We start from the raw sequence: 72,089 nt of genomic DNA, 5'->3' as shown, positions 1-72,089 counted from the left end.
ATAAACTTGTATTTATGATGAAATGTACAAATAAAAAAATTAATAAACTCCCAACGGGGTGGAATCCACATCGTGGCTAAGAAAATTTGGACACACTCAAAATATTGTGAATATTTTATTTCTCAGAGAGACTTAATAAAACAACATAAAATGGCTAGGAAAATTATTAACTCACCGACCTTTTTTTTTCACAATTGAAAAAAAATATCTTCACTTTTGAGCGGGTCGGTATACGCTAAAATATTCGCAAAATGATAAAAACGTATTTTTTCCTTTGAAAAAAATCACCTTTTGATATAAAGGAACATATGGTTACACATAAATTTCCCGCTGAAAGGAGGTATCACCGCCACCGCCACCGCCCAAGATATATTACGATATGTGGCCATTTGTCTTCTTCCTTCCCCGTATTTCATATTTACCGCTGTTCTCAAACTCTCCAGCAAATATTTTGTGAGATTCTTCTTCTTCACGTGTCATTTCGGGCCCCCCCGACGTTGGCGATCACTTGGGAGAAAGCTTCCCTATCCTGGGCAGTGCGAAACAAGTCCTCCACACATCGAATTATGAATAGTCCAGAAACCGCATACGCACATCAAACAGAAGGCGACTCAACTACTCTTAAACGAGGTGTTTTACGTTTTGACCCATTAGTTTCTTTGTAGACGTCGCTCAGTACGCAACTCCCGATTTGAATTTAACGATGCCGTGTTGTGTCCTTTTAAAGTGTAGAAATACTGCTTGGATCTTAAAGAAACAGGATGCAATCATGTGTAATTATCAAATGAATGTGTATGTCACAAATGCATGACTTCAAATTTGAATTATTTTTCCATCTGACAGATTGTCGAAGAAACAAAATGGAAATTTCGTTAGTGTTGCCAGGGTAGTAAAATTGTTTACCCTACTTTGTTCTTATAATAATAGAAATAATGAAAATAGAACCTCGGATTAAACAACGCCGTGGTGGACATTTGATTGACATTATCTTTAAAACATCAAATGTTATTTAACATGATATAAAAATATCCGTTTTATGTAAAATAACATTTGTTTTATATTTTGAGTTCAAAGTTTCTTAATTCAATTACTCTTATTAAATGACCCTTTACTTATCTACTCTGTTGTGTCAATCGATGTTTCTGAGTGCTCAATAAAATTTTAGAAAAATTAACAAATTGTTTTTTTTTACCTTACTTGATCTGGCAATATTACGCGGTGACTTCAAGTATGCGCGCGGCGAAAGTGTGTCTAAGTGGGGGAATTATTGGACACAGTCCGCTGTATTCAAATATGATTCTACGCTTCTTCTGGACTATTCTTAATTCTATGCCTCCACAGTTCTAATCCTGGTCCATGGTCGGATGTTTCGAAGCCAGGAAATATGTTTTCATCCGACCCCTCTACGTCCCTCGATCTTCCTCTTCATGACAAGCTGAAGTATGGCATATATCACCTCTCAACACATGGCCAAAATATAAAATCTTACGGAGCTTAACAGTGGTGAATAGTTCTCTATTAGTATTGGCTCTACGTAATACTTCATTGTTGGTTATCATATCAGTCCAAGATATTCTTAAGATTCAATCATCGATGGAATCAAATTATTTATTTTTTGACAAATGTTAAAAAATAATACCCAAAAATAATAAATTAATGAAAACTGGCCAAGTCAGAAATTTTTTTTATGGGCAAATAATGTTTTGAAAAAAAAAATATATTGTCTTTATTCAACAAAAAACACACATTATTACAATATTAATAAATCATAAAACAAAAAACTTCCTGTATTAAAACCTAAATTTTGTCCTGATAAACTATAAAATTATACCGAATGTTATTAAGTATTTGCGTACCACTAACCGAGTTTTCTTCATCTACCGGTTTCAAGACGTACTCGTCTCTTCGTCAGGACACCGATTAAACCAACATGCAAAACCCACTATACACCTTCACCATAGTTGTTGCATAAAAATATAAAACCAACACGACATGCATTTTAATAAGCACATGCACTGATAAGGACAAACATGCACTGATTAAATTATGAAAATATTATATGTTGTTTGAGATATAGTTGAAAAAAGTAAAGGAGATGGAGGGAGGGGGTAAGCTTAATAGGTTTAATAGGGTGACTTAATAGGTTTAATAGGATTACAGTGGAACATCGTATAAAGGACTATATTGAAAGTTTGTTTAAAAACTTAATAACATTTAGTCTAATGTTTGACCACAAAGTTAATGCTTTAAATAAAATGAATATTTAAAATCATAGTTTGTTATCGGGTGATCAGACATTAGTATTTTTTTAATTTTTTTTTTAAAAAAATACTAATGTAAGTATGTAAGTAATGCCTAGTAGGAGAAGACCTGTGCTAAGTGACATCTGTTTATTTATTGTATATGTATCTACACACACGTGTGCACCCTTTTTAACAATCATACACATACACACATACATACATACATACATACATATATACATATTAAGATCAATAGTTAAGAAATAAAATTATTATAAACATTATAAATTACTATTTCCCTGTTTATCAATCCAATAGCAAAATGTCTCAATTGTTTATATCATCTCTATGCAGATGATTTAAAACTATATCTTCATTGAAGACCTGAAAACACCAGCGAAGCAATATAATCGATGTCTAATTCACTAAATTGCGTGTCAACGTGGACAAAATAGTATGGTTTACTAATAAACCCATCTGAAACACAAATTATGTTTGCGGGTAGTCAAAGATTGCTTAGTGAGCTAGACGTATCTTCACTTAATCCTCTTAATGTCAATGGTACCAATATTCAATTCAGGAAATCCGTAAAAAATCTAGTAGTACAAATGGATGAAAATCTCTGCCGGCGAGCTCAAACTAATGAATTAAGCCGCAAAATATTTTTCAGTCTACCCTCACTTAGAAGGTTGCAAAAATTCTTACCCATTAATGCTAAATGCACCCTTGTACAAGCATTACTACTACCCATTCTAGATTACGCTGATGTTTCCATGACTGATTTAAGCTGTGAGCGACTCGATAAACTTGAACGACTTCAAAGTTCAGAATTCATGCATAAGGTACATTTTTGGTCTTAGGAAATATGACCACATTTCTGACTATCGTAGGCAACTGAAATGGCTCAAAATTAGAGAGCGGAGAGACTATCACTCCCTCTTACTTCTGTTCAATGTACTTTATAGTCCTAACGCTCCTATATACCTGCGTGACAAATTTCAACGCTTATCAGTTCATGGTCTACCTCTTCGCTCTAATTCTCAAGGTACTCTCTTAATACCCATCCACAATTCCTTTTTCTTCTCTAACACATAACGTGTCCATGCGGCTCGACGGTGGAATCATCTCCCATTCACCATCAAAGATGTTACTACATTATCTCAAATTTAAATTTTTAAAATTTAAGTTTAAATCACGTCTGGAGAAACATCTCCTTCTCTGCCTTAGTTTCTCCTCCTTTCCTCTTTCCTCTTTTTTTCCTTTTTCCCATTGAGTAATTTTTTTGATTTAAGGTAATTTATAAACAAATACGTTTGTTTCTATTTTTATATATCTTTAGCAATTTAATCTTTATTTTTTATTTGAATATGTTCTGTAACTTGAATTATAAAAATTAAATTATTATTTTATTGGTTCGCTTGAAGAAATTGCCATTTGACAATAAGCCCACCATTGTACAAATAACATTATGTACGGAAAGTTAAATAAAAAAGAATGAAATATTTATTTTATAAGGGTGCTTTGACACTAAAATATTTCATAGTCCCTGGACTGGTACCTGAAGCGTAAGACTGATCATCTTAACTTACCTAAGAAAAAATGGAAAAATTCCCCTTTTTTCTTAGTTTAAGAACCACTGGCCTATCCGATTACATTGTATCTTCATACATTTATGGAGATTTGTGGTCCTTTCACTTCCTTTAGGCTAATATCTTGGAGGATTTTCTTTTATTTTCCCTTTTGTTTATGAGAAATGTCATAATTCGGGAAGACGAACCCTCCCATAACTACCCTTACCACGACCCTCCACAGAGGGTGTAATACTACGTTTACCGAATCCCTTTGAGGGAGAAATCTCTTTAATATATTCTTCGTAAATTTCATGTTTACGTGGGCTTATACCAGCATATATGAAAGCATACATGCACGGACATTCTCAAAGAGTAATTATTTCGACATTTTATTTTTTTTGCGTATTATAAGCGCCCGACCTCATCTAAAACTAACTCCCTTAAAATGCTTGGTTTTGTTCTTAGAAGTGCCAAGATCTTTTCTAATTCTCAGATTATGAGGACATTCCATAATTCCTTGGTAAGAAGTCGTTTGGAGTTTGGTTCCATTATTTGGTCGCCACATGAGGCTCAATACTTTTTGATGGTGGAGAGAGTGCAAAAGAAATTTCTGCGCTATCTGTACCTAAAAGAGAGTGGATATTATCCTTGGCTCTTCCCAACCGACTTTTTGCTGGGGATGCTAGGCTATCAGTCATTATGGAGGAGGAGGGACGTTAATTTGGGTGTTCACTTTTTCCAGGTGATGGGTGGTCGCATATATAACTCAGAAATTCTGATGGATGTAGGTCTGTTCGTACCTGATAACTATCTTCAACAGCATCGACTGTTTTACCTACCACTATGCAGAACTAACCTGAGAATGGTTATGAGGGTTGGATGGAGTCTAAACTTCCATGCCGTCCAACCGTTTATGCGCTCAGTAGCTGCAAGACTTGTTGTAATCTAACTTCTATTTTTTAAATTTGCTTTTTATCTCGTTTTTTAAAACATCTCTCAAACTCTAAACTTCATTGTCAAATAAAATGTTTAAAAATAAAAATTTAAATAGGGGCTAGATTTCTTACTGTCAATGCGCTCTGTAGCTGCAAGACGTGCTGTTATCTAGCTCCAATATATCATAATTGGAGACGAGGAACTAGAATCCCAATCGTCCATGCGCTCTGTAGCTGCAAGACGTGCTGGGATATTTATTTACTGTACAGCGCCCTTGAGGTGATTTTCACAAAAATGGCGCTATATAAATTATCCAAACATTATTATTATAGCGATCTCGCTACTTAATCGCATCACCTCGGCTGTCGACATATTTCACGACAGTGGGCCTTTCCTTAGGAAAGCACTTTCTAGCTTTTAATTTTTCTTTTTATATTTTGTTATTTTTATTTATTTATTTATTTATTCATATTTTTCGCTTACAAACTATAATTATGAATAAAAATAATGCGACCTCACTGGGGTTTCCCGTGCCGAGGACACTTAACAATAGACTTTTTCGAAATTACATTTGAGAATAAACAAAGAATTACAAAAATAAACAGAGATAATTAACAAATATTCAGTCAGTTTTAAAAACAAGGTATTTATGTACATCTATATTATTTATATTGCAAAACACACAATGAAAATAACAAAAACTTAACATAAGCTATACACTTGTGAAGCAATTGATTCAATATTGGTATGGGCGAATGAGACAATACATTTTAATTCTACCTAGCTCTACTATCCATTTTTTTATAGCCTTTTAAACATTTTCTCGTTACTAATCGTTTTAATAGATAGCGGAAGTAGGTTATAGTTTTTAATTGAATAATACTCAAAATCTCTTTGTCCGAAAGTGGTATTAGTTTGTACTTGTTTAAGTTGTCTATGTGTTGAGAATCTAGTGATGTATTGTGGGGATTATGCCTTTCATTTGAGTAAGAGTAATGTTTGAATCTATGAGTATTGTTTTAGGGTATAATTGTTTTGGTGTCATAAGTTGTGATTTATGGAATATTTCTTCAGTAAAAGTTCCTGTACATTTATTATATTTCGAATTGTTTTGAATATAAACGTTAATCTCTTTAGTTTATTAGTAATATTTTCCATCTGCTGTTTCCATTTTAAATTTATATCAATAATAACTCCTAAGTATTTGACATTGTCTGTCCTATCCAGTATTGGGCAATTACAATGAGCACTTTGAAGACAATTTATTTTTATTTTTAACATAACTATCTACTGTAATTTGTGATCTATTATTGTATTAAGAATGAATTGGGTCTTCTTTTTGTAATGTTTTGAATATCTGAATAAAATAAATGAAATGAAAAACGGTTCAGTTTTAGAGTGCTGAATTTATTTATTTATTAAATTTCTTCTATTTTTTTTCATTTCTAGACGTGCTGTGATTGGAGTTCCAATGTATTGCCCTACGCACCAATAGGTAAATGATATTCTTCTTCTTCATCCTTTCTATAGATCTTGTGGATATCTTTGTGCTGCTGCTTCCTCTTAAAACAGTGTAAGTCCAAGCACAAGAGTTAGTCTCTTTTTTTGGAGAGTTCCAGTGATAACATTTACTAGATGTGTAAAAGTAGATATATTTAGAATTTTACAAAAACATGTACTTTTTATTAATTCAATAATATATAATATATTGAAGTCATTTATAGGGCTTATGATCTGTCATTGGCTGGTTTAAGTAGTCAATTTGCACACTGTATAACATTCACCATTCTACCCATGTTAAACCTCCACATTTCTTCAACTCTTCCATCTGTTGACTTTTATGAAGCTAAAACCTTTATCATGCGGGTGATATTTATCCTTAAACCAGCCAATGACAAATCATAAACCCTGTAAATGCCTAAACTTCCATTTTCCCTTATCAAAAATGTTTTCTCTCTGTGTTGGAAAAAATAAAATATTTAGAGTTGTTAAAAATGGGCTTAAAAATGAAAATATTTGAGTAAATCATAGAAACGCAAATTACACATCGAAAAAATGGTTATAAAATATTCTAGTCTTCTTATGGACCTCTTACGGTATAATGGGTGGCCCACAATTTGCGACGCATCATGTGTAATCATAATTAAGCGCACGTGGCCTGTTTTAATGATCCACCCAGTACTAAGCACGTACAATAGTTATCATTACCTTCAAAGTTAAGTTAGACAAAGTATTATAAGGCCGTATCGAGTTCGCGACGCCATTTTGTGTGCACCGAATCTATTTATATGTGTCTGTGAAACAGAGAATTGTTAAAGTATTGGGTGGATAAAAACATTGGTCTTCGAGCTAAGAAATACGTATTTATTTATTAGCAATATTTTGAATTTTAGTAGACGAGAACTGGTTTCAACCTCTTTGATAGTTTTTAACACTTTGAGCACCGGCCGAATACACATAGAATTTACCCTGTGCCCGGCCCATTTTTGTGAAATTTCAAGCTTTGTGAAGGGTTTCTTAAACGTGTCATAATTATGAAAATACTAGGTTAATCAATTTTTACTTTTTATATTTATTTGAAACAATTTTAAAACTCATTTTTTTAAGATGGTTTTGCCAACATTGGTCTTCATGCTGAACCACATTGCAATGTTCGCACATGTACATTGCGACTCACTCTTTTTTTGTGCTTTGTATCCCGGTGCCGCGTAAACACGCGATTATAATAACCACGCGTCGTGTCCCGGTCCCGAATTTTTACGTAGTTCACCAGCAACGAATAAGTACTAATAAAAGTCACTAGATGTCAATAAAATGCACATTTTTGAACAGCTGGTAAATCACGTGAAAACACGGGACCGGGACACAACGCGCGGTTATATAATCACGCGTTTACACGGCTCCGAGATGTATCCCACGTTGTAACGTGTTAATAATAATGCATTACAACAGAGATGAAGAACATTTTATTGAAGAGAATATATGCGGGTAAACACCTTCGCTGTTAGGACTGTACTTCACAGGATCATTTCTGTAGTACTTCCTCCCTCGTCGTCGTCACCTTCGCTGTTCTACTTCGCCAAAGAGCCTGAAGCCTATGGGAGCGCCTGAAAAGCTCCAATAAAACGGTTGATCCATTAACTTTTTTTGACAAATTGTCTTGCGTTGAAACCTTCATTTTGATTAATCGTGTAAAAGTTATTCCATTTCGAAAATTAGTGTGTCGAGCGAGGAAATTCGTGGTATTTTGAAATTTTACTTCCTGAAAGGCACAAATGCGTCGCAGGCCCGTGAAAAAAATTGTACAGTTTATGGTAACGATGTTCTAAATACACGTTTAGCACAACAATGGTTCAAGCGGTTTCGTTTGGAAAATTTCAATGTTAAAGGTGCACCTCGCTCTGGGCGACCCATCACGAAAAAAGCCGACGAAATAATGGAAAGAGTCTATGAAAATCTAGATGCGACCACTCGCGAGATTGCTCAGGAGTTAAGCCTTGGTCATGTTACTGTTTTAAATCATTTGCATTCCACTGGATTGGTCAAGAAGCTCGATTAGTAGTTGCCGCATGAACTGAGTGAAAAAAAATCATGGATTTCATTTTCGAATGCAGTGAGCTGCTGAAAAAGTTCAAAAACAAACCACTTATACGAGTGGTGGAGATAAAAATGGATCACGTACGACAATGTGCAGTGGAAACGGTCGTGGAAGAAGCGATCAGAAGCTTCAGAAACAGTCGCAAAGCCAGGATTGACGAATAAGAAGGTGATACTATGCATGTGGCGAGACCACAAGGGTAATATCTATTATGAGCTGCTCCAGCCGGACAAAAATATTGATTCGGATCATTACTGTCTACAGCTAACTTAGCGAAGACTAAGCGAAGCAATTAAGAAAAAGCAACCAGAATCGACGAAATTCCGTGGCGTTTTCTTCCAGCAGGACAACGCGAAACCCTCACATCTTTGGTCACCCGACAAAAACTGGAGGAGCTGGGAAGTTTTGAAGGTATAGCCCTGACCTTGCACCTTCAGATTATCTTTTGTTCCGGTCTCTTCAAAACTCTTTACAGGGAAAGAAATTGAATTCAAGAATTGACTGAAAATTACTTGTCCCAGTTTTTTGCCATCAAACCACATAAGTTCTATGAGCATGGCTGGGATCATGACTCTACCAGAAAAATGGCATAAGACCATCGATAATAATGACAGTGTTCAAATTGATTCTGTTTATTTGAACAAAAAAAATACGTTGGAAATAACTTGCAAAATACGAAAATAATTTTTGAACAACCTATTATTTTACATATTATGTAAATTATCTTTACATTGTTGGCTCTTGGCATTGATTTGGCTCAGCACTATTTAGGAATTTTACGGGAGTTAAATGTAATATTATTATTATTATATAGAAGTCTGCGCATTAACAGGGCTTATTACCTGTCATTGGCTGGTTTAAGTGGCTACTCTGTAAGCTGTAAGAAGCGCTGAAATCTAGGTCTTAACGCTACGGTTGGCGTACCAAAAGAGTGCCCTATGCACCAGAAAATGCTTAAGGGAATGATAAAATAAATAAAAAAACAATTCACCTAGGCCAGTATACGACCAACAAAAAATCTAAAAGAAAAAAAATGTAAGCAAAATGCATTTTGGTGTACATGTCAATTTTTCGCGCCCCTGTCAGGTACTCTATCTCATTATTGCAACAAAAGCAACATCACAACAACCCACCCTTCACTTTGTTTGCGTTTCGGTTACCTACCCTACCCCCCTCGGAGCGCGGGCACAATGCAACACAGTGGCCGGGAATCGAACCTTTGTCCGCCGCTCTCACGGAGGCGCGCGTTACCACTTCACTACAATGCCCGGTGGCATAATGCAGAATCTGCTCCTCTATGGTAATGCGTTTACGCGTATTTAGCACGGTTCCTAATGGCGGAAAAAATAAGGTCTATGCACTTATGTATGATGTGTGTTTGTTATATACGAGTATCCTTCCCCCCTCTTTATTGTAGCCGCAACTAATGGTGCATAGGGTACGGCAATTGATGCCTTGGTAGCGGCACTTAACAAAAAAATAAGATGGTTTATCCGGTTTACAAAATATATTTAAATATCTAAATTTGTTGCAACAGACGGAAAACATTTTTGAGAAGGGTATATGGAAGTCTCGGCATTTACAGGGCTTATGACATGTTGTTGGCCGGTTTAAGTGGCCACTCTGTCGCAACAAATTTAGATCTGAATAAACTCCCTAGGGAGGAAATCCAGCCAGTCTACAAACATTTAGACATATTAAGAAAAATAAATTATTTCAATAAGACAATGATATCATCTATGGTCTATGCACTTATGTATGATGTGTGTTTGTTAAATACGAGTACCCTTCCCCCCTCTTGACTGTAGCCGCAACTAATGGTGCATAGGGTACGGCAATTAATGCCCTGGTAGCGGCACTTAACAAAAAAATAAGATGGTTTATCCGGTTTACAAAATATATTTAAATATGTAAATTTGTTGTAACAGAAAACATTTTTGAGAAGGGTACATGGAAGTCTAGGCATTTACTGGGCTTATGACATGTCGTTGGCCGGTTTAAGTGGCCGCTCTGTCGCAACAAATTTAGATCTGAATAAACTCCCTAGGGAGGAAATCCAGCCAGTTTACAAGCATTTGGACATATTAAAAAAATAAAATATTTCAATAAGTCAATGATATCTTCTTTTTCTACATCCGCTCTTATATGGAGCGTGTGGACATCATTAGACGGCTCCGGGTGACCCTATCGCCAGCCACCACCGTGCACCAGCAAGAAGAGGCAACATCGGTGTAGGCTTCCCAATATCAATATCATTAAACCCCTAAACTACATTGTCAAAAAAAATCTAAATGGGGGCTAGATTTTATTTTTTAAAAATAATATTTGCGTTCTTATGATTTACCCAAATATTTCATTTTGAGGGCCATTTTCAACGAGTTGTAAATAACTCACTATTAGAAAATGAAAGTAAAGTTTGAGTAGAGTAGGTGTCCGAGACACTAGCCACCGGACCACAACCCGATTCATCCGATGTCTTACTGTCCATGCTCTCTGTAGCTGCAAGAAGTGCTATAATCTAGCTGCCATATGCTATAGCTGTAACATATCATAATTTTAACATATTACAACAGAGATGAAGAACATTTAAGAGAAGGTAATATAGAAGTCTAGGCATCTACAGGGCTTATGACCTTGAATAAAATAATAAAGTAACTCCCATATAAAAAATACAAAATAAATAATAAAAGCCAACGCAGCACCCCTTTCTTGATTCTGTCGATAGTGCATGTCTCAGCCTTACACAGTTCACGGATCTCGACATTCGTGCACCTATCATACATCGTTTTACAAAACATTCGCCTGAGGGATCGCATCTCGACAGCATTTAACCTACTTCCATAATTATTTTTCCAATTCCATCCTTCGCTCCCATACTCTTTTTTTCCGCTTAACGTCAAAACACGCCGAACGTCGAAAAACACGGCTACCCCGGAAACCGGAAATCTGTTGCTTGTCGCCACAACAACATAACAACGTTATATCAATTGAGTATTGTAAATACGTGGTCACACGATCCTGTGACGTTGCAGAGAAGTTTATTTTATTTAAAACAAATTTGGTTAATTTTTGTGTACATTATCGCGAAACTTTGAAGTACAATTAAATGCTCTGATTTTTACCACGCGTAAGAAAAAAAAATTCCTGTAGGCATTGCTTAACTAAATAAATATAAGCGTAAACAAATATTGACGAGTCCTTTATTGTTATACATACTTTCAAAATAATACAAAGGCTCTGGGTAATAAGAGGATAAGTACTTTCGGATGGGTGAATTCAAATTAAGAATGATGTTCTATTTTACAATACACTTAAGCACGCTCCTTTTTCAACTTTTGACACAATAGATTTTAAGTTTTTAAATTGCCGAAAAAATATCTTCAACCGAAAAAAGGTATTGACTGCATAGTTTTTTTGTTAATATTAATTAACTAAGTTACATTAAATGATATTTTTTTTCTATTAAAATCTGCCTTTATACATTTAGTTAATCTTATAACTGTTAAATAACCGTTCTTAACAATCTTAACAATTTTACATCGATCGATAAGGTGGTTAATAGGTTTCCTCATTAAGGTTTTTGAAAAAAACGCGTCAGCGGGATTCATTTTTGAAAATTCGCGTAAGCTGGATTCATTTTGGAAAAAAATGCTATTCAAAAATAAATCAGTTTGTTTTTAGTTCGGCTGGAAAATATTGTCTTGGCAATAAGCTCACCAAATGCAGACATTTTTGTACAGGAGTTTTAAATAAATAAATGCAGACTTAGAAATTCTTTTCAAAATTCATTTTTCAGTATGTTTGTAGCAAAATTTTAGTGGTCATATCGGCCATTCGACAGTATTACAATTTTGCTAAAACATGCGCTAGAAATGTAATATTTACAACTAAAATATTCTTCTGAAAAAAAAAATGTACATTTTAGTTTAGTTAGAATGTAAGTTAAGGTATACAATTGTAAAGCGCCCTTGAGGTGATTTTTACAAAAATGGCGCGATATAAATAAGTAAAATATTATGATTATTATTATTATTAACAGCACCTCAGGGAGTTGAATCCACTCCTTATCCACAAAAATTTGGACAAACTCAAAATATTGTTGTTAAAATGTTTTCCTAATATTGTTTTTTTATTTTTTAAGTCATAATTTAAGAATAATATTGCAAAATCCTGCGTGTTTTAAAAATCTTGTATGTTATTTCAAAAACAAAAATTTGTTATTTTTTATTATTATCTTCTTTTTTTACTTATGAAATTCCTCTTTTTGAGTAACGATGTACCTATGTTACGTCTAAATTTCGAGAGGCGTAATCCGCTGATCAAGAATGTTTTTTTTTCTTTTGAAATCACTTGATATTAATTTAATTTAGTTTTTTAGACGGTGTTTCAAAATGGCAAAATCGTATGATTTTCTTACTTTTATAAGACTTAAAATCTTAATAAAATTAAATGCAATATTTTTCTGAATTGAACATGACGCGGGAGCCATCTATCGCCGCGTAACAAAAGCTCCACCAACACGTGATCGTAAATTTGGGAGCTTTTCGGCGGGAAAATCGCTAAAAGGAATATAATTGGGATAATAAATGGAAAATTCGAGTAGGCACGGAGCGGCATGGCGGCAAAAAAGGCAATAAAAATATACGATTTATGTATTGTACGTACCCAGAACGGATTAATATGAGAGATTCGCTCTCCACTTCGCCTGCATTGGGTTTTTTGCCTTTTTTCGCTCTCCCAGTAGAGGGGGGTTCGAATTTCAAAAGCAAAAGTACAAAATACCTTTGCCTTTGTATATTTAAATATATAATAATTTAAACGAAATGTTTTAAATACTGTAAATATACCGCCTTTGCTGATAATATGAACATTTATGCTCGTATTAAATCTCACACAGACTGTGCAAAACTGCAAAAAGATCTCGACAGACTACTTCAGAATAGGGAAATATCACATCACTACGAATACCGATAAAAATACATGAAATTGAATTAGAACAATTAATTGTACTTTAGTATTTATGTTAACAATACCCGTGTACAGTTCGTTTTTACATATGGTATAATAACAGTTATATGAAATTAAACCGTACCTTTTAAACGAGTGACCACTCGATTACCACATAAAGCTCAATCGCAAATAACGATCGACGTGCTTAAAAACATGCTAAGCATTTGAGAGATCACAAGTTATCGCAGTCATAAGTCAACGCTCGTGTCAGTTTGTTTTTTGTTTTCCTCGTAAATAAACTCAGTTCATTGGCAAAAAATCAGCGTCTACTATAAAAAATAATACAATATATTGCATTTGACGAAAACGACTTGACTGAAAAAATTCTTAAAATTAATTAAGATCATAAAACGACTTCAATGAACACCATCCATCTTTCTGTATTTAAAAAAAACGTAACATTCGGATGGGAATAGGACGAAACCATTATATTCACGCCAGCTGGTGCAGGGTTCTCGCTTCGACGGTCTCGCCAATCTCGGGTGACATGCGAACGAGGAAAAAGACACACAGTTTCTTCAAAATATTATTTATTTTCTAATTCCGCAACGTCACATAAATCACAATAGAAAACAGTCTGAAAAAGTTGAGCGGGCACGTAGTCATTAAACAAACAAATCAGCTCAAATAAAACCACAGGGTCAATCACACCCTCACACTCGCAACTCGTAACACTCGAGGATGCGTACAAGCCTCGCCTGTCACTTAGGACCTTCAGTCATTGTCTCTAGAGGCTCACTATTGAATGTCACAGAAATAATAATCATTGCAACTGTTCTAAAAGATAACCGCAGTTTCTTTAAATGATTACACAGGTACACATTTACCTAATACACGTAACACTCGAGGATGCGTACACTCCTCGCCTGCTACGGTCTGACTTTCCGTCAGCAATTCTACAAGCGCACTTGCAGACTTCAAGAAGAAGACTAAAGCTTGTTCCTCTCTCACAAGCTTTCCAAAACCTATTTCGATTACATTCTACAAAAAATACTGATATTTTATTGCCAAACAAAATATATCTAAGACCTTTTCAAACAATTACGAGATTTCTCTTCCTCAATAAATTAAATTATATGTGACATCCTAGGACAAGAAACAATAAACTAAACTAGGATCTTAACACAGGACAAATGTCCGGTTCTTTGAAATATTACATAAAAAATACAAGGGTACAAAGTATACACAGAAAAATAAATATCTCAACTTCAGTAGATGACATTTAAAAGGGCATAAAACAATAATTCACGATATACGACACTTTTGAAATAAATGAACACGTTGCAAAGCCGAACAATAACATCTGAAATTGCTAGTCGGTATACAAAATTAACCAATAAAGCGTTCTTTGTAAAGTATTATTTTGACCCGCCAAATCTTCGGAACGAAGTTTGTAATTTAAATGCGTTCTGTAAAGAATTATTTAATAAACGAAATATTGCTCAATTTAGTTTTGGCCCCAACACATTACATCGGTTTCTTTTTTACTCAGAGAATTTAGATTCCGACGCTATTCCAGGACAAACATATAGTGACCGAAAGCCAATTGAGTCGATTTTATTCCGATAAATATAGCGAGTTTACTTATTTTTTTTAAATATTAAAACGACCAATTTAGCTCATTGATTTTTTTGTTCCGACTTACTTAATCTTAGTGACTTGTTTAAGTTTATGTCATTTTATTATTTAAATTATCGATTATATATGTGGCTTATTTACGTTTATGTTATTTCGTTAATAAATAAAAAGATGTGTTTGGTGACCTGATCAGACCTTATAAAAATTATGTCATCGTATTTTTCAAAGTGTTTTTTTTTTTTAAATCTAATAATGATTCATTTAATAAATGTCTTGTTTAAGCTTATAATAATTTATTTTTTTACGTTTTTTTTTTCATAGATTTATAGCTGAATGTCTTCAGTATAATTTTTAATTAGAAATTTGTTGCTTACTTCGAAAAATATGAAACAATCGACGAAAAAATACGAAGGTGTCACAATTTACATTCTTCTTTTGCCATTTCCCAAAAAGTTGATTTTTTGAGTTGAGTCGTTTTCCTCCTAAAGGGGCGATGTGTTCATATCAACTATGAAGACATATATCATACATTTTTTAATTTTTTTTGTTTGGTAAACCAACGATTCAACATACATATTTATAGTAAACAAACAGATATATTGTATAAACTCTGAACCAATAACAGATTTCCACAAAGAGTACAAAGTTAGTAAAGAAAATACAAAACATATATTTCATAAATATAAATACCATAACCTCTCATAGATATAAAAAAAATATTTTCATGCAATTTTTTTTTAATAATCAAAGAGAATACTTTTTTAAAAATTAACAGATTTTGTAAATAGAGCGGAATTAGGACAAGGATGCGTGAAGAGAGGATAAGGAGGGGAAGTGAGATGTACATATTTATTATTATAATTTCTACTTAGTTACATAATGCATTTTAAATGTCAATTTTAAATCTGACAGAGTGATGCTTATGCTTATGCTTGTCTTCAAATTTGGTCCTACAAAAAAAAACATTTTTAATAAACCATGTTTTACTTATTAACAGCTGGTACCGTCTACAAATCCTGGCTGGAACATGTATTGTTATTAAACTAAGTAATTCTGCTCAGTCAATTATTCCTGTCATAAAGTAGTTAGTCCGCACACACTTTGCGGTATTGTAGATAAGTGATTCCATGGTAGGTGGAGGCAGCGAGAGTCAATACATAAGAAAGACCAGTTTTGTATTTTAGGTACTTCATTAATTTATTCTGAATGTTTTCTATTCTTGTTATATAAATGGCATTGGGCACTGGGGATTTCATATTTGAGATGCGTATTCCAAATGGCTTCTAACAAACGAATAATATAATGAAATTAGGACCTTTGGATTTCTACGGCATTTTAAAGGTAATTAATACAAGTATACGAGTACATGTATGTATCAACCCTGAACTATTAAGTTCGACTAATTACAATTGAGCTCAAGCAATCCAGGAGAGCACTCAAAGTTACCAACTAAATTAATTGAGACCTATAGAGGCGACTAGTCACGCCATGTTGGATTATAATGTGTTAAACACCTATAATATACCTACTTCTCCAGTCTGCATCCAGGTGGATTAAGAATACAGTTCTGTGTGTGGAACGTGGGCGAGTGTTTCCGACTCGACAGCTAGTCTCAGGTAAAAATCCTGAAGAGGAAATCGAGTGGGGTTAAGTCGGATTGTGCATTTTTTTTTATTTTTTTTTTTATCTTTAAATAGTACAAACATAATAAATGAATGTCCTAATATTAACTTTTATCTAATTATAATTAAAACATATACTAATTATTAACATTTTTCAAACGATATACGTACACTTAAAAAGAAAACTTCTATAAAGCTAACAGGAAAATTTATCTGCTAAACACATGTTTTTTTAATTGACATTTAAATGAAATAATATTTTTTTGCTCTCTTATTTCCAATGGTATTTCCTTATAATATAACTGTACAGCTCGGTGCATCAACGAGTTCTGTGTACTTGTTTTCCTACGAAATGGTAGTCTTACTTCATGTTTATTTCTTGTTTTATATACATGTTCACATTGATTAGAAAAAACCTTTTGAGTCAACTCTTTTGAGGTATAACCATTAATCATTTTATGAACAAAAAACATTACATTACATTTGACTTTTCACTTACCAAGCTTGAGGTCCCCGGTTCAATTCCCTAGTAGTTATATAGGATAAAATAAATATATAAATAAATACATAAATAAATAATAAATCATATTAAAATATGTTTTTTTTTCTAAATTTGTTGCAACATACGGGAATAACATTTATAAGAAGAGTATATTGAAGTCTAGGCATTGACAGGGCTTATAACCTGTCGTTAGCTGGTTTGAGTAGCCACTTTACGCACTTTGTAACACTCACCATTCTGCTCACTTATAAACAGCCACATTTATTTAACTCTACTTCCATCTGTTGACTGTTGTGAAGTAAAAGAGCTGAAACCTTTATCATGCGTGTAAGATTCATCTGGCTGAACCATTTTATTTCACCTACTAGACAACGCCTGAAAACAATTTTTCAATTTTTATACTTCTTCTTGTACCAGTTAATTTAATAAAAAATGTTTTGAGTTTGTCCAAATGTTTAAAGACAGGCTGGATTTCCTCCCTAGGGAGTTATTTAGTAGAAGGTAGGTAGGAAGAAATTGCCTTAAGGCAATACGCCCGCCCTTATATGTATATAAATTGTTTATGTATATAAAGTGTTAAATAAATAAAAATCAATCAATAAAAATATTTTGATTTAAATTTGTTGCAGCAGAAAGGGAAAACATTTTCAAGGAGGGGATATGGAAGTCTAGGCATTTATTTTATTTTATTTTATTTGTGATTTTTACAGCTATTACATAAACAAAATAATTAGAAAAATCTTAACAATACTAAAGCCAATTAAAAAAATCCACTGTAAATATAATGACACATAATATATAAGAAAAGAAGTTTAGTAATTGTATTTGTGTGACGTTTGTATTCATGTGTATGTGAATGTGTGTATGTGTGAATGAATGAGGGAGAGGATACATGTGCGTGTGGGAATGAATGAGGGAGAACCCTCTCGCACCCACGCACCCGCGTGTGTATGGGTGCCAAGTATGAAAAAAAATATTTGCTTAAAATTTTTAAATTTACAGGGATAAGCAGGCTAAAATGACCACTTTACACACTGTGCAACTTTCTCCATTCTGCTCATGTTTAAACATTACACATCTCTAGCAAGTAAATGCCTAGACTTCAATATCCCTCCTCAAAAATGTTTTCCTTCTCTGTTGCAACAAATTTTAACCTAAATAACTCCTTAGGGAAGAAATCAAACCTATCTACAAACATTTGGACATGCTCAAAACATTTTTGATTTTTGTTTTTTCAATAAACTCATTAGGGATATGTAAGAAATATTATAAGGTCCAGTCATGAAATGCCTCGTCTGGTTAATAGAGTCATCATGTATTTTTTCAGGTTGATTTTAAATTTGTCCCCAATTATTAATAGACGATCCAAGATTAACTAAAAATGCTATTACTCATATATGTAGTTATTGTCATGTGATCATTTTATTTCCTGGTGGGATCTTGAGGTTGTGTGCGAATTCCGTGTTTCTCAGCGATATTGTTTGCATTCCAAAAATATGTAATTCACCTTGAAGTCCGATAAAAGTAAAATCATTGTTTTTTCATTCAATTTGCTTTAAAGGCAATGAAGATTACACTTTCAACAAATAAATAAATATCTCTTTTTTCAAAATGAAAGCTTGGAAGATTCATTGTCTTGGCTATTTTCCCTCTTTCACAGTAGTAGCCGCTCGATTGTAGAATAATCTACCCACTAATGTTAGAGACGCCCCTTCATTATTTACATTTAAGTCAAGATTGAAATGTCATTATCTAAATATTTAAATTGTTCCTTTATCCTTCTTCTTTCCTTCCCATCCCCTCTCCTCTCTTCATAGTAAAGTGTTTTTTTTTTAAATACATATATTTATTTTTGTTAATCTTTGCTTTTAATTTTTGCATAAAATTGTAAGATTCAATATGTCCATGTATTTATAATTTTCCCAAACTGCACGGTTAGGGTAGGTAGGAAGAAATTGCCTTAAGGCAATATGCCCGCCCTTATATGTATATTTATTGTATATGTATATAAAGTGTCAAATAAATAAATAAAATAAATTTGTGAATCAATTTTTCACTTTTTTTTTGCACCACAACAGGCCAGGAGGTCCAATTGCAGTGGTGAATTACAGAACACCCAGGCTTGAGAAAAATCACATATTTTTTTGTATTCTAGCGGGGATCGAACCCGAAACCTTCCGTCTGTGAGTCAAGCGTCTTGACCACTACACCACGGAGGCCGCCGCCGTATTCAATTGCAGAAATAAATAGTCTTTTTTACAGTAAAGTAACAAATGTAAGATGTTATAAAATTTAACTAACGATAGGTATTTAAACATATGCATATATGAAACTAGAGATGAAAAAAGACAAGATTACCAATTAGGAGAAAACCCGGTCTCAAAAGCTTATTGTACAGGGGTTTAAAACTTTACAATGAGTTAAAGGAAAAATTCAAAGAAATGTAAGATCTGGAAATATTTTAATCAATTACTTGAAATTTGTTAAAGAAAAGTTTTGGTATAAATTGTAATGTAATTAATAGTATATGTAGATTATTTCTAAAAATTTTGTGAACTTTTTAAAGAGCAAGTAAATTAAATATATTTTTTGAAAACCCGATTCCAATTCAGTCAATTGTTTCGAAACTGACAGAAAATAACCAAATCCAGACCTGTCTTTACAACATGAACATGCTAACATTATTAAAATTTCTCAATTCGACATGTTACAAAGCTTATTTATACAGGATGATTTAGTTTTAATTAAACATACTTGTGGGACTCCAAGGTGAACCATACATTTTCCGTACGCAAACAATAGATAGTCAAAACATTCAAATAAGTCACGAAAAACTGCTGATACGAGCAGATATAAAATTGCTGAAAAATGCGGAAATAACAAACGACCTTAAGATCCCACTAGGAAGGAAAGTGAAAGCTGGACAATAACTACGTATAGACGGTAGCGTCTTTAATAGTCGCCCGGTCAGCCAATCAGTTCATACAGTCAGTTTCATCATTTAGTCAGATATTTCTGCCATAATTTTTGCATGCCAAGTGTCCTGCTTACTGCCATTTTAATTTTGCTGCACGATCCATGATATCCACGACTCTGGTTCGGCGCCGTATTCCTTCATTTTTTATTATACTTTCATTTATTTAATAAATATACGGCCTTAGCCAATTACAACAGTTACACGAAGAAACAATTCTACAAGAAACTGAACAAAAAGAATATAAAACTATTTAGCGAAGAGAAACAAGCGCAATAAAATAATGGTATACAATATATTCATAAACACGATAAACATAGAAAACTTCGAGCTAAATCATGCTAATCCATTTTCATCCTGAACTGTTTAAGTAGCGAAAAGATCGACGAAAAGCCGGAAGATCTGCCCCAAAGAATTCCAAGTTATGTGACGAATTTACTAATCTACACATTCTGGACATTGGGGCATAAAGACGAGAGTTCTTCTTAAAATATTGAATAAATAGCAGATTTTGACTTCTGGTGACATGGTTGGAAACATGAAAAGAAATTGACTGCAACAGAGATGTGACATCACTTATGGTATAAAGTATTTTGATAATGCATATAAGGTCCATCTCAGTTCTACGTTTCTCCTATGAAGACAGATTAGGAGATTGCTCCATTTCAAAAAATAAATAATTCCCCCTTTGCAATCCAAGCAACCATGCCACTTTTCTAAGAAAACGGTGTTGAACAGACTCGATATGGTCAATATGAGTCCTATAGAATTGAGACCAAATTGGAAAAGCATATTCTAGGTGGGGTCGAACTAGTGAGCAGTAAAGAGTTTTGATGCTATTAATATGTTTAAAGTCTGTCGTCATTCTATTGATAAAACCAAGAAGTTTGAGAGATTTGTTTACAATATTATCAATGTGTTCACGAAAGGAGAGTTTATTATCTAGATGTATACCGAGCATCTGAGATTTCACTAGACGATTTGAATGAAATAAACAAAATTAATTAATTCATTTATTATTGTTCCATGTCCGCTCCCAAGTTGGAGTATATGGTGTCCACAAAGATCTTCCAAGCATCTCAGTCGTCTGCCAGCTCATGTGCATCCTCTCAAGTCAGGTTCGCGTCCCGTAGTTCTGACAAAAACTGCCGACAAACAGTCAGCAGTGGACGTCCAGAACGGCGAGAACCTGATGCCTTGTAAAGTAGGCAAGCGTGGTTAAGGCTCTTAGGAGGCATCCGTAGCACATGGCCAAGCCAACCGCATTGCCTCCGCTTGATGACAGATTTCACTGATGTTTGCTCTTATTACTTCATTCCTCACAAAGTCAAACCACCGCACGCCCAAGATTCTTCTGAGACACCTATTCTCAAAATTCAGAATTTTGCTGTTTTGCTATTTTTCTATTCCTAGCCGCACTCCCAGTTCTTTTTGAAAGCTGCCATTTTCTAAACTTTATTTTACAATTCATATTTATTTATTTATTTTGTTCATTAACGCCCAAAAGGCATTTGCAAAAAATAAAAATGAAATACATGCTAACATACTAAATAATAAACACTGAATATACAGAAAAAATATGGGAAATTAGTTAGAAAGGATATAATAAAAAGTTTTACAAAGTAAAAAAATAAAAACAATACTAACAAAGGTATGCAAGAAAAAACAGTAAGCATATAAAGTATAAGCGTATTGAAAATGTTATCAATAAATAAATCCTTAAAACTCCTTAGATTTATTACTTCAAAAATATAAATACCCTTAAAACTTTCTTCTGTTCCCTAGTTCGTTCGAACCTAGAGTATTCCTCTGTTATCTGGTCTCCATATTATGATGTTCACATCAAAAATATATTAAAGTTCAACATCGACTTAAAAAAAAAATTGTCTGGAGGTTTAGCTTATACAGAGACCAATATACGTACAATGAGTTAGAAACTAGCTTAAATATATCTTCTCTTTAAGACCGTCGAAATAAATCCGACTAGAAAGTCCTATTTAAAAATCTTAACTCACTCTTTGATGCGCCTGAACTACTGAGCTCGGTAAAATTAAATATCCCAACTAGAAGTCTCAGACAAAACTTACTCTTTCATACCGATAACCATAGAACTAACTATGGTTTTCATTCCCCTATGCCCGGAATCCTCCGGTCTGCCAACAACATACCAGTCTTAATTTCTGTGATAACAAGTTGTCTTCCTTCAAACGATCACTGAACCAAATTCAATTATAAACACCTTTCAACCTCTTCCACTCCCACCTAGTCTACTATATACCATTGTGTCTTTCTACTTTCTTTTGTAATAATTTTATATTTATGAATATGTCCTTAAAAATGCCCATTGGGCGTATATATAAATAAATTAATTTTCTCCAACATACTCCCAGGTATTTAAAACTCTCAAACCTTTTGATGACTCGGTTTGACAGAGGATTTAGGGTATTAAGACATGAAGTTTTACGCCGTACATGGATACACGAAGTGTTATCCAGTACAAATAAAATTAAATAAAAATAAAAAAACAACCTGTATATTCTTATATTAGTACAGGGCCAGACTTAAATACAAATGTGTTTAGCGATTTTAGAGACTCAATTTAATTTGTGTAAAAGACTTGTGTTTATTTGAGTTTCGCGTGTTCCGGGTCATTTATGAGGATAGAGCTCACGACACAGTACACAGCGCATAGTTCTAGGTGCGGTCGGTAATTTTAATTGGCCGGTAATTAAAAATATTAGGGAATACTCATTCCGATGTATTATTTTATTTCAGCCATTATTTATGGTAATTAGTTTATTTGGATTTGATGGAAAAATAGACATGGAAAATTTTGGTATGATGCCGCATATTATGTTTGCCCCATAGGAATACTTAATATACGCATACACATTTTACACTTCTGTAAAATTCAGATAATTTTGTCAAATCAAAGACGTATCGTTGGAAAAAAGGAACCGAAAAAAATGGTTTTAAAAAGGGAAGAACGCAAAAATATGAACTGAAAAGCAATTGATGTTAATTAATAAAAAATACTTTTTTTTTCCAATTTACAAACCAAAATGAGAAAGTAATCTATTAGTCTATCAAACTAAGCCAAATACTTTCTGAAAATATGTTTATAAGTCATATTATTAGCTCTACGCTATTTTATTTATTTATTTACGGTTCCATGAACCTTTTACACCATTACAATATAACCAGTGAAAAAAAGTACAACAAAAAATAGCATAATATTAAAAAGAACAAAAACATCGAGAAAAGTATACAATGGTAAAAGTTTTTATGCATATATAAAAATATTACATCTGTAACAAATAATAAAATATATATTTTTTTAATTTATTTACACCTTTTATCAAAAATACAATTTTACGTTCACTTTGCCCAGCTAACAAGGGTACATACCCTGTTCCAAGCTAGGCAATTACATTCTTATAAATGATTATAGTTAATAAATTAATAGAGAGCACAGACTAATACAATATAAACTTACTCGTATACACATATTGATACATATGCATACACACATACACATATATATGTGCACACATGTATACACATGAACATACACATACACGTACATACACCCATGCGCATACACATACATACATTCATAAAACATAGACAATTTATTTATAATGCGAAACTTCATAGTTACCGTCTGTATTTATATTTTTTTTAATTATTCTTTATTATCATATCATAAATAAAAATATTATAAAAGAAAGGTAAATTAAAGAAAACAGCAGTTTTAAAAAAGAGGAAGAGAAGAAAATAAAAGACATATTAATTTTTTAAATTTTGTGATTTTGAAATTACTCCGCCTGTGACGTCTCAAGTTCTCTTCGGAGAGTTGTCCTGATTGGTGGGTTAACTTCCCGGTAACTGGAACTTTATCACAACACTCTGTCATTGGTTGATTTCGGAGAACTAGTTACTTAAAGTAATTCATTTTAATAATTTTTTTCATACACGTCAGAGAAACTTCGCCGTACAATTTTTTATATTTTTTTATCAATAACAAATTAAAATACAATATTACAACTAAATACAATTTTTTACAATAATCAAATACATTTATTTACATTAATGTTTCCCATAACGTAAAAGAAATAAACGATTCTTGTGTACATAATGGGGAGTGACGTCTTACAATAGATTATTTTATTTTATTGAATAATATTTTTAAAATAACATATATAAATTACAAAAAATATATTAACATTGTTTTCAAACAGTGTTACATAAAAAAAATTAAAGATGTATTTTTCTACTTCTTTCTTAAATATATTATATTCCTGACTCTACTTTTTATTATCTTTGTTCATTTCATTAAAGAAAAATATTCCTCTGTAAGTATAATGATGTTGTGCAGTGGTTGTTTTTAATTATGGAATTAAGATATTACCACCTGTTCTAGGTCGCGTACTTACGTTTTGAGACCTAGAAATACTACTTTTTAGATTATCTTTATATATTTGAAGCAAACAATTATTTTTATATAGCAATTTTAAATCTAAAACCTTAAATTTTTCAAATAATTGAACATTAATAATTTAATTGATACTCCAATTTTTACCGCGTGTAAGAACACCTTTTTATATTCTAATTTCTGTGTCACTGAACTTCTTTGTTTTCCAAAATCTATTATATTCTATTTTTCACACAGAAAACGTTATTTTACTTTATACACAAAAATAAAGATAACTTACTGTTGATTTTCAATTGGACCAGGGTCCCAATTACAATGGGAGATTAACAGAGTTATCTTCGACTGTCTATAAAGAAACCCCGATATTTGTGTACGCAAATGAGTATATTTGCATGAAAATTTAAAATACTTCCGTCGGTAACCTATAATTAAACATGTTTAGAAGAGAAAATTAGACATTTTCATTAACGACAATAAAATCAAAGTTGTTGATGAATACATTTATCTAGGACTTAAAGTCAAACTTGGTAAAGATAACCAGATAGCGGAGTTCTCTTCTTCTCTGGTCTCAATCCTGGGATTGGCTGGCAGCAATTACATTCATTCTACTCCTCCATTCCTCCCTGTCTTGTGCGGCTCTTTTAAAGTCAACATATGATGAGCAGCGCACGTCCGCTAAGAGGTCCTCCAGGTACTCTCGGCGTGGGCGTCCCCTAGAATTTGTCCCCTCGGTCATCTCCTCCATTATGACATGCAGGAGGCCTTCTTGACGTATTACATGGCGGATCCATCTCGCTCGCCTTTCGGACAAGGTCCCGAGCAGGTGCCTTCCACCTTCGATTCTTTGGAGAACCTCCTCATTTGTAATGTGGTCTCTCCAGAAAATTCCTAGTATTCTATATTCCTTATATTCCTATAGCGGAGTTACCAAGAAGAAAAGGGCTAAGTTGGGCTGCTTTCGGCAAACTTAAATATATTTTTGAAAATAAACAAGTCTCTATATGCTTGAAAAGACAAGTATATGAATCGTGCATATTACCGGTGACAACATATGGACTAGAAACCATGTCTTTAACACAAAAAAGTAGCCAAAAATTTAAATGCACGCAATGATCCATGGAAAGACAGATGCTCGGTGTATGTCTAAGAGACATAATAAGAAATGAAGAAATAAGGCGCCGAACCGGAGTCGTGGATATCATGGATCGTGCAGCGAAATTTAAATGGCAGTGGGCAGGGCACTTGGCGAGACAAAATGATGGTAGGTGGACACCCGGAATAATAAAGTGAAGACCATGGGCAAACAGAAGAAGTGTTGGAAGGCCACAGAAAAGATGGGTCGACGACATTGCCTCTATTGCCGGTAAAACGTGGATGGTGAAAGCGGGTGATGGGAAGGAATGGAGACGTTTGGAAGAGGCCTTTATCCAACAGCGGAGAGAATAAGGCTGCAGAAAAAGGAGAAGAAGAATAAGGAAAAAATGTATGCATATTCTGCTTTTCATACATAAAACTTGATTTTACTTCATAGATAAAACTTAAGATAAATGTTAACTTCCCATAGTGATCGGGGCCCTGGGCCGCTATTACGATGGAAAGCTAAGGACGTCATATCTTCACCATGATGGTATCGTTGAAGATAAATATTTCCGACCGATTACAACACTACACTATTGCTACACTACTGACCTTGTTTCGGTCGGCCACTAACACTATCATTATTATCATCATCATTTCCATATCCGCGCATAAAGTCCTTAAAATGTAACATGATTAGAATGACAGTTGTTAGAAAAAGTGACGATATAACTTTGTAGTAACGTCGAAGAAGTAATTTATATTGACACACGAAAAATCATTTGTATCTGGCGTGTTAGTTAGTTTTTTTTATTACAATGCTTGACACATAAATCAACATTAATATTTAAAATCAGCTTTAAAACTAAAAAAAAAACTAAAATCAACCTAATTATTAACGACGTTCTTACAAGGTTACATCATTTTGCAAAAACGTTAAAGATGGGACAAATTGATCAATGAAAATTGATCGAATAAAAAAAAGGTAATTCATGAAAAAAGTATAAATGTCTCATTTTTTGGTGAACAATTATGTTAAACACACTATAACAGGCTTGTTTTTTCGATTTTTATATAAATTTTCGGAAACAGAGTTTCATGGTTGCATTAAAAAACCGATAAAATCAATTTGATCAGTGATCAGTAATTTCCCATCACTAATGAAATTAGTTTGACAGCTGTCATTCTAATCAAGCTATATATTAAGGACTATAGTTGTGCACATCGCACTGCAGCAACACCACAATTGCAGCGTATCTAGATGCATAAAAGGTGAGGTGATCAGTCTTACGCTTCCGATGCCAGCATAGAAACATGAATATTTCTGGAGTGGCGCCGGAAGAACCACTCTGAACCAAAATTTCACGTCCAACCAGCCAAGAATCGAACCCAAGACTTCAAGAATAGTAAGTGAACGAGGTGGACTTTTTCCCTCTCGATTTTTACCTTAGAGTATCCATCGAGACAAAAACGCTCGTCCAGGGTTATGGTTCTTTTTCACACTCAGAACTGTATTATTTATCCGCCCGGACACAGGTGCTACTTAAATATATGTTTCACCTGTATGTATTTTCTCTTGCAATAAGACTACTCCTTCCTGTCACAAAACGAAGAATATTTTTACGTTTTCTTGGCTTTCATTTTTACTAAATCATAATCCTAATGCTAAGCTTATATTTTACCAAATGGCAAAAATCATCCTTCCAGTATGGATTGCCTTTAAAAAAAATAAATTAAAAAAGGCTACACCTAGCGGCCGGCGCTTTAACTTAACAAAGCGTTATAAAATGGCGGATCGCGTGACAAGCACCAAGTTAATACACTTAATCCCCCTAAAGTTCGGTTAATCTGTGACAATAGCGAATATTAAGTGTCAGCGGTACAAAAAACACTCTATTTACGTCACTTTGTCTATGGGAGCGCCTAATAGCTACTCTATTCATTCACAGATGGGGCTTTCTTGATTACTTATTTTATAGGCAGGTACAAAATGGCGGATGGTTAAGTAGTTAAATGGGAATTAAGAGAGGGAGGACGAAAAATTACTGACGCGATGTTCCATGGCTGCTTACAGAGATTGAGAATATTTCAATTTGGAAGTCTAAGCATTTACAGGGCATTTGAGCTATGACATGTCATCGACTGCCGATGCGTATATTTAGAATGTTGATTTCTGTGAAGATAAAGGGTTAAAACCTTTATTTGTGTGGATGAGATTTATGTAAATTGTTTCAAGTATGAAGCAGATAACGCCTGAAAATACTATTATTTGTTTTAATGTAGGTATTCTTCTACCAGTCCTCCTTCTCCTTCTCCTTCTCCTTCTCCTTCTCCTTCTCCTTCTCCTTCTCCTTCTCCTTCTCCTTCTCCTTCTCCTTCTCCTTCTCCTTCTCCTTCTCCTTCTCCTTCTCCTTCTCCTTCTCCTTCTCCTTCTCCTTCTCCTTCTCCTTCTCCTTCTCCTTCTCCTTCTCCTTCTCCTTCTCCTTCTCCTTCTCCTTCTCCTTCTCCTTCTCCTTCTCCTTCTCCTTCTCCTTCTCCTTCTCCTTCTCCTTCTCCTTCTCCTTCTCCTTCTCCTTCTCCTTCTCCTTCTCCTTCTCCTTCTCCTTCTCCTTCTCCTTCTCCTTCTCCTTCTCCTTCTCCTTCTCCTTCTCCTTCTCCTTCTCCTTCTCCTTCTCCTTCTCCTTCTCCTTCTCCTTCTCCTTCTCCTTCTCCTTCTCCTTCTCCTTCTCCTTCTCCTTCTCCTTCTCCTTCTCCTTCTCCTTCTCCTTCTCCTTCTCCTTCTCCTTCTCCTTCTCCTTCTCCTTCTCCTTCTCCTTCTCCTTCTCCTTCTCCTTCTCCTTCTCCTTCTCCAATTATTGTATTTAGTCCAAATTAAATATGTACGTATACATTAGTATTTTGTGTTTCGGTTTACTCGTACATAAATTGTAAAGACAGAAAATATTGATAAATAGGTATTCGAGCACTGTTTTCCTGTCACTGTCTTGCAGATGCCTCCCCGATACTGTGCGAAAAAGACAACTGCATGTTAAATCGACGTTTCGCTATCCCGTTTTCCGCACCTCCAAAGTCAACCGATTTTGTTATTTTTTTTTAGGCTGAAAATCAGAATAAACTTTTCTGTTTCGGTACGTTTTGAATTTAAAAAAATAGTTTGTATACCGTGCGCCCAAAGACAGCAGATAAAACTGTGTCTAGTTTCTATAATAAACATTTTTGTAAAAACAAAACAATGTGGACACGCCATTAGTAAATATCTATAGTGTGTAAAAAAATCACTTCTCTAGTGTCATAATTCAGAGAGAAAATACGGGAATACGTTTGTATGAAGAAAAGTAGGACCGCGTTTCCTCTTAAGATGAACCATTATTTAGTATATTTACAAAACTTCCATTTATATTGCTTTTATGTAACCATAGAAACAGGTTCGGTGTTCTTAATTGAAACAATCTACCTATTAATACACAAAGACGCACCCGGAACCTCTCTAAAATTATGACACTTAACTCATGCCCAAACGCTCAGTCCTGCCGTACGTGTATTTAGTCGTGAGTTTAGTTTCGACGTGAGCTTGACATAAAATTCAAAACCGAAATGCTTGGTTGTGTCGTGAAAGCGTGTAAAACCCGTTCCAATAATTGTTAAAAAGATGGTGTAACTTCGGTCCAGGAATAATGAAATATTGTAGCGTTTAGCCTCATAAAAATCGAATCCTAGAACTATACCATGAAAAACAAACGCGCTAACCACTACACTACCAGGAGGACTATCTCCACCCGATTTCTACATAGGGAATTTTTACCTTTAAAAGCATTCGTTGAAGATTCTGGTACGAATTATGTCTCAAATAGATTTTTATTTTTCATCCGCTTGGACACAGACAAAAAACGCTGTTATATTTTTTAAAAAGGTTTTTTTGTATGGTGGAATTCTGCATTATTTATGCACTTTACAGATGTTAATTATCATTTTAATTCAAAAATATTCTTTTAAAACGGTATTTATTGCCATCTGTTAAAAAAATATATAATTCATCAAACATTTTCCCTAAGGGGCGTGAACTGAAAATATTAAACTTTATTGAAGTGACTGGCTTAGAGCTTTTGAGTTTTGTCAATAGAGTACAAACGTATTCTACCACTGCCATCTGTGGGAATGTTATCAAACCATATTATAACTGAAATTTTGTGTATGTATTTTTTCAATAGATGGTGCAAGAGTAATGATTTTTTAATATCTTCGGTGAAAAGCATAAATTGGTAATGCTCCTTAAAATTGATTGTGAAGGATATTCAATCAAATATTTTTTCATACTCCAAAATAATGCAGGGATGACATGAGTCATGTAAAACTATTAGATATGTGTAGGTCAAATACAAAAAACAGATTCTAGTATAATCATTATCACCACCACCCTTTATGTACCATAGGTGCAGTGCATAGGGCACTTAATTAGTAAAGCAAATGCAGCGTAGTTCGAGCATCTGTTTCATTAAGGTGAGTCTTACGCTTCGCAATATTACAGGTCAAAAAACCTTTATAATCAATATTCCACGTCCACCTTGCTAGGAAACGAACCAAGGACCCTCTGTACTGTATCCTTTATTCACCTGGGCATAGAAAAAATAGAAAATAGCTTGCATTAACCTATTTTAATTTTCCCAATTTTTATAATTACGAAGACGTAAAAAAAAAAACTCACTTCAAAATCTTATCAGTTTATTAAATAAAAGGCCTGTATTTATTGATTAAATTCATTTAATTTTAGCGCTTTGTGGTCCATTATTGTTTATTTATTTATTTCCTTGGGAAAAAAACAACAGTTTTTACATATATTGCATATAGAAAATAAGAATATAAAGAAACTGCAATTGTGAAAGCAGTCAATATAAATTTTCCACGCTGATGTAAGCTATTGATTAAGTACATTATAGGTATCAAAATAAAAGCAATTAAAATTGAGAAATGTTGGGCACTTAGAAGTTGCAAATAAAATAAATAAAAATATTATAGAAAACCATAAAAAAATACAGTGATATAAAAACAATAAAGACGGTACAAAATACAATAATGAAAATACGTAATTACTGACATCGTAGGTATAACAATGTTTTATACTCTTCCATCTCTTAAAAACATGATTCTCAGATACACAAATTCATCTTATTTTCGATAATATCCATATTTTATAATGTACACAAACGTACATACTAAATGACACATGGGTATATTATTATGTTTACTCTAATAATAAGAAAAGAATTGTAACTATTTTATTTATTATATTCATTGAAAATGAAAATATATTTACTATCCTAGAACGGGAAGCAGGCAGTTTAATAGGAAATTTATTTTTTTTTCATTGATTTATTTATTTTAAAAGAATGTATGTAGTAGATTGATAAATTTATTTATTTATAAATTTATTGCAAAAAAATAATATATGTAGATACACACAGGGAATCTATATAAAACCAATTAATGTAAAATGAAAACGGAGTGTTCTCTGTTTATGATGGTTTCCATCTAACATGGCACAGCCTGTTCTAAGATGGAGATTTTTTATCTTAAGAGCGTAAGTAGTCCTAAACTAATAAAACAATAACATAAAAACTAAAACTACTTAATTTTAAATGCCTAGCTAATCACATGTAAGAAATTAAAAATCATTATTATACAAATATAAAGTATATATATGTGCCAAGAATACATGTTACTTAAACATAAATAATATGGTGTAATATATAATAAAACAAATATAAAGCAATGAAATACATTAAAAATTGATTTCTAGTTTTAATGGTTATGACATAGGATTTAGATATCCGTGGTATATTTATTATTTATTTCTGAACATTTATTAATCAATTTGAAATCTTGAACTAGGGCGCACATTGACATATTCTTGTGTGCTCTTTTAATAATAATGAACGTTCGAGTATCTCATAATAATACTGAATTTCATATCTATTATGTTTTAACTTTAAGTTTAAAAACCTATAAAAATACACAAATATGGTTTATTTAAGTAAATGATATTTATGACAAAAATAACTTTAAAAATACATACATGAACAACTATGGTAAAAGTATAATATTTGAGTTTGTCCAAATGTTTGTAGACAAAGACTGGATTTCACCCCCTCGGGAGTCATTTAGATTAACAAATTACAACAGGGATGGAGAAATGGGATATTATATAAATATGGAAGTCCCTTATTTAAGGTATTCTCCATCCCTGTTGTAATTTGTTAATCTTAATGACTCCCGAGGGGGTGAAATCCAGTCTTTGTCTTCAAACATTTGGACAATCTCAAATATTGTCATGAAACCAACTGGTCCAAGAAGAAGTTTAAAATTTTGAAAATTGTTTTCAGGCGTTGCCTAGTATGTGAAATAACTCAGTCAGATGAATCTCTTCACAACAATAAAGGTTTCAGCTCTTTAACTTCACTAAAATCAACAGATGGAAGATTTGAAGAAATATGGATGTTCAAACATAGGCAAGATGGTGAATGTTACACAGTGTGTAAAGTGGCCAGGTCATAAGGTTAGACTTCCATATTCCCTTATTTAAGGTATTCTCCATCCCTGTTGTAATTTGTTAATCTATGGTGAAGGTGTATAGTGGATTTTGCATGTTGGTCTAATTGGTGTCTTGACGAAGATACGGGTACGTCTCGAAACCGGTAGACATAGAAAAGTCGGTTAGTGGATAATTACAAGTATTTAATAACATTTAGTGATAATGACACATTAAATAAATGTCTTGTTTAAACTTATAATCATTTATTTTCATAGCTGAATGCCTGTGGACTCACACAAAACACTTCGAAAAAGATGGCTTTGAAGCCTTTGAAATGTGGTGCTACAGGAGGATATTGAAAATCTCCTGGGTGGATAGAGTCCGAAACGATGACGTTCTCCGACGGATGGAAAAAGATAAAGAGGTACTGCAGACCATAAAGAAAAGAAAACTTGAGTACTTTGGGCGTGTGATGAGAGGCGAAAAATATAAAATTTTACAAGTCATTCTACAGGGAAGGATTGAAGGAAGACGCAGTGCAGGTTGAAGGCGCATCTCTTGGCTTAAGAACTTGCGCGACTGGTTCCATTGCAGCACTCAGTCCTTGTTCAGGGCAGCTGCCAATAAAATAAGAATCGCAATGATGATTTCCAACCTCTATCGGTGAGAGGAACCATAATAAGAAGATAATTATTGACTCAAAATCTGGTGCTTACTTCGAAAAATACGAAAAAATACGAAGGTGTAACAATTTATATTTTTCTTTTGCAGTTTCCCAAAAAGTTGATTTGTTGAAATGAGTGGTTTTCGTCCTAAAGGTGCGATTTGAAGATTAGAAAAAAATTTATCATTTAAAAAAAATAAAAGATATGTCAAGTCTTGTATCGTATGTAGACTAGCGTGACATCACAGCCACACAAGAGTTAAAACAATAACAAAATATTTTGACTGCTTTTTTAACCATATAGATATCTATCATACAGGATTACAATTATTTAAAAATAGTGTATTGAAAACTTTTGAATAAAACTCCCGTTGGTCCCTTTTTCTCTTACATCACTTCAAATTACATACAATAATATTATTATTATTAATCAAATTGCTCTTCTGAAATTTGTATTACTGCTAAAATCGCTTTAATGAAATTTTATCGACTTCTCTTGGTTTAAAATCTTCTCCGTATATTGCTTTTTCAAATTCTAAAGATTACTTGCTAAACCTGTTTCTCTTACTTATTTCTTCGCTACATTGACATGTTTTTATACTTTAAACTACTTTTAATTACTTGTATTATATATGTACATAAAATCAATATATTGCTGCTCTTACTATAATGTGTCATTAATTTTGAAGATGTTTTTTAAATTTACTTAAATTTATTGTCTTATATTTCACTTAAAGATTCTTCTCATCGTTTCTTTGAATCACTTAAAATGTGTATGTGTATATTTATGTTTTTCCTTTTTTTTAAAAAAACGATATTACTATTTTATTTTATTTTTACATCTGAGCATGTTTTTCATTCTTTATTTTAATTCTTAACTTTTAATTACTCACTACAAACTTTAAAATATCTTTTTTTTACTTAAATTTTAATTTTTAAACAACTTCCATTTATGTTTTTTTTTCCTTCTCTTTTTTATACTTTCATTAATAACCTTACATATAATTGCTTTATAATATGGAAACTTCACTGGTCCATTAGAGTTATGTCTAACTGTGTAAAATATTAAACTTTGTAACTGTACTGTATGTTTCCTAAATAAAAGAAAAAAAATATATAAATATATCATCCATCGAGTGTGATAAGGCTTACGTAATAAAATGCTGTTTTTCTGCGCAGGAATGGAGTCTGGGTAATTTCTTCTTACAACTTATAATCACCAATCAAGCGCCATCCGTGTATTTTTTCCAATTAGTAATTTGCATGAAAAATAAACATCATTAATGGAAAACTTTCACCTGACTGACTAGAAAAATTAATTTTATTTCTTCTGATCATTATTTTGATTTAAAAAAGCGAACATTGTGAATTTCGTGCCTCGAAACATAGGAAAAAAACGTTCTTTTAAAAAATGGTAATGAAAGCAAAAGATTCTTTTTAAATTCGGAAATAAAAATATTTACAAATCATCATTTTTATAAAAGGCCGGAGGCCCAATGACAGTGGTGAATTACGGCACAGAACACCCAGGCTTGTGAAACATTTTATTTTTTTGGATCTCAGCGGGAATCGAACCCGGAACCCTTTAAAGTTTTTCTTTTTTCCTCTCTTTACTGTCATCCGGTTTACTAACATGCTAACGAACTAACATACCCTATCGCCGTCAGAATCGGGAAAATAAGATTGAGGGTGACAGACAAATTGACTGCATATACTTAGGTTTCTCTGACGGCGATCACCATCATTACCTTTCCGCACCTAATGGTACAGAGGACACTGCATTGGTACACCAATCGCAACGTATAATAATCATTTTTTTGTTACATGAAGGTAAGATGATCAGTCCTTCGCATCAGGTGCCAGTCCAGGAGACTATGAAATATTTCAGGGTATAAACACCTTTTGAAATAAATATTTCATGTCAACCATGTCGGAATTGAACCCTAGACCTCTCTCATGGTTGGCAAATGACCATTAAACCACGAAGCCGACATCTGACGGCAATTGAAAGTAATAAATGTAAATTTAAAAGAAAAACGCGATTCTTTTGTAAACAAAGCATTAAAAAAAAAAAAAAAACTCTTCATAACACTGTTAAATTTCTGACATCACTATGAAATTATCTCCAATTAGGACATGCAAATCTAAGGTTTTGTTATCCGTAACACTCAGCATTTTCGAAATATTGAAACGTTATTTTATTTTGTTCTAGAAATAAATTATTAATCCATGATGACTAATTTAAATTTACCATTACTGTCAAGCAGGAGGACAATAAATGACCTCTTGTTGATTTATAAAATAATAAATAATAAAATAGATTGTCCTGAATTGTTAACTTTAATAAACTTAAGCCTCGCAATAAAAAAAATATTTCTTAAATTTTTTTGATAGTGGATAATTATTAATGTAGTTATATTATGTATTGTCAAAAAAATATGATATTATGTACTGTCAAAAAAATGTTTTTTCTTACGGACGGTCCCAAATGAGTTTCTTTAAGGAAGTTTAAGGAGTTATCCTTTTATGTTTTAGTAATAATAAAAAAATTTAAAAAATCTTTATATCTTAGAAATTGCATTTTTATATAGGAAAAAAAACGTATTGGAATGCCGCGCGGAATCAACTCCGAATATGATTGTATGCAGCTAACGGAAGCGGATTTTGTGTCTAGTTTTTCCGTCTCAGTAGAGCTGAGTACTAATTTGTATCATTCCGCGAGGGGAGAGCTGTGTTCTGTGTTACTTCGGGGGGTCAATATTTTATCATCATTTTTTAAACAGAAAAAATATCAAACTTTTCTTATTAAAGCCAAGTTTTCTCATTCAAGTGTTAGATGCTTCCGTTAGAAATAATGAAAAATGGACGGAATATTTGTGAATTTTCGGTGTAACAGATGGACTTTTTTTTAGGAAAAAAGGAAATACGTTTCTACTTAGAACTTGTGCAATAGAACCAGCGTTTTTGACTAGTGGTTGCTCTCATGTAAAAATGCTGAAAAAAAATCAAGTGGACAATATTTTGAGTTTGTAGATAAGGACTGGATTCAACTCCCTGGGAAGCTGTTAATATTAACATACTAAAACAGAGATGAAGAACATTTTAGAGAAGGTGATATAGAAGTCTAGGCATCTACGGGTCTTATGACCTGTCATTGACTGGTTTATTTTATTTTATTTTATTTCATTTTATTTGGGATTTTTACAGCTATTACATAAACAAAATAATTAGAAAAATCTTAAAAATACTAAAGCCAATCAAAAAAATCCACTGTAAATATAATGACACATAATATATAAGAAAAGAAGTTTAGTAATTGTATTTGTGTGACGTTTGTATTCATGTGTATGTGAATGTGTGTATGCGTGAATGAATGAGGGAGAGGATACATGTGCGTGTGGGAATGAAAGAGGGAGAGGGTGCGTTTGTATGGGTGCGTAAGTATGAAAATAATATATTTGCTTAAAACTTGTAAATTGTATTAAAAATGGTACAATAAAGAGCTTAGTAAAAAGTTAGAAACCTTTTTGTAACCACTTTCCATTGATTGGCCACGTGGATTTGAAAAGGCCTTCATTCGGATGATTGTACGGTTTTTGCAATATTATCCTTAATATTGATTTATGAACCTCAACCAAGGGATCCAGAATAGTCTCAGCAGCTCCTTCCCAACAAATACAACCGCAGGCCAAAACAGAGTCCCACAAACCATAGTATACACAATGAACAATGGCAGTGTTACAAATATAAATATTAGTTTCCTTACTCTACCTACGAAATATTTTATATGTTTTCTCCAGTTAAGGTTTGCGTCCATAAAAAATCCTAAATATTTTATGTCTTGTACACATTCCAGAATCGGGTTGTGGTCCTGTGGCTAGTGTCTCGGACTCACGGACCAAAGGTCTGTAGTTTGAATCCCACTCTACTTCAACTTGATTCCATTTTCTAATAGTGAGTTATTTACAACTCGTTGAAAATGGCCCTTAAAATGAAATATTTGGGTAAATCATAAGAACGCAAATATTTCTTTAAAAAAAAAAATATATAAAAAAATATAAAAAAAACACCCAGTGAGCGTGTCACAGTTTGAATCATGAATTTTTATCCTTATTTATATTCTTGGTAGGTCTTTTATATTTAGCATGGAAGAAAAAGATTCACCTTTATTAAAAATATATATATTTATGTATGTAATGAAATACTGCAAATAAATCCTGTATTTTGTTTTATTAACCTATGTTAATCATGTTTGTTTTTTTTCTTTCTTTCTTCATGATTATGTCATACCATATTTATGTGCTATAAACTTTTAAATCATTAAAAAAGGAATGGCCCACGCTCAGACGCTAAAGTCTTTGTGGGCATTTTTTTCCAAATTGGGTTACAGCTTAATTTAAAGACGTATTTTTAAAAGTGTATTTTTGTAATTAAAATTATATGTAAATATATGTAGAGAAATAAACAAATTAACAAAAAAAACAACAAAAAAACGACTGAACCTAATGTATTTGGTTTTCTTTGAGTTTAGCGTCAGCAAATTATCTGTAAGCCAGTTTTTGAGAATATTAATTCTTGTTTCGGCCTTAGCATGTGTTTTTTTTCCAATTGTCACTTTCAAATAAGAACTGTATTGTCTGCAAAGGTATGAGCGTTTATTTTTAATTACACAATTCATTTATATATATAAATATATATATATATATATAATAAACAGCAGAGGTCCTAGTGTACTACCCTGTGGTACCCCAAAATTTATTTCTAAAGCTGTACATTTACCGATTTTATTCGTCTGTATTCTATTGTAAATGAAACTATGTAACCAATTTAGAGGTTTACCTGTGATTCCGATATTTTCAACTCTTTTCAAAAGAATTTTGTGCGATATGATGTCAAACGCTTTTGCCAAGTCGAGAAAAATTGCAAATATTTTCGTTCCATTGTTAATGTTGTTAACTAATGCTGTGAGAGGGAAATGATGTTTCGGATAAATCTTACAACCCACTTGTTCTCTAAATCATTTGAATAAATCCGTAGCACGTGATAGCAAAATATGTTTTACTTAAATAATTTTAAAAAGTCATGAATACAGGCAGAATGTAAAAGGGTGTAAAATTGCCACTTCAAAAGAATTTATAGCATTCAGATATTTTATAATATTACTTTTTTTGTTTCAGGTGAGTTACTTCATTTTCCTCACAAAAAGCCCACAGGAACAAACCCCTTCACACTTTGTAAGTATTATATTTCTCTCTGTGTCCGGACGGATAAAGAATAACATTCTTAGTGTAAAGTATAACCTGGGCCCCGAATTCAATGGGAAGTTAACAGAGTTATCTTCGACTGTCTGTAAAGAAAAACCGATATTTGTACTGGTATATTTTTATAAGCTAGCGCGTGCGCTATACTTAAGCTAGGGTTTCCTAGGACAGCGGTGCCCGTATCTTAACGGCCGTAGTGAACGGTGATGCGGTGGACAGCCGTCGTAGTGGTGACTAGAGAGTGGTTTTATTTTTTAACGGTGTAAGCAACACCATTTTTATAGGAAACCACTCTCTAGTCACCGTTACGACGGCTGTCAACCGCATTAATGTTCACTACGGCCGTTAAAATACGGGCACCGCTGTCCTAGGAAACCCGAGCTTTTTACACATACAAATTGTGTAGTATCTGTAAATAAGCCCATGGTATGACATCGCACGGCATACGCATTGTGAAAATAATATCTGTGTCTCTCGCGCGCAGACGCGCTTATGAGCGTGACATAGACAACTATTGCTTTGTTAGTTGCTAATGATATGGTAATAAAATATACACAAAATGCTTCTGCGTTCGTCTGAATTTCGCTGTGATTCTTAATAGTAAACATATAATAACATGTACGAGTATTAAGTGTTGGATTAAAAACACCGGTTTATAAATATGTACGTATTTCATTAAATCTAATCATGAATAGGTCGATTATGTAGTGATGGCGCTTTCGCAAAACTTACACAAAAACATTATTAATGTACAGAATACTGATTTTAAGAATCTTGATGAATCACTTTTATAAAGCGCCCACGAGGTATTATATTACGAAATTGGCGCAGTATCAGTTATCTTTAATCATAATAAAAATAATGCCTCTTTCAAATCGTTTTAAGGATCTTAGTTTCCCCTCCGAAGTTTCCATTAACAATCGCCCCGTCTCTAAAAAATAATGCCAATTAAAAAATATTTTCCTTCAAATAAAAATTTTAATTTATTGTTTCTCATTTTCATCCAACTACAGGCTGAGTCGAAAGAATTCGGTCTTATATTTTTTAAAACAAAATCATAATACACGCTGGTTACAATTCACTTTAACTGGACAACGTCCGTTGGATTATATTGTGTCAAAAATATTTAATATGTTGCCACTTGACATGAAAACATGTCATAATAAAAATACAATTATGTTTTTATTACGAAAGTGGTTAGTACACAAAACGTTCCTATATTAATTGATTATTTATGTAAAACATTTTTTATCTGTAATTGAATACATTTTGGTTATTTTCTTATGTTAACCTTTTCTTTTCTTTCTTTCTTATTTTATTTACATTTTTTAAATCTTAATTTAAATAGGTACTTTTAATTTTCTTATTATTTTTATTTTTTCTGTAGATATGAATTGAAATTTTAGATTTACTTTGTTTTATTTTTTATCTTGTTTTGATTACATTTATGAGCACACACTATTTATATACGTGTATTTTTTTTTCTATATTTAAAATATATTGAAGTAAATGGCTATTCTTTTATTTTAATTGATTTCAAAATTTTGAATTGGTAAACTATATTATGAAAATCCCTCTCCTCCACTCGTCCACTCTATTTCCTCACCCCTTAACCTTCTTACGAGCTCTTTTTTTTCATGTCTTAAATAGTATATTATTTTTCTCTTTACTGTGTAACATGTTCTTTCATTATATCTGTGAAAAACTTTAACGGGATGTATGTACTATTTTTTATATTTTGTATTCTTATACAACAACTGTTGTTTTTCCTTAAAAAATAAAAATGAAATAAAATATATTATTTTACTATATTTTCGTACTTTCAAAAAAATAATTTTTTAAACCATTTTTATCTGGTTTTTTTCTTTTCTATCTTCTTAAAAATATTTTTCAAACCATCAAAAACAAAATAATATTGTTCATTATTTTATAGGTATACAGTATTATGTCTGTACTATTTTATTTAATTATTAATTTAAACTAATGTCTAAGCACCCGATAACAAACAATTATTGAATAGTTTATCGGGGAAAAATATGTTTTAATATTTTGTTTTCCTTATAACGTGCTAATATTGTAATAATGTGTGTATTTTATTGAATAAAGACTGAAAAAAAAACTTCATTCATTAATAAGTACTTTCGCTCTAAACGAACATCTGTTGAGTGGTAACTGTAGGGTGTAGGTATAAACAGATATCAAGTTTGACTTTAACTAAAACGAGCAACAATTGTCGACCTGGGGTGCTATTTTGAACCTCTTTTGCGGCACGAGAAAACATTTTTTCTCGTGTATTTTGTATATACATACACGAGATAACACCAGCCCTGGGCCACGATTATGAACGGCTATCTTCATCGGTATATACTGAGACGGTATAAACTAATATCGATATTTATGTATGAAAGTGAGTTTATTTGTATGAAAATTCAATATATCTTTGTCGGTAACCGGTAAATAAACTGGTTTAGAAAAAAAAATTACATAAATTAAGTTTTTCATACAGAAAATTTAATTTTACTTTTAGATAAAATTTAAGATAAATTTTAACTTCCTATCATAATCGAAACCCCGGGCCGCGATTATCAACGCTATCTTCAAAATTTAATAAAGTTATTTTTTAAGGATCATTATCAAATCATTTTTTTTTTGGGTTAAATAATGAGTTGATATAATGCTATTTATAATGATCCAAAAGATAAAAATAGCTTTCTTTAATTTACTTCCATATAATTTTGAATTATCTATCCTCACCTCTGTTTTGTATAAATACATTGAACTCCTTAATAAAGATACCAGTCTCGAAGATATCGCGAAAGCGATGAAACCGGTCACTGGATATTCCAAATTTGTGGATTAAAAAACTCGTATTTTATTTAATAAAATTATATATAATATCAAAAAATAATAATTCATAGTCTATTAACAAATATAAAAATTTAAATAAAACCTACGGGTGATACCGTGTGTGTTAGAGATGGCTCCTGCAATGGTAGCCGAAACCTCGGAACAAACCCAGCACACACGGTATCACCCAAAAAAGAATCATATTGATAAGAGTGATCGTGAAAACCTTTGCATATATTTCTCATTGTTTATAAAACAATGCCTTTTATACGAATTTTCAACATTTGCATAAATATTTGAAGCATTTTCGCCGACAACAAGTAATTGAAATTGTTAAATTGTAAACTCATGTGTGGCTATGGTAAAACACGAGTCTACATACGACATAAGACTTAGTATATATTTCTTATTTATTCAAATCATCATTCCCTTTCCGCATCTAATGTTGCATAGGTCACTGGATTGATACACCAATCGCAGCATATCTCGATCAATTTTGTAATCATCAAAATCTCGATCAAAGTCGTACGCTTCAGGTACCATTTTAGGGTGAAAACACCATTTTTAAATAAATATTTCATATCAACAATGTCGGGAATCGAACCCGAGACCTCTTGCATGGTACGCAAACGCACTGACCATTACACTACAAGGCCGACTATGTATTTTTTAAATTTTCAAATGAACATTTTCACATCGGATTTGGAAAAAAAAAGTATAAAAATCTTGGATTGTAAAACAAAAAATATAATAATATTTATTCCCTTATTATGATAAAAATCATTATACGAATGTTGAATGTTAAAACAATGCTCTTTAATTTTGTTTTTTTATTTTATAAATATATATATATTTGTATATTTTTTTAGCATGAACACTTCACAGATTATCAACTGTGCTCAATGTTTATTTTTTGTAAATTTATTGATATAATTTTAAGTTGCTAGAATTTCATTTGTCCAAGCGCTTTGTAGCTGCAAGACGATTGGTAATCTTGCTTCAATATGTAAATGTTATAAACCATAAAATATTTTAATTGTAAAAATGGGGTCGAGAAATTCAACAGTCCATGCGCTCAGTAGCTGCAAGACTTGTTATAATCTAACTGTTATTTTTAAAAAAATTTAAATATTTATTTTCATAATACAATTACATAATATAAATATTTAGGATGCTGGCTGAATGATAAATGGGATCACTCGCAAGAGATCAAAGTCAGAATAGAGGGGGCGCGAGACTGCTTTTTCAGGATGCGTGACCTTCTTTGCAGTAGAGACTTTAATTTAGGCGTCTGAATGCGCATTGCTCGATGTTACGTCTTCTCAGTACTTTTTTACGGCGTCGAAACGTGGACACTCACCCAAAACACTTCAAGAAACATCGAAGCCTTTGAAATGTGGTGCTACAGGAGGATATTGAAAATCTCCTGGGTGGATAAAGTCCGAAACGATGATGTTCTCCGACGGATGGAAAAAGATTAAGAGGTACTGAAGACTATAAAGAAAAGAACACTCGAGTACTTTTGGCATGTGATGAGAGACGAAAAATATAAAATCTTACAAGTCATTCTACAGGGAAGGATTAAAGGAGACGCAGTTCAGGTAGAAGGCGCATCTCTTGGCTCAAGAACTTGCGCGACTGGTTCCATTGCAGCACTCAGTCCTTGTTCAGGGCAGCTGCCAATAAAGTAAGAATCGCAATTATGATTTCCAACCTCCATCGGGGAGAGGAACCATAAGAAGAAGAAGATTTTTATATTATTCAAACACTAAACTTCACTGTCAAATTAAAACATAATGTAAATGGGGCTAGATTACTTAACTTCCATGCGCTCTGTAGCTGCAAGACGTGATGTAATCTAGCTCATCTGTTATAATTTTAATATATCATAATTGGAAAGGAAGAACTAGAATCGCAATAGTCTGTGCACTCTGAAGCTGCAAGACGTGCTGAGATATATATTTATTGTACAGCGCCCTTGAGGTGATTTTCACAAAAATGGCGTTATATAAATTATCCAACTGTAATAACGAATAAACGTGATGCCAATACCGCAATTAATCTTTTTAACTGTATAAGAAAGAGCCCGAGAATAGAACTTATAGCACGGAAGACAGAGACGCTGTTCTGTGGCCTGTGTTTGTGTGAAAGATTCAAAGACAAGAGACGAAATTAAATTCGTTCTCAATCAGACCGGTCTCGGCCGTATCAATGTGACCGGCGTATTTATGGATTATTTTTTTTGCTATAACGGGCCGAAATTCTAATATATTTTTTATAAATTATGAAAAAATAATTATTTAATAGTTTGTCCATACGTTTTTTTTTTTTCAAACATCCGATCTTCAAAATATTCTGTCTTTTGCTTGTGGTTCACGACGTTACATGACGGCGTGTGAAGGAATTTTGTGGCACAGCTTTTTAAGAGTTCCGAAATATATTTATATGAATATTTAATTTTTTTATACAGGTTATACTTTATAGATAACCAAAGATAATTTCTCGTTGTAATCGGGATCCTGAAATCGAACCCGCGACCTCTCGCATGGTAGGCAAACGCTCTGACCATTGGACCACAAGGCGAACGTAAAACTTTCCAATTCAGTGACTAATGAATAAAACATTTGATAAAAGGAGAAATAAATATCTTTATGTCTCCCGTAAAGGTGTCAAGTTGTCCCATAAATCTGAAATTCATTTGATATGTGTCAAATGGCGCGTGATATTGCGCGGGATGAGTGCCACCCGCCATTATTCCTATTTCAAATGTGTTCCAAATTCGAATATCTTCCGAATTCAAAAATCCCGCGACGGGGGGACGGATAATTGGTACTTTGGGGTGAATCAGGCGGAAAACCGAGAGTGTAATGAGGCGGCAAGTATTGCCATGCGTGATGGATTATCGTCGTGTATTATAATATATTATTATGGCCCGGTCGGGTGAAGAATACAGTTCTGGATACAGCGCTGGACGAGTGTTTTCGACTCGACGCTGCTCTTAGGTGAAAATCATGATTAATGTAATCGAGTAGAGATACGTTTTTATTCTCAACATATTACAACAGAGATGAAGAATATTTTAGAGAAGGTAATAAAAAGTCTAGGCATCTACAGGGCTTATAACCTGTCATTGGCTGGTTTAAGTGGCCACTTTACATACTGTGTAACATTCACCATTCTGCCCGTATTTTAACATCTATATTCCTTCAACTCTTTCATCTGCTGATGTTTGTGAAGGTAAAGAGCTGAAACCTTTATTTGTGCGGGTGAGATTCATCTTATTAAATTATTTCACCTAGGCAACGCCTGAAAGGTTTTTTTTTTTTTTTTAATTTCTTTACTTCTTCATGGACCAGGTGAATTTATCAATAAAATTTTGAGTTTGTTTGTTGCCTAGTATGCTGATGAAATAATTAAACTAAGTACCATATGCACCATTCGGTGCGGAAAGGGAATGATGATGATGATGTGTCTTCTTGTTTTCTTCATTTAAAAAGTAAAACGAACTTATCTTCTGTAAACACTAACAAATTAGTCAACAATGTATTTTCCTTAATTATCATATAACAAATTAGTCAATAATGTATTTTCTTTGATTATCACACGAAAAATTAGTTAACAATGTATTCTCTTTAATTATCATATAACAAATTAGTCAACAATGTATTTTCCTTAATCATCATATAACAAATTAGTCGACAATGTATTCTCCTTTATTATCATATAACAAACTAGTCAGTAATGTATTTTCTTTGATTATCATATAACAAATTAGTCAACAATGTATTCTCCTTAATTATGATAAAAAAAAATAATCAATAATGTATTTTCTTTGATTATCATATAACAAATTAGTCAACAATGTATTCGTCTTAATTATCATATAACAAATTAATCAATAATGTATTTTCTTATACTTTTATATAACAAATTAGTTAACAATGTATTCTCCTTAATTATCATATAACAAACTAGTCAATAATGTATTTTCTTTGATTATCATATAACAAATTAGTTAACAATGTATTATCCTTAATTATCATATAACAAACTAGTCAATAATGTATTTTCTTTGATTATCATATAACAAATTAGTCAACAATGTATTCGCCTTAATTATCATATAACAAATAAGTCAATAATGTATTTTCTCGCCGTGCGTGAATACTCCAATATAGTTTATACAAAGGTTGATCAAATCAATGTGAAAATATAATAGTTTTTCAAAAAATTGAAGAAGACTTGTTGATGGTACTTGAAGAATGGGAATAATACACCGCGAGAAATCATCAAAAAACTTATTTTGAGTATGCTAAATCGCAACAATTAAAACAAAGGGTGGTCATAAAATATATTAAATAAATAAATAAATCTGTGATATCATTTAAATGTGTAGGTGATGCCACAATAAAAAAAAATTTAAAAATGTGTTAGCAGGTTTTCATGTTACTACTTTTTTTTTTACATATTTTACTCTATTGGGCACGTCTATGTATTTATTTATTTTTTTTATTTTTAATTCTCATTGATAAACCCTAACGGGTTATATAAATTTAACAAAATATTTTTACTTTTAAAATTCACGGTCTACTGTTAATAATAATATTTTTTAAACATCTTTTGTAAAGGTTGTCTGAGTCTTTTGTTTAGTTTTGTCTGGTAGTTTTTTGTACAATTTCAGGCCACGGTTTATTAGTCTCGATTGTCCTTTTCTCGTTTTAAAAATATTTATATTATTATTATGGATAACTTATACAGCGCCATTTTCGTAACAAAATACCTCAAGGGCGCTTTACATAGTGATTCTTTTAAATTTGTAATTTAATTAAAATAATTTATTTTGTTGTCACATGCTACGGATTTATTCAAATGATTTAGAGAACAAGTGGGTTTTAAGTTTTTTCCGAAACATCACTTAACTTTCACAGCCTCGCACCTCTGCTGGGAGAGCATCCCATGCCATAGGGCCTGCGAACGCAAATGCGCGTTCACTAAATTTAGTGTGCTGTTTGCGTAGAGGTAAAATAACTTTTCCTCTCGCCGTCTCTCGTTAGACGCCTGTCATCTAGTTCATCTGGAATGCATAGTTCCCTTAGATATTCCGGAGCAGAGTTGTGCAGTGACTTATACATAAGCCAACAGAGTTTGTATTCGACCCTCTGTGGAAAACGTAGCCAGTGTAGTTCCCGAAGTAGTGGAGTGATATGACTGAACTTAGAGATTCCGAAAATAAGTCTCGCTGCGGCATTCAATACAGATTGTAGGCGAGTCATTTTGTTCATTGGTAGACCTGCATAAATACCATTACAATAATCGACTCTAGACACTACAAACGCATTTATTAATTGACGGGCGGCATCAACCGGCAAATTTTTGCGTATGCATTTAATTTGTCTCAGCTGGTAGAAGCATGAACTTATCGTTCTACTAATTTGAGCGTCAAGAGAAAGGTCAGAATTGAGTAAAACTCCCAGTAATTTAACGGTGGGTAAAGTGGTACTCCTACATTGGGTAGGGCCGTATCCTGGATCAAATTCTGTCGTCTGGCTGAAGCGACCCATAGTTGTTTAGTTTTTGATGGGTTTAATGTTAGTTTGTTTTCAGCCATCCAGTTTCCTATTTTCTCGATGCATCCATCAATTAAATTGACAAGCACACGTCTTTCGCCTGGTTTGCAATAAAAATAAATCTGAGTATCATCTGCGTAGTTGTGAGACCACAGTGCACATTTGATAATGTTCTCTATATCTTTAGTGTAAAGAAGATAGAGGAGTGGTCCGAGTACTGACCCTTGAGGCACTCCTGTAGACACCCGAAAGTTGGTTGAGCTTTTACCCTAGAACACAACTGCATATTCTCTCTCATTAAGATATGAACTGAACCACATATGTGCCTGATCACGGATACCATAAGTTTTCTCCAGACGTTCAAGCAAAATATTATGGTCTACAGTATCAAATGCAGCACTCATGTCCAGAAGAGCCATCAACACCAGATTACCAGAGTCCACCGCCGTTATAATGTCAGACAGTACTCTTATCACTCCCGTCTCCGTGGAATGAAAACGTCGGTAAGCCGATTGCCTCACCGAAAATAAAGAATTCTGCTTGATATAGTTAACGAGCCTATGAAAAACTATTTTTTCTAGTATTTTTGATACGATGGGAAGATTTGAAATAGAGCGAAAACTGGAAAGATCTTCCACATCTAGTTGAGAATTTTTTAAAAGTGGAGTTACATTTGCTTTCTTTATGGCTTTTGGAACAATGCTCAATGCCTCCATGGATGTACTAAATAAATCTGTTAAAAATGGAGCTAATACGTTAATGCATTTTTTCAAAAGCCATGTTGGCATCGGATATAATATACATTGTTTGTTGGGTAATGCCGCAACAATCCTTTTAACCTCATATATAGATGTTGGTTCAAATTTACTGAATTTTTGAAGAGCATTAGCTAAAATTACAGGTTTTTTCGTATATATAAATATTTAAATTGTTCCTTTATCCTTTTTTCCTTCCCATCCCCTCTCCTCTCTTCATAGTATAGTGTTATTTAATTTTTTATAAAAATATTTATTTTTGTTAATCTTTGCTTTTAATTTTGTACAAAATTGTAAGATTCAATATGTCCATGTATTTATAATTTTCTTAAACTGAACGGTTTGGGTAGGTAGAAAGAAATTGCCTTCAGGCAATATGCCCGCCCTTATATGTATATACTCGTATATTGTATATGTATATAAAGTGTCAAATAAATAAAATAAAAAAATTAATCGTTATTATCTGTTATTATGACGTTAAGTAATCTTTCTAATATCTGACCGATAAATAAATAAATACTTAGATGTGTAGTTCTCGCATTGCGTATTTCATAGTCTGCAACGTTCATATTTTGCAGATTTACAATTTTGCTACCGACCTGACGTCATCCTCTTATAAATTAGTTAGCAGACTTTGTGTCGCGAAGCGTTCAGAGACCTCTCAATAATCCATAAATTTTATTTAACGTTTCCATTAAACATACGTTTTTTTATGCTATTTGACGTCTGAAAGCCGCTGGTTGCACTTTCCTCAACCGCTGAAATTCGGGTTATTTTGGGATAAGCACCATATTAATACAAATAATAAATTAGTCGCGGTGGAATAGGAGTTGGAAGGGAATTGACACCGTTATCATGACTTGACTAATGAGGCTTAGTCCAATTAGCATTCCGGCGGAACAGTAGTGGTTCGGGAATTACAGATGGAGAGGACAGGATCGAACTGTGTTTCAACAAAACATTTTTTGTTTAATCCACAGAGTTCTCGGCCTCATAGAGTTAGTAATACGTCTTTATAATTTTGCAATATTATGTATCTTTAACATATTACAACAGAGATGAAGAACATCACTTCGAGAAGGTAATATAGCGGTAGTCAGATGGCAAAAAATACCATTTGTATTTTTGTCTATGTTTAAGTTTTCAAAAGTTTTAATTAATATTTCAGTAAATACACGCATAAAAAAAAAGAAAAAATCAGCGTCATTTAGGATGGTAATTTACTATTGAAAAACAACACTAAAATATTTTAGTTTGTGGATTAAAGTTTTGAAATTGAGACGTATTTCAGCTCTCCTGAACATTTTTGAAAATTACAGATGGTCCCTTCTGCCATCTGACTACCGATAGAAGTCTAGGCATCTACAGGGCTTATGACCTGTCATTGGCTGGTTTAAGTGGCCACCTTACACACAAAGTAACGTTCACCATTCTGCCTTTGTTTAAACAGCCACATTTCCTCAGTTAATCTGTTGACTTTTGTACATTTTTCTGCCCATATTTTCTCTAAATGTTCTAAAATGTTCTTCATTTTTGTTGTAATATGTTAATGTTGAAAACTCCCCTAAGAGTCGAAGCCAATCCTTGTCTAAAAAAAATTTGGACAAACTCAAAATATTGTTAATAAATCCGCCTGGCCCATGAAGAAGTATAGAAATTGAAAAATAACATTTTCAGGCGTTGCCTAGTATCTAGGTGAAATAATTCAATTAGATGAATCTCACCCGCATAAATAAAGGTTTCATCTCTTTAACTTCACAAACATCAACAGATGAAAGAATTGAAGGAAAATAGATGTTCAAATATGCGCAGAATGGTGAATGTTACACAGTGTGTAAAGTGGCCACTTAAACCAGCCAAGAACAGGTCATAAGCCCTGTAGATGCCTAGACTTATATATCACCTTCTCTAAAATGTTCTTCATCTCTGTTGTAATATGTTAATGTTAACAGTTCCCCAGGGAGTTGAATCCAGTCCTTGTCTACAAAAATTTGGACAAACTCAAAATATTGTTTATGTATCTTCGTATGAATAAATAAATAAAATAATTGATAGGGTATAAACCCTGTAAACGCCCAGAATTCAACATAGTGGAGCTAGGTAGAAGTAAAATGGATTGTCTCATTCGCCCAAACCAATATTAACCTGCTTCACAAGTGTATAGCTTATGCTAGGTTTTTGTTCTTTCATTGTGCGTTTTGTAATATAAATAATATAGATGTACATAAATGTATTACAAACAAAAATACGTAGTGTTTAAAACTGTCTGAACATTTTGTTTATTATCTCTGTTCATTAAGTCTTCTTTGATTATTCTCAATGTAAAAATATTTTTAAAAAAGCAAATTTTTAAGTGTCCTCGGCACGGGTAACCCCAGTGAGGTCACATTATTTTTATTACTATTTGAATAGGTGAGTAAAAAAATATTCTCACATCTCACAACATCTTCGAGATTTGCACTGGTTAAAAAGCCCAGAGAGAATAAAATACAAGCTGTGCTGGACAGTATTCAAATCCCTTCATGAAATGGCTCCAAAATACCTATCGGACGTTTGTATTAGGGAAAATACATGTCAAAGAAAATCTACTCTTAGGTCAGCATTTGATTCAGGAAGAGGAAAACTTGTCGAAATCCGGCGCTCCCCAAACACTAGATTTGGAGATCGTGCTTTTGCCGCCGCCGGCTCCTCTGCCTGGAACCAATTGCCTTCAAACTTACGAATCATCGACAGTCCCAGTCAGTTCAGATCCCAACTAAAATCCCACTTCTTTAAACTATCATACCCTCAATTTCAAATCTGGGAATATAATATATCACTTAAGTTTAGTTAGAATGTAAGTTTAGATATACAATTGTAAAGCGCCCTTGAGGTGATTTCTTACAAAAATGGCGCTATATAAATCAGCCAAATATTATTATCTCGCTTCCTCTACATTTATTTGACATTTTTCACGTTTCTGAGGGAGTTTTTCGTTACAAGATTCTCTTACTTTTTTGACATATTATTCTCTGGATATTATGTATACTTATATGTTATTTATATATATACCTAATTTTACATAATTATTTCTATATGTATGATTTCAGATATTTCTATACATTTTTGTAATTTACAGATATATGAATAAATAAAATTGAAATTCATACATCTTCTCATGCACGCGCGCCAATTATTCCGACTTTTGTCATATCCATCTTCAAGTATTTGTTTGATTTGGTCATGCCATGTCTTTCTCGGCCTTCCTCTATTTATGCATCCATCAACATTCACACTGTAAATATTCTTACTAATCATCGACAGTCCCAGTCAGTTCAGATCCCAACTGAAATCCCACTTCTTCAGACTATCATACCCTCAATTTTAAATCTGGAAATATAATATATCACTTAAGTTTAGTTAGAATGTAAGTGTAGATATACAATTGTAAAGCGCCCTTGAGGTGATTTCTTACAAAAATGGCGCTATATAAATCAGTCAAATATTATTATAATTAAAAGCAAGACAATTTTTTTAAAATAACTGTTTGTTGACGTCACGAACGGTAAACGGCTGGGTGTAGTGACGAAAGTTTAATAGATTCTGAAAAAAAACGGGTGTAAATATATTTTTAATCCGACCCTGTTCAGACAGAAAATTGTTTTTATTAATGGTTCGAGGACTTGCAGTTCGGTCTGCTTTTACATTCAAAATTTAAACACTACCTCAAATCTTATTAGATTATTTCCCGCCAAAACTAACAGCTCTGAATGTGTCACGTGGTAAATTATGACACAAAAATAACAAATTAGATGAGTGCAGTCATACATTCCTTACATAGGCAATTAGTTATGGAATTCGGTAAAATAAACACGAGACATCTCAAATGAGACGAAATTTAAAAAAAGGTGATATGAAAGTCCCGGCGTATTTATTTATTTGACACTTTATATACATATTTTATTTTATTTATTTTATTTTATTTTATTAGGGAAATTAACAGTTCTACATACATATCTTTAGTAAACAAACAGATATAGTGTATAAACTCAGAACTAATAACAGATTTACACATAGTATACAAAGTTAGTAAAGAAAATATATATTACATATCAAATAAATACATACAATTTATACATATAAAAATGTTATTTTCAAGTACTTAATAATCAAAGATTTTTTAAATATTAATTTTAAGAACATTAAGTTACTGTAAATTGGGCGGGATAAGGACAAAAATGCTTGAAGAGAGGATAAGGAGGGGGGAGGGAGATGTACATATTTATTATTATAATGTCTACTAAGTTACATAATACATTTTTAGTGTAAATTTTAAATCTGACAGAGTGATGTTTGTATAATCTATATTTTTAAATTTTGTATTGTACATTGAAAAAGTCCTACGAAAATAAAAACAATAAATATACATATAAGGGCGGGCATATTGCTTTAAGGCAATTTCTTCCTACCTACCCAAACCGTTCAGTTTAAGAAAGTTATAAAAACATGTACATATTGAATCATACAATTTTATACAAAAATAAAAAACGAAGATTAACAAAATAAAAATATATTTAACATATTACAACAGAGATGAAGAACATTTAAGAGAAGGTAATAAAGAAGTCCAGGCATCTACAGGGCCTATGACCTGTCCATGGCTGGTACAAAAATTTGGACAAACTCAAAATAATGTTGAAAAATATATTTTAAAAATTAACACTATGCTATGAAGAGTGGAGAGGGGATGGGAAGAAAAGAAGAAGGATAAAGGAACAATTTAAATATTTACATAGTGTCATTTCAATCTTGACTTAAATGTAAATAAAGAAGGGGTTTCTCTAACATTAGTGGGTAGATTTTTCCACAATCGAGCGGCTACTACTGTGAAAGAGAAGGCAAGAAAATTAGAGCGATGACTGGGTATTAAAAAGGTTCTCTCGTTACTAGAACGAAGAGATAGTTCGTGTTGTGAAAGAGGTTGAATGAGCTCTCTCAGATAAACAGGCGAAGGGGGATTATTTAGAATATATTTATATATATAGGTACAGGGTTACCATATGTCTATAACAATGTTTTGAGTTTGTCCAAATTTTTGTAGACAAGGACTAGATTCAACCCCCTAGGGAGCTGTTAAAATTAACATATTACCACAGACATGAAGAACATTTTACAATAAGAGATTTAAAAAAAAAATACACGTAAATCAAAAAACGTAGTACTTTATATAATTGGTACACATATAATTTATCTTTTGATGTATTTCATTGCTTTATATTTGTTTTATTATATATTAAACTATATTATTTATGCTTAAGTAACATGCATTCTTGGCACATATATATACTTTACTACTACTACTACTACTACCATCACGCCATTTCCCCGTAGGGGTAGGCAGAGAGAATGGACCGCCACACACGTCTATCGTGGCATACAATAATAGCCTCTTCCACATTCATATATATTGTCATACATGCCCTTCGGTTCTGTCTGCTTTTGACATGAGCAGACTTAAAATTTTGGTTTATCTGACCATGCCACGTCTTCATTGCTCGTCCTCGTCTCACGTTACCGTTCATTTTTGCCATATATACTTTTTTTACCATTTTTTCGTCGTCCATTCGTTCTACGTGACCAAACCATCTCAGAGACCCTTTCTTAATCTTATCAATTATACTTGACTCAGATTTACACTCTCGCCTGATTTCATCATTTGTAACCCTGTCATACAATGATTTCCCACACATTCGTCTAAGAGATTGCATTTCAACCACGTTCACTCGCCTTTCATTCTACCTTTGCCAGTTCCATGTTTCACTTCCATACGTAAGTGTTGGGACTAAAACTCCGTTCTGCACTGCCAGTTTAGCTTCGATTATTTGTATAATAACGGTTTTTAATTTCTTACATTTGATTAGCTAGGCATTTATAATTAAGTAGTTTTAGTTTTCTTTTTTATGTTATTGTTTTATTAGTATAGGACTACTTATGCTCAAAAGATAGAAAATCTCCATCTTAGATCAGGCTGTGCCATGTTAGATGGAGACTATCATAAACAGAGAACACTCCGTTTTCATTTTACATTAATTGGTTTTATATAGATTCCCTGTTATTAAGTATGTATATTATTCTTTTGCAATAAATTTAAAAATAAATAAATAATAATCTATATTCCCTTCTGTAAAGTGTTCTTCGTGTCAGTTATAATATGTTAATACTAACTAACAGCTCCCTAGAGGGTTAAATCTAGTCCTTGTCTACAAACATTTCGACAAACTCAAAACACTGTTGATGAATCCACTTCGTCCAAGAAGAAATATAAAAATTGAAAAATGTTTTCAGGCGTTGCCTAGTTTGTAGGTAAAATCAACCTGATTAATCTCGCCTCCAACCAATAAAGGTTTCAGCTCTTGAACTTCAAAAACTTCAATATAGAAGTTCGAATATAGGCAGTGGTGAATGTTACACAGTGTGAATTACAAAACAAATTAGAATTTTCCTAATAATGTAGATGCAGCAAAACACTACGGAATCAGTTTTCTTAAAGATCGAAGAATTGTCTAAGAGCAGTTGTATTAATATAAAAACTTAAATAACGAAATTAATCATATATATGGATGTGTCTGTATATGTATATGTATGTGTGTTGTATGTGTACATTAAAATACATTTCTTTTTTCATTGTTTTATATTTACTTACTATTTCTCTTCCTTCCCTATTTTCCCATCCCACTTCTGTTCATCCCTAGCGACCTGTATGTTTTGTTTTATTATACTTTTGCTCCTATGTGAAATCCATAATTGGTCTTGTTATTTGTTGTTATTATTTTTTATTACTATGACTGTGTTGGTTTCAAAAAATAAAATAATCAAAAATAAAAATAATTAAAAAGTAATCACTTAACCAGCCAATGACAGGTCATAAGCCTTGTGGATTTCTAGACTTCCATATTACCGTCTCTAAAATCCCATTCATCTCTGTTGTAATATTTTAATCTCTTTAATATTAAAAAATATATATAATAATAAAAGTGCTTCATTTTAGTTGTCTGTTTATTATTCCTTATTAAAAAAAATCATTTATAATTAGTGAGTGATCCTGGCCAATATCATAGAACTTAAAAAGTGCCTGGTTTTCAAAATTATTTTTTTAAATCTTCTACTCTGTTGAAATATACATAAATATATCTACATTTAACTAGTGCAGGAATAATTATGGAAATATTTCAGTACCTACCCTTTAGTTGTTGGTAAAACGAGGAAAGGAAGACCTTTGGTTTAATATAATGGCATTCCAATGTTTCCACGTAAGGACAGGTTCGATTCCTCGCGACGTGAAGGTATGCAACATTAGAATAGTATCCATCGTAATGAACATAGTAACTCTGACAGGTGTTATGGCCACTCATTAACCCAAAAGAAACCGTTGATGATTTGATACCCTGAGCAGTGGAGTTAAAAAATAACTCAAAAAAAATAATTATGAAGTGGTTTTTTAAAAAAAAGAAACTATTTTTTTACACCTTTCATCGATTCGGTCTTTAAAACGGTGTTTGCGTATGTGGAGGGAGTGCTTTCACTGCAACATTTGCACTGTAAGAAATGCCTAGACTTTAATGTGTGACTTCCAGCTTTTTGGCTTTGAGCTACAGATATTAGTATTGATAATATAAATACATACTTTTAGCCTTATGGCTCCAAGAATTTAAAAAAAAGTTGAATATATTTTATTCACCTAACACGATGTAACTACTATGCAAAAAATAAAATAACTGAGTGGCTTATTAAATTAGGAAGAAAAGAAACTGAAAGCTTCTTAAACTAAATTGCAAGATAAGTTATTTTAATATTAATAATTTCCAAAAAAAATTAAACACTTTACAATACAATGACAAGAAGGATAACATTTATAAATATATATGTATCTGTATGTATGTGTATGTACGGCTGTGTATGTATATGTGTGTGTATATATGTATGCATATTTATGTGACTATGTGTATATTTATGTGACTATGTGTATATGTATGTGTATATCACTGGCGGCTACTGACTGAAAACATTGGCAGTGCATTTCTTTAAATTTTGTCAACTTGTGTATTATCAAGTTCAATAATATTATAATAATATGATAGGTCTGACGTGCTAAACGAGCAATAGTATGACAGCCCGCGCATCGGAACCAGAAACGCTAAATTCACCCAGCATAATACGCACGTTATAGTTAACTAAATTCGTACTTATATCATGTCATTACGCATGTTTAAAGTGACATTACAAACGAACTTCAAATCTACGCATGCGTTGGCAATGCTCGGAATATGTATATTATCTTCTCCCTCTAACGCACAATTCATCGGTATGAAGCATTGTCTGTCTCGCTCAAATTACGATTTTAGGAGATATGATATACTTCTTACAAATTCAGGGTAAAAGATTGTGCAAAACAGAATATGCACTGGGTCGATTGCGCATGCGTAGACAAGATGAGAAAATCGTCCGCTAGAGTCGATTTCGCTAGTTTTTTTGGCGCTAGTATTGAATATTATGATGTTTACGTGTATAATATTGCAACGAATCCCTATTTCTTTCTACCTACACATAACATATTTTTACTATCAATAAAATTACCAATTTCTTTACACAAATTTTAACTTGGCAGTGCACTGCACTTATGCACATACTGAGGAACCGCCTCTGGTGTATATATACATATATTTGTATATATATGCATGTATATGTGTGTATGGTTGTGTATGTATGTATGTGTTTGAATGTTTTTTAAGGGTGCACCCGTGTGTGTGTATTTATATGGAGATATAAAAACAAACATATATATTAGTCTGCCTTAGCACGGGTCTTTTACAACTAGGCATTACTTTATAATATTTCTTTAAAAAATATTTTTTTTTAAAAAATAACAAAAAAAAATCTAAAAGACATACGAGTATACGGGACGGGCATATTCCCTTAAGGCAATTTTTTTCTACCTGCTTTTTTATTCTCTAAAACTAATCAGTTTGAGAGAATAAATAATAGGTATATGGTCACATTCTAGATAGCAGGGGCGAACCGTGTATAGAAGCGATTATACGCAGCTTATTATTGTTTGACTAACCATAAAAATGTTTTTTTGTAACTTTATTTACAGAAAAACGAATAAATAATTACCATTTATTTTTAATCATTTCCAACGTTTGTATTTTTATCCTAATATAAATATAAATTTTAATAAAGCGCGCCCAGCGCCTGAGGTGAGCTAAGAAACTAGCCGATTATTCCAGCTTATTTTTTCATACAAATAAGTATACGAGTACTCTATTTTAAATGTCTTGGGTGCGGGTTTTTTTTTCCTAGATTAAACTTGCAGATTACACAAATTATTTGAAGATTCTTGATTTGGAAAACAGTATTTCAAACATTGTTTCTTAATAACTATTTTTCTTTAAGATGGTACTTTTGACATAAGACCATAATTACTTTCATGCGTCATATTGCAGAACATATAGCACTCCACGCGGCTGTTTTTAGCACTATTAATTCTGTAGTCTGTGTATTTATTACTAGAACAATTCAGCCAGTTGACATTTCAATTGAATACCTAATATTGACTGAATTCGTAGTGGTATTTTTTAATGAATTATATACTAAAGTTATAGATAATATATCAATATAATATATCACGAAGTTACATAATTTGAGTTGATTTCATGGATGAGAGTTGTTGTATCACACAGAACCACATAAAAATATTAATTTATAGTATATGTTAATTACATTATATTATGTACCTCCTATGAAGGTACAAATATATTATTTTTTATAGCTTACCTGTAAATAAAATCACCATTCGCCACTGCTAGATAGGTATATTAATATGTTTATAAACTTCTTAATAAAAAATGAAAATTGACTAAAAATCTACACTATTCTATGAAGAGAGGAGGGAGAATGGGGAGGAAAGATGGAATATGAAGGAAAGACTCAAATATTCAGATAATTTCATTTCAATCTTGATTTATAAAGGGGTACAAAATAACATTAAAGTGGTCGCGTTTCAGTTTCAAACACTCGACGGTTATATCGATCCTATATCGATTAATCAACTCGACAAAAAAGTCTCAGGTAGGGGTGGAGTTTTGTATCTATTCATGATAAAATGGATGGAATTAATACGAAAACCCCGTTTAATTCCATTTTTACGCTTGTCACTCAAGGGTTAAACAAACAAATGAAGATCTACGGGTTAAATCCGTAATGGCTGTCGCATTGTTGATGTAATTAAAGTCTCTGATTATCGAAATGATTAAATTCTTATGGGTGATTATTTTTATTAGGGTTAAACGAGTTGATAAATATCAAACGCCAGTATGTCCACCAAATTTTTTAAAATATTTGTACTACAAAATGTAGAGGAAAAAAAAGATAATTTCAGTACTGTTTAAAATAAAACATGTCCTCATTATTACAATAAATCATTGTCAAAAACCTCTGTTTTAATTCAGGAGCTAGTAGGTCCACGTGGACACGTGGCGATGGATCGTTGTGGACTTACCTGCGTTTGATATTTATCAACTTATTTAAGAGTGAATTATTATTCTTTGATCTAGATTAAAAATATTTTTCAGTGTACACTTAGAAGGTTGCAAAAATTCTTACCCATTAATACTAAATGCACCCTTGGACAAGAATTACTACTACCCATTCTAGATTACGCTGATGTTTCCATGATTGATTTAAGCTGTGAGCAGCTCGATAAACTTGAACGACTTCAGAATACATGCATAAGGTACATTTTTGGTCCAAGGAAATATGACAACATTTATGATTATCGTAGGCAACTGAAATGGCTCAAAATTAGACAGCGGAGAGACTTATCACGTCCTTTCACTTCTGTTCAATGTACTTCATAGTCCTAACGTTCCTATAAACCTGCGTGAAAAATTTCAACTCTTATCAGTTCATGGTTAACCTATTCGTTCTAATTCTCAAGGTACTCTGTTAATACCCATCCACAATTCTTCTTTCTTCTCTTACTCATATAGTGTCCATGCGGCTCGACTTTGGAATCATCTCCCATCCACTATCAAAAAATTTACTTCATTATCTCTGTTTAAATCAGGTCTGAAGAAACATCTGCTTTCTCTTCCTTAACTCTTAAAAGACTGTGGTAAATAATCCCTTTGCGCGTGGTGATGTAACATCGTGTTACCACTAGTAAAATACGGAATATTCTAAGGTTCAGACATTTGAAAAAAATGGAAAACATGAAGACTACTGTTTAATAACTCATTTTCCATTATTTATGGGAATAAACATATAATTTAACCCTGTTATAGCAAAATAAATTGAAAATCACAAATACGCCGCTCGTGCGTCCCCCATCATTGTCATTAACCGACTGAAGACTAAATCTGTTTTAGATGACACCCACCGCAGACCAGCGTCTCAGTCTTCCTAATTATGACTTCTATCTTCATGCTCTGTCTTGTATAAGGTATCTGTATATATGTGTTGCTGAATTAGCGGACATTCATGCTTCGCGTAGCAAGGTTAAATATTTTTTGTATTTACATATAGCATAGTGATACAAATTTTACTTTCCAAATCGGGTGTGAAAACGTTAATTTGAAGATTACAAAAAATACGAATTCATCATTTAAAAAAATAAGAGAGATTATCAAATCTTGTGTCCTATGTCGACTAGTGTGACATCACAGCCACACAAGAGTCAATCTCTCCTCCTTTCCTCTTTCCTCTTTTTTCCTTTTTTCTATTGAGTAATAGTTTTCATTTAAGGTAATTTACGAAAAACATTCAAAAAAGAATTGTGAGATTTCTAATTATGCTTCACCAGCTCAATACAGAATGCTCAGTTTGCGGTGTCAAGCAGTATAACTTAAATCTGTTTTGGCAAGATTTAGAGACGGGTTTGAATGACGCTATTATTTAGGTAGGTAGGTTTTTATGCACACTCTATTTTGGCATCCATAACTAATTTTTCGTTTTCGGTGGGAATTTCTAAGTTTGCAACTAATATCCTCAGATTTCATTTCGTTAATTCATCCATCTGCCGATTTCTTTGTGAACTAATAGAGCACCTTTATTGATGCAGGTGACTTACTTAAAAAATAGTTTTTATTGGTCTTTGTGGATTCTTGATTGGTTTCCATTAGGATCTAGGTGTGACTTGCAACTCTGATGATTAAGATTAATGATACATGATCAAATATACAATGACATAGTGATAGATTTTTACAATATCATTGAATCTATCTATTGGAAATAAAAAATAATTCACGTATGTATAGCAAACTCAATGCATTTTCTGTGTATATTTCTCAAAGTTTTTGCTCCACAACAGATTTCCGTGTCTAATTGAAATGTAGAACATTTCAATGGTGCATAAAGCACCACAGTTTACGTAATATTTTATTTATTCTCTTTTATTTGGGATATCAACAGTTCTACATACCTACATATTTATAGAAAACAAACAGATATAGTGTATAAACTCAAAACTAAAAACAGATTTCCACAAAGTATGCAAAGTTAATAAAAAAAATCTATTACATATTAAATAAATACGTATAAGTTTATACATATAAAAATGTTATTTTCATGTACTCGTAAATACTCAACAATCAAAGAATTTATTTTTATTTTTTTAAGAACAGTAAGTTATTGAAAATTGGGCGGGACTAGAACAAAGATGCTTGAAGAGAGGATAAGGAGGGGAAGGGAGATGTACATATTTATTATTATAATGTGTACAGAGTTACATAATTCATTTTTATTGTAAATTTTAAATCTGACAGAGTGATGTTAAATAACTCACTGTTCAAAAATGGGAATGAAGTTGTGGTAGTTGTTTCTCTTCCTGTCTCCTTCCAAACTCATTTCCTGATCCCATATTCCTCACATAAAAATGTAAAGAACATGTACTTTTCAGTTTATGTGTGTACACTATATCTTCCCATTAAAAAAACAGCTGTTGTTTTAAATTCATTGGGGTCTTTTGCACAATTCTTTTACCTATTCTTCTTTCGACCCGTTTATTTTTTATGGCTGCAAGATATTGCTTTTAGCAATAAAACATAGAATTGAGAATAGTCCAGACGGAGCGTAGAATCATATTTGAATACATCGGACTGTGACAATGATTCCCCCACTATGCCCTACTTACGCCGCGCGCATTCGTGATGTCGCCGCGTAATTTTGCACGATGGGAAAAATTAATCATAACACAAATGTTAGGCAAATAAAAGCAATATGTTAATTTCTTAAAAAAATTATTGTGCACGTGGAAATATTGATTGACACAACAGAGTAGATAAGAAAAGGGTCATTTAATAAGAGTAATAGAATTACTGACCTTTAAACTCAAAATATAAAACAAATTTTATTTTACATAGAACGGATATTTTTTTTATCACGTTAAATAATATTCGATATTTTGAAGATGTCGGTCAAATTTCCGCAACAGAGTTGTTTAATCCGAGGTCTAATTTTCAGTATTTTTCTCATAAGATGAGAAAAGTAGGGTAAAAAAAATTACTACCCTGGCAACACTAACGAAATTTCCATTTTGTTTCTTCGACAATCTGACAGATGGAAAAATAATTCAATTTTTAAGTAATGCATTTGCTACTTAAACATTCGTTTGCTAATTACACATGAAATGTGATACCATCCTGTTTCTTTAAGATCCTAGCAGTATTTCACACTTTAAATGGACACAATACGGCATAGTTGATTTCAAATCAGGAGTTGCGTACTGAGCGACGTCTACATAGAAAATAATGTGTCAAAATGTAAACCTACTCATTTATGAGTAGTTTAGTCGCCTTCTGTTTGATGTGCGTATGCGGTTTCTGGACTATTCTTAATTCTATGGTAATTACTTATAATAATAATAAAAACTTAATGCGCTTTACATGTGGTTGAGAGGCGAGCCTAGTATTTCTAATCTGGAGGCAGCAAATGAATACTGCGGGACTAAAATATGTACCCGAATCGGACTCTCCAAGCCCGCAATTTAAAAAAAATCCCGTTACTTTATGAACACACCTCATATATACATGTACACAGTAAAACTCCAATTACTCGGATTAATGAGTGACAGTTTTTATTGCTTTTGAAGTAATACAGCGAATTGAAATCAAACTTACTTAAATTTAAAAGACTGTGCTAAAAAAAACATTCTCACACAGTGCTCTAACATCGTGTTACCTCAAGCAAAACACACAATATTCCGTAATGTAGATATTTGAAAAAAAACATGCTGTCAAATAATTCCTTTACCATAATTTAGAAAAAATATTATAAAATTTAGGCGTGTTAAGGCAAAATAAATTGAAAATTATAAATACGCCACTCATTTTACATTTGTGCGTCCCCCATCACTGCCAATATCCGACTGAATCTGTTTCACACAAACACTGGCCACAGTACAGCGTCTTTGTTTTTTTGTTTTTGTTTTTTTTTGTTTTGTTTTTTTGCACCACAACAGGCCAGGAGGCCCAACTACAGTGGTGAATTACATCACAGAACACCCAGGCTTGAGAAAAATCACATTTTAATGTTTGTGTTCTCACCGGGAATCGAGCCCGGAACCTTTCGTGTTTGAGTCTTGACCACTACACCACGAAGGCCGCCAAATCTTGTCATTCTTGTTATTAGTTAGCCGCCAAATCTTGTATTTTTTTAAATTAGTTCTATCTTCGTACTCTCTCTTCTACACATCTATTAATGTATTGGCGGACATTCATTCGTCGCGTAGCAAGGATAAATATTTTATGAATAAAAATCCAGCATAAATATACAAATTTTACTTTCTTAATCTGGTGTAAAAATGTTCATTTGAAGATAACAAAAAATACAGTTTCATCATTTTAAAAAATAAGAGTTATTTATCAAGTCTTGTATCGTATGAAGACTGTAGACTAGTGTGACATCACAGCCATACAAAAATTAAATGTTGGGTTACAAAGAATAAAAAATAAATTGATGCGAATTATGTAATGTAGTGACAAGACTACGCACCCAAAGTACTACTAACTAATGAATTGTATAAACAAATTATCTATGATACGTATTTAAAAATTATAATCAAGATAAAATAATACTTAAGAAATTGACACTGAACAAATCGATCATAATTTTTTAGGCATACACGTTAAAAAAGCCCACAGTACATAACAAACATAGAAAGGATTGAAAATGTTCAACGAAAATGTTTAAAATACCTACATTATAAAAACAATAAAACGCTTTGTACTTACAGCCAATCTGCCAAACAAAATGGATTTTTTACCCTTGAAAATAGATGCACTGTGTCTGAATTATGCTATTTACATAAATTATTAAATGATAAAGTAGAATCTTTTAGCCTACTCTCCAAAATTAATCTGAATGTCCCCTTTCGCGTGACAAGAAATAAGTATTTATTCCATCTGCCAGTCTGTAGCACTAACTATGCACAACACTCTTTCCTCTATCGTTCTTGCTCTAATTAAAACGTTTTTTTTTCATCAATTGATATATTTTACATACCCCTTAATTTATTTAAAAATAAATTAAGACTTATTATTTCTGGCTGCGATACGATCCCACTTAATATTTAATGATGCACCTTCCTGAACACTTACTCCCACACTAATACACATCTACACTTACAAATACACATAAACACATCGTTTTGTTATAACACAATTTAATAAAATTTATGATTTTTATTTAGAAACTTTGCTAGTCTGTCTTTAAACTGTATTTTTTTAATGTTATTATATCATTGTCGACTGTTTGTTTTTTAAAAATAAATAAAATAATAAATTTTAAAAAAGAAACGATTTATGTTGGTACAAAAAATCCTTGTTAACAAATCATTCTATGTTTCGAGAGATTGATGACTTGAGATGCCACCCTAATAGATGACTACAGATGATTATTTCCAATACACGGTGGCTTTAAACTTGTGGCTATCATAAAAAATGTACTTTTGTCTAAAATTGTTTAATTAATTCTCATTATTTGTCAAAAATCTGAGGTTTACAATAAAAAGAAAAGCCGTTTTTGATTTTTAATTTTACTTTTATAATTCTAAGTGTAATTGGTCAGCGCGTTTGTCTACATTGGAAGAGGTCTTGGGTTTGATTCCCAACATGGTTGATATTTATTTATTTATTTATACATCAACGAGTTAAAGAACCTTTTACAACAAAATTATAATTTACTGAAATAAGCACAGCAGTGCCCAATAATCATGTTGTACATATTATGAAATAATAAAATAATTAAAACTAAACAATTTATTGAACGTATAATACAAAAAACAAAAAAAAACATAACGTCTCAAAATAAAAGATAACAATAACCATGGGAAAATCTTATGTTATAAATATAAATATAACATAGTAAAGTTGGGAATAACGAGATAATAAGAATTAAAAAAATAATACAACATAAGTACTTTAAAAATTATACGTTTTTTGAGAAATAAAAAAAAAAAACAACTTAAATGAACTAAATAACACCTTTATTTAGTAAAATCATCATCATCAGTTAGTTGGAAGACGTTTCCATTTGGCAATAAATCCACCAATGTATAATTTAAATTATGTCTAACATGTTGAAATAAAGAAATAAAAAATCACATATTCCAGGAAATAAAATTTAATCTTATAATATATTTTAAAATAAATCCATTACTTTTCTAAAAAATGACGAAGAAGAATACGTTTTCATTCATGGACAGAATTGGTATAAAACATATAGAATATTTGTTCTAATTCATCTATATATTTATGCTATGAAGTATTTATTTAAAAGGTGATTTTACACTAAAATATTTTATAGTCCCTGGACTGGTACCTGGAGCATAAGACTGATCATCTTACCTTCATGTAACAAAAATGATCAAGATATGAATGATAAAGATTATTTTACTTGTTTAATATTTGTATTACCTAGTACAATGTTTGTCCTTAATTCCTTTCTTCCTATGACCATAAATGTTTTTTCTTTGTTTATGATCATGTTATATATCATTCAAAAAAATATAAATACAAAAATAGGTATTTTTAAAAAAAATAAATTATTTTCTTTTATTCAGGAAACATACAGTACAGTTACAAAATTTAATATTTTACACAATTAGACTTAATTTTAATGGACCAGTGAAGTTTCCATATTATAAAGCAATTATATGTAAGGTTAATTATGAAAGTATAAAAAAGAAAAGGAAAAAGAAAAACATATATGTAAGTTGTTTAAAAATTAAAATTTAAGTGAAAAAAAGATATTTTAAAGTTTGTAGTTAGTAGTGAGTATTTTACAAATGGAAATAATATTAAAGTTGAAGAAAATTTGTGAGAGTAATTAAAAATTAAGAATTGAAATAAAGAATGAAAAACATGCTCAGATGTAAAAATAAAATAAAATAGTAATAACATTTTTATTTATATCACTACAGAGATGGTAGAATTTTTGTTTCAAGATTATGGATATTCGAGCGTTTACAGGGCTTATGACCTGTCATAGGTTGGGTTCAAGTGGCCACTTTTATGTAGAATTCTACAACATTCCCCATTCCGCTCCATTCCGATCCATATCGGTGACATTTTTGGTTATAGTATATATGTCATGAAACAAGGAAAGCTTTCGCTAGCGCGTTTGGAGCGCCATCTATGTATTTGATATTGAGGTTAAGTAATAACATTTTTTTTTTAAAAAGGAAAAACATAAATATACACATATTTATTTTAAGGGATTCAACAATATTTATGTATAAACTACTTTCAATCAATGTTAGCACTCAAATATAAAAAGGAATAAAGAGGAAAGAGGAAAAGAGGATAAATAAAGGAAGAGAAAGGAGATGTTTTTTCAGACCTGATTTAAACTGAGATGAGAACTCTACAGTTTCTACAAACATCTTTGATAGTGTATGGGAGATGATTGCATAGTCAAGCTGCATGTCTCCGACAGGTTTTTTTTTGGGTAAACAAACTGTATAAACAAAAAAACCGCCCTTGAACCTGTAGCAATTGCACAGAAATCTTTAATGCGAGTCATCTTAAAAAAAACATTTCGCTATCCAAGTGACTTGCTCTTCAAAGAATTCAGAGTACTGAATATTATTCAACAGTATATATTGAGAACGGTAGTGGTTACACACATAAAGAGAGACATTTACCCAAGCGTCAACCACAACCATAATACAAGATACTCTAATAGGGATCTGATACTAAGTGAAGGGGTCAACACTGTTCTGGCATCGAGACAACACTATAACGTAGGCAAAAAGGTCCATAACCTGTTGCCAGAATCGTGGAAAGACGGGAGTGTTGTCAAGTTACGGAAGGTGTTGACCTCGCTCTTTCATGACATTGGTCGTAGGGAGTCAGAAAAGTTGATGCATGCCACGGATTGGAGAACCTTACTGGATGTCAAAAATAAAATATAAAAAATAAGGAATAATTTTAAAAAAAAATATTTATAGATGACAACCATGAAGTTTCGCATAAATAAATTGTCTATGTTTTTATGAATGTATGTATGTGTATGCGCATGGGTGTATGTACGTGTGTGTGTATGTACATGTGTATATATGTGTATATTTATAAATACATGTGTGTATATGTGTGTATGTCTGTATGTATATGAATCAAAATGTGTATCCGAATAAGTTTATATTTTGTTTGTCTGTGCTCTATATTAATTTGTTAACTATTATAATATATAAAAATGTAATTGCCTAGCTTGGAACGGGGTATGTACCCTTGTTAGCTGGGCAAAGTGAATATGGAATTGTATTTTGATAAAGAGTGTGAATAAATAAATAAATAAAAAAAATAAAAAAATTGCCAATTTCTATGTATATTTGTGTAGGATATCCATACACACATCAAACATATTTGTCTATACTTAAGATAATGATCTCCTGTACAAAACAATCAAAACTCTGCCTGATCGAGGATTACTGTGGCTTTGCATCATTTTAGGACAATTTAATAGTAATACATTCAAGTTTCCTCTCAATCATAACTATAATACACGCTTCACGTATAGTGATGGCTTGATACTCGTAGTACCAAAAGTATGTTATAAGTATGGTTAAAGAACTCTCAAATATTTAGTCCTTAGCATTTTTAATTTATTGCCGAAAAAACTTAAATTTAACTCACATTGTAACAAGAGCAAAATAAGAAAGTAGCTACTCCATCAAAAGTTAATATATGAATAGTAGCTTATGTGTAAATATTTAAATTTTTCATATATTTTTTGTATTTAAAAAATAAATTTATATGTTATTATTTGTACATACATGATCTTTCCGGCTGTCAATTTATATCTGTTATTCATTGTTTTTATAAATGTAAATAATATTACATAAGTTAGTATAAATATAATCTCCACCAACAAGTTACAGAAAGTAGCTTGGTGGGATTTTAGTTTTAGTAAAAATATAACAAATGAAATATTGAAAAAATTGTAAAAATGTATAAATATATTATTTCAATATAAATAAACCTACTGCAAAATACGATGTATGCAAGGGGAGGGATTTGCTAATGAAAGTCAAGATTGAAATGTCACTATCTAAATATTTAAATTGTTCATTTATCCTTCTTCTTTCCTTCCCATCCCCTCTCCTCTCTTCATAGTATATTGTTAATTTTTTCTTTTAAAACATTTATTTTTGTTAATCTTTGCTTTTAATTTTTGTATAAAATTGTAAGATTCAATGTGTCCATGTATTTATAATTTTCTCAAACTGAACGTTTTGGGTAGGTAGGAAGAAATTGCCTTGAGGCAATATGCCCGCCCTTATATGTATATAGTGTCAAATAAAATAAATAAATGCTTAACTGCTGAAGTTTAAATATTTTCCGATCTTATCATACACCTTATGTTTGCTGCCACGGTGCTCCTCGCTGGGTCGTATAGAAAAGACGAGCAAGGATATACCTCCATAAGTAGAATTCTGATACCAGTAGCCAGGACGACCCTACAAATGAAGTAATTAATTTTGGAATGTAGCTTCGGAAGGGTCCTTAGTCCTTGGTCCTTACTGCTCACAGATTTCGCCCGGGACCGGTAGATAAAGTACGTAAATACCCTTAAATAGACAGCGCAGGAGTAGCCAACATTACGGTTGTAAAAATTTTTAATATTTTTTTATATAATTTAAAAAATAAAATTATAGATAACTGTATGAAAGAACTGAAAGATTTAAGAATGGGAGCAAAAATGAGTGGTATAATTTTTAACTGTCCTCTGTATGCTGATGATGCCGTGCTTCTTGCTAACAGCAAAGAAGACCTGCAATTTTTGGTAACAAAAGTCTACGATGTATGCAAGAAAAGCGATTTGCTTATGAATGTTGATAAATCGAAAGTGATGGTTTTTGAAAGGGATGAAAATAAAACTAAATGTGAGATCAGTGTGAACGGAGATATTCTGAATCAGGTAGAAGAATTCGTGTATCTGGGAAAATGTTTACTAGGAATGGAAAGACCGGAAAAGATATTGAAAGGAGGGTGAACGGTGCACTGAAATCAACTTTGCCAAAAAAATGTTTATCGCAGGAGGCTAAACTAGCAGTTCACAATAAGTTCTAGTGCCAACTCCAATGTATGGGAGCGAAGTATGGAATTGGAAAAATTATGATGAAAGTAGGTTAAATGCTGTCGAAATGCGATCCCTCAGACGAATGTGTGGTAAAACTATGTATGATGGGTTCACAAATGTCGAGATTTGTGAACTATGTAAGGCTGAGATATGCATTATCGACCGAATCAAGAAAGGGGTGCTGCGTTGGTTTGAACATGTAGAGCGAATGGACAACGAAAATACGGCTAAAAGGATCTACGATGCAAATGTTGACGGATGCGGAAAACGAGGAAGGCCGAAAAAGACATGGCACGATCAAGTCCATCAAATACTTGAAGATGGATATGTCAAAAGTAGGAATAATCGGGGTGCGTGCATGAGAAGATGTATGAATGTAGAGGAAGTGGGGTCTGTGTGCGGTATATTGTGGGCAAGCTGTCATGTATTACGCTCTTGCAAAGTGTTGCCATTGAATAAATATACGACGGTCAGTCATAACTGATAACTCAAACCTTATTCTACAATCTATTGCAGTGGTAACTTTTGGCATCAACAAGTAGCAGTATTACAGTTGCTTGCAAAATGGCAGACATTGATGTTCGTATTAGACAGCGTTCTGGGATTGAATTCTTGAATGTAAAAGGTGCGCTCATCCGCATTTTTTTTAAAACTTTTTGTTTATTGGCAGGTTTATTGCCAAACGGCAATTTCTTCCAACCAAGTAATTATGAAATTTATGAAAGACTTAATGAAAGACTGAAAAATGTGTACTTCGATGCAACAGTAGATTTCATCAGTGGATTCAGTAGGCTCATCGCTGTAATGAAGCTAAAGGACAAACACCATTGGCTGACGAAAGGCAAAGCGGCAGGCCGTTGACTGCAGTGACTCCATGCAATATTCAGCATATCAATGACATCACTTGTGGTTACCGGCTGAATAGCTACACATACCTTGAGACGCATTCTCTCCCCCACTAAAAGCAATGTGATGACGATTATTCGACAACAGGAGTACTCAAAATTTTGTGCTTTTTACCACAATAGAATACATGCTTTTGTTAATGGACCAAAACTGTGGAAATATACGGAGGTTATATTGAAAATTGACAAATTAATCGTCAATAATGTGGTTTTCAATCTATATAATTTATTTTGATTTCTTAACAATTGTTAATTAAAAAGGTAGATAAATATAGTGGCGCTAGTTTTTGACTGAACTTCGTACATTATTTTTTGCTTCGTAAAGTTTAAAAAACAATACTCAATTTCTTAGTACCGACGTAAATATATTTTACCAAAAATAGAAAATACTAATTTAAACGGTTTCCTACCCCTGATCCCTTCTCCCTCCGAGATCTTTTTGTTTGACACATTTGTTCCTCCTTAACTCACTTCTCTTCATTGCATTGCGGAAATCAGGGATACGAAAACTTCCATAATATTTTGAATATAGGTATAATTAATATCCTACATCCGAAAAACTTATAAGAATACTTTTTTTATATTTATACAAATATAAACATGTGTATGTAAGGGTGTGTATGTATGTAAGGGTGTGTGAGAGAGAGAGAAAAGGTGGGTGAGGGTGTGTGTGTGTGTGTATATGTATAATTTTCTTGCCTCCTCTTTCACAGTAGTAGCTGCTCAATTGTGGAATAATCTACCCACTAATGTTATAGACGCCCCTCTTTATTTACAGATTGAAATGTCACCATCTAAATATTAAAATTGTTCCTTTGTCCTTCTTCTTTCCTTTCCATCCCCTCTCCTCTGTTCATAGAATAGTGTTTTTTTTAATTTTTATATTCATAGTATAGTGTTAACTTTTTTATGTATTTTTATTTTGTTAATCTTTGTTTTTAATTTTTGTATAAAAAAGATTCAATGTGTCCATGTACTTGTAATTTTCTCAAACTGAAAGTTTTAGGTGGGTAGGAAGAAATTGTCTAAAGGCAATATGTCCACCCTTATATGTATATAAATTGTTAAATAAATAAATATGTATTTATAAGTTGGTAGGCGTATATGTTTGTGTATATATATATATATTTATGAATCGGGTTGTGGTCCTGTGGCTAGTGTCTCGGATTCACGGCCCAATGGTCCGTGGTTCTAATCGCACTCTTCATCAACTTTATTTCCATTTTCTAATAGTGAGTTATTTACAACTCGATGAAAATGGCCCTAAAAATAAATTTTTGGGAAATTATAAGAACGCAAATATTTATTTTTTTTAAATTATATTTTAATATGTATATGCATGTAAATGTATGTATGTATGTGTATGTATGTGTATGTATGTGCGTATGTATATGTATTTTTATATGGGTGCACACATGTGTGTATGTACATGGAGATAAATAAACAAATATGATATTTATGTTAGTCTGTCTTAGCACGGGTCTTCTCCTACTAGGCATTACTTTATAATATTAATAAAAAAAATAAAAGCGTATTAATAAATGGCAGATCATAAGCCCTGCAGATGTCTAAACTTCTATTACCTTTTCTAAAATGTTCTCCATTTTTGTTGTAATATGTTGATGTTTGTGTTTATTGTAATAATGTAGATTTATTAAGTAGTGTATATTAATTATTAGTAGATAAACGAATGTTACATTAACGAACTGAAGAAAGAAAAATCTGGCAACCTTTGGCAACCCTGTTTGAGATTGCTTCCAATTCGAGAAGACAAACTGCCATTCATTAAATTCCAAGCGCGAACATCTGTCAAGGCGGCCCGGCCCTATGCAAGTGGGCGGTAGGTCTATATTTGCGTACGCAATCTCTTTTCACACCAGGAATGCTCATTAAACCTATAAAAACAAACGTGTTTTGAAAACATAATAATATGTCTTTTTGAAATTAATTTACTGAGATGTCCTGGATATTTGACTTGACTTAATCCGTACGAATGTCATTTTAAAGCCAGAAAATAAATGACACGAGATCATTTATTATTTTTAATTTTATTGACACAACAACAACAAGCCATCACGCCGTTTCTCCATAGGAGTAGGCAGAGAGGATATAGATGGCGGCCTCCGTGGTGTTGTAGTCAAGTCGCTTGATTCACGCACGGAAGGTTCCGGGTTCGATTCCCGGTGAGAACACAAAAATTAAAATGTTATTTTTCTCAAGCCTGGGTGCTCTGTGATGTAATTCACCACCGTAATTAGTCCTCCTGGCCTGTTGTGATGCAAAAAAAAATGTAAATGTAATGCAAATGTAATGCAAATGTAATGTAAATGTAATGTAAATGTAATGTAAATGTAATGTAAATGTAATGTAAATGTAATGTAAATGTAATGTAAATGTAATGTAAATGTAATGTAAATGTAATGTAAATGTAATGTAAATGTAATGTAAATGTAATGTAAATGTAATGTAAATGTAATGTAAATGTAATGTAAATGTAATGTAAATGTAATGTAAATGTAATGTAAATGTAATGTAAATGTAATGTAAATGTAATGTAAATGTAATGTAAATGTAATGTAAATGTAATGTAAATGTAATGTAAATGTAATGTGAATGTAATGTGAATGTAATGTGAATGTAATGTGAATGTAATGTGAATGTAATGTGAATGTAATGTGAATGTAATGTGAATGTAATGTGAATGTAATGTGAATGTAATGTGAATGTAATGTGAATGTAATGTGAATGTAATGTGAATGTAATGTGAATGTAATGTGAATGTAATGTGAATGTAATGTGAATGTAATGTGAATGTAATGTGAATGTAATGTGAATGTAATGTGAATGTAATGTGAATGTAATGTGAATGTAATGTGAATGTAATGTGAATGTAATGTGAATGTAATGTGAATGTAATGTGAATGTAATGTGAATGTAATGTGAATGTAATGTGAATGTAATGTGAATGTAATGTGAATGTAATGTGAATGTAATGTGAATGTAATGTAAATGTAATGTAAATGTAATGTAAATGTAATGTAAATGTAATGTAAATGTAATGTAAATGTAATGTAAGTGTAATGTAAGTGTAATGTAAGTAGCCGTTCTTTCGCTCTACATGTCCAAACCAACGCAGCACCCCTTTCTTCATTCTGTCGATAATGCAAGTCTCAACATCGTTTTACCACACATTCTCCTGATAGATTAAATTTCAACTGCATTTAACCACACATTCACTCGAAGGATCGCATTTCGACAGCATTTAACCTACTTTCATAATTATTTTCCAATTCCATATAGGGTTCGTCTAAATTGGTGGGTTTAAGTTCGTCTCTTCTAGTGGCTGGTGGTTCGTATACTTCTGGCTAGTGGTTCGTCTACTTCTGGCTAGTGGTTCGTCTA

The sequence above is a fragment of the Micrasema longulum genome, unplaced genomic scaffold (assembly GCF_059751315.1).
Source record: "Micrasema longulum isolate JH-2025_06_02 unplaced genomic scaffold, ASM5975131v1 h1tg001158l, whole genome shotgun sequence".
NCBI lineage: Eukaryota > Metazoa > Arthropoda > Insecta > Trichoptera > Brachycentridae > Micrasema > Micrasema longulum.
Note: the sequence above shows the minus strand (reverse complement) of the source record.